This window comes from Ornithorhynchus anatinus, chromosome 1, assembly GCF_004115215.2.
Source record: "Ornithorhynchus anatinus isolate Pmale09 chromosome 1, mOrnAna1.pri.v4, whole genome shotgun sequence".
Classification (NCBI taxonomy): domain Eukaryota; kingdom Metazoa; phylum Chordata; class Mammalia; order Monotremata; family Ornithorhynchidae; genus Ornithorhynchus; species Ornithorhynchus anatinus.
In genome coordinates this window covers 112,720,656-112,792,744 of record NC_041728.1, presented here as the reverse complement: position 1 = coordinate 112,792,744, position 72,089 = coordinate 112,720,656, and the positions used below count along the sequence as shown (strand labels likewise).

At 42.6% G+C, this 72,089-nt stretch overlaps 1 long non-coding RNA gene and 3 other non-coding genes across 4 annotated transcripts; 2 read left to right on the top strand and 2 right to left on the bottom strand.

Annotated features, from left to right (window-relative positions):
• Nucleotides 1–4,757: 4,757 nt before the first annotated feature.
• Nucleotides 4,758–4,895, top strand: LOC114815624. The gene has a single exon (XR_003763426.1). It is a non-coding gene; the product is annotated as a small nucleolar RNA SNORA7 (small nucleolar RNA).
• A 2,968-nt stretch (nucleotides 4,896–7,863) lies between these two features.
• Nucleotides 7,864–8,001, top strand: LOC114815763. The gene has a single exon (XR_003763570.1). It is a non-coding gene; the product is annotated as a small nucleolar RNA SNORA7 (small nucleolar RNA).
• Nucleotides 8,002–11,202: 3,201 nt separating this feature from the next.
• Nucleotides 11,203–11,341, bottom strand: LOC114817421. The gene has a single exon (XR_003765280.1). It is a non-coding gene; the product is annotated as a small nucleolar RNA SNORA7 (small nucleolar RNA).
• A 45,406-nt stretch (nucleotides 11,342–56,747) lies between these two features.
• On the bottom strand, nucleotides 56,748–68,343 carry LOC114810012. Its single transcript, XR_003757760.2, has 3 exons — nucleotides 68,222–68,343; nucleotides 57,501–57,640; nucleotides 56,748–56,886 (listed from the first exon to the last, which is right to left on the bottom strand). It is a non-coding gene; the product is annotated as an uncharacterized LOC114810012 (long non-coding RNA).
• Nucleotides 68,344–72,089: the final 3,746 nt, after the last annotated feature.

Below are 72,089 nucleotides of genomic sequence, written 5' to 3'. Positions count from 1 at the left end.
GGGAGTCAGGGTGATGGGAAGGGGAGGAGGAGCAGAGGAAGACATGTTATGAAGGTAGAACCAACAAGATTTTGTGACAGATTGAATATGTGGGTTTTATAAAAGGGATGAGAAGACAACGCCAAGGATATGGGCTTGTGTACAGGGAGGATAGTGGCTCAGAAACAGTATGGACTAGTGGAAAGAGCACGGGCCTGCAAGTCAGAAGGACCTGGATTCTAATTCCAGCTCCATCACTTGTCTGCAGTATGACCTAGGCAAATCACTTAACTTCTTTGTGCCTCATTTCTCTCATCTGTAAAATGGGGATTAAGATTAGGAGCCCCATATGAGACAGGAACTATGTCCAACCTATCTTGTATCTACCCAGTGCTCAGTACAGTGCCTGGAACATAGTAAGCACTTAAATATTATTATTATAAGCACAGGCCTGGAAGTTAAAGGATCTGGGTTCTAATCCTGACCCTGCTATCCTCTAGATTATAAACTCATTGTGGGCAGTGAATGTGTCTACCAACTCTAATGTATCATACTCTCCCAAGTAATAATAATAATTTTGGTATTTGTTAAGGGCTTACTATGTGCAGAGCACTGTTCGAAGTGCTGGGGTAGATACAGGGCAATCAGTTTGACCCACATGAGGCTCACAGTCTTAATCCCCATTTTCCACATGAGGTAAATGAGGTACAGAGAAGTTAAGTGACTTGCCCACAGTCACACAGCTGACAAATGGCAGAGTCGGTATTCAAACCCATGATCTCTGACTCCCAAGCCCGGGTTCTTTCCACTGAGCCACGCTGCTTCCCAAGTGCATAGTACAGTGCTCTGCACACCATAAGTGCTCAATAAATATCAGTGATTGACTCAATCTATTGTATACGGAGAATAGATGGAGACTCAGAATTGAGTCTTGCGGTATCCCCCTATTTAGAGGGGGAATGAAAAGGAGCAGTCAGAAAGATAGGAGAACTAGGAGACGGCAGTGTCGTTGAAGACGAGGTTGGATATTGTTTCCAGGAGAAAGGGGTCCTCCACAGAGTTGGAGTAGAAAGGACAAGGAGGCTTAGGATGGAATAGAGGCCACACTGGATTTGGCAAGAAGGAGTTCATTTGTGACCTCAGACAGGGATCAAAGCCAGATTACAGAGAGTCGAGGAGAGAATTGGAGTAGAGACTGTGAGTATAGACAACTCGCACATGGACTTTGGAGAATAGTAGGAGGGAGATGGGGATATAATTGGATGGTACATTGGGATGAAGGTGGTTTTTTTTCCATGAGAGGAGATATATGGGAATGATTGGAAGTGCTGGGGAAGGAACTATTGGAAAGTGAGGGGTTGAAGATGGCAGTCAGGGAAGGAAGAAGGGAGGGAACAATTTTATTAAGGTGAGAATAGATGGGGTCAGAGATGCAGGTAGAGGGGGTGGATTTTGAGAGGAGACAGGAGATCTCCTCTTGAGGTATTGCTGGGAATGATGGAAGACTCAAAAAGGGGATGAAAGAGAGAAGGGAGTGGAGAGGAGCAGGGAAGAATTTAGGGAGAACATGCTTAAAGCTTTCAATTTTATCGATGACCTGTGAACTAGGGGCAAGAGATGAGGGGGACAAGGGAGTAGGGAGCTTGTTGTCATGAGCAATGGGCATGGGATGCAATAAGAATTGAGAACTATTATTTCTGGGCAGTGGAGAGGGCAGAGTTAGAGTAGGTGAGGATGAAATTCAGATGGATGATTTTAGGCTGATTTCTGCCTGCAGTGTTTGGAAGCTTGTTCAGAAGAACATCCTGTCAAGATGATCCAGGGCTGTGGGTTGGTGGTTTGAGTCAGTAGTAGGACAGGGGAAGAAGGAAACTGAATTCAGTTCAGAGAGTAGTGTTGAAGGAATAAATTTCTGAGTCAACAGAAGGCAGGTTGTCTATGGAGACCAAATGGGGCATGATAACTAGAAAATTGGAGGTGGGGGGGTCAAAAGATCAGATAGATTTGTGGTGAGGGAGTGTATGGGAGAGAATACAAGTTAGAAGGTTGTAGTCAGAGAGTGGAATTGCAGAGTTGATGAGGGTAGAGATTGTACAGTGAGTAGAGATGATAAGATTGAGCCTTGTGAAAAAAGCACAGGCCTGGGAGTCAGAGGATGTGGATTCTAATCCTGGCTCTGCCACTAGCCTGTTGGATGACCTTGGGTAAGTTAATTTGCCTGTGTTACCTCATCTGTAGATTGGGGATTAAGTCCTCTTCCCTCCAACTTAAATTCTAAGATTTATGAGAGACGGGGACTGTGTCCAACCTGCTTATTAGGGAAGTAGAATAATCTCATGGAAAGAACCTTGGCCTGGGAGTCAGAGGACCTGAGTTTTAATTCTGAATCCACCACTTGTCATCTGTGTGACCTTGGGCAAGTCACGTAACTTGTCTGTGCCTCAGTACCCTCATCTGGAAAATGGAGATTCAGTACCTGTTCTCCCTCCTAGTTAAAATGGTAAGCTCAAGTGGGACTTGTTTATCTTGTATCTATACCAGTGCCTAGTACATAGCACTTAAATACCTTTGTTACTCTTGTCTTGCCTTATGCTGTTGTCATTTCTGAGCCATAGTGATACCATGGACATGTCTTTCCCAGAACGTCCAATTTCCATCTGAAATTGTTCTGGTAGAGTATCAGTAGAGTTTTCTTGGTAAAAATACAAAAGTGGTTTAAGACTGCTTCCTACAACACAGTTAATTTGAGTCTCCATCCTCGACTCTCTCCCATGCTGCTGCTACCCAGCATAAGTGAGTTTTGACTTGTAGGAGTTTGCCATCCACTCACTAGGCACTGGCCAAGCCAGAAATGGAATGGATATGCCTCTGCTTAACTCCCTCTCCCATAGTTGAGACTAGTGGAGTACTGGAAACTCCCCAGGTGAGATCCTGAGAGATTATTGTTATTGTATTATTTCTATTTTATTATGTTGAATATACTCCAGTGATTGCTTCATTGCCTAGAATACAGAAAATGCTTAATAAGTGCCATTAAAAAAATGATCATGTGTCCAAGTTGATAAGTTGGTCCTTCAAGACTATAAGCTCATTGTGGGCATGGAATGTGTCTTTTCATTGCTATATTGTACTCTCCCAAGTGCTTAGTACAGTGCTTTGAACACAGTAAGTGCTCATTAAATACAATTGCATAAATAAATGAATGAATGGATGAAATGGGGTGGACTAGGAGGTTGTGAGAGTTGAGAAGTAAGAGGAAACTGGTAGTTGGTAGGTCATCTGGAACATTCACATGGATTTTGAACCAAGGTTCATGTAGGGATGGACAAAGGGATAAGGAAAGTGAGAAGGAAGTCTGAGAGTAGATATAAATAACAGACCCGGTGAAAAAGCTTCATAATGAACAGTTCTTTTCTAGGGTTTGAGTCTTCTGGCCAGCCAAATTAGAGGACTCAATCTTCTGGTTTCTCCTATAAGGGATTTAAACCCATGGTTATTGCTTTTTTAACCCATTTCTGCCTCTTCCAGGGAAAATGAGTTTTAAAACAAAGTCTGAGTGAAAGTGGTTTTCTCCCTACTCAGGACCTGGGAGCATTTAATCACAAACATTTCCCTCTCACCCCTTCCACATCTCTCCTGCTCTTTGCCTTCTTCCATTTTCCCTTCCTTTCTCATGTCCTTTCCCTCTTATCCCTTTAATAACCCAGGAACCATGGTACTAATTGCATTTCCAATTGAAAAATGAATAATAATAATAATGTGATTTTTTTTTCCTTTTTTTCCTGACTCTAGCCTGGAACACCCTTCCTCTTCAAATCCAACAATCCCTCTCTCCACCTTTAAAGCATTTTTTAAAATACATCTCCAATAGGACTTTCTCAATTAAGCTCACGTTTCTTTTTCTCCCATTTCCTTATAGAACAGGACTGGGAGTCAGGAGGACTTAGGTTCTAATGTCAGCTCTGCCACCTGTCTGCTGTGTGACATTGAGCAAGTAACTGCAGGTCCCTCATCTGTAAACTGGAGATAAAGACAGTGAGCATCATGAAGGGACTGTGACCCTATTTGCTTGCATCCACCTCAATGCTTAGTACAGTGCCTGGTACATAGTAAGCATTTAACAAATACTAGAAACATCATTCCTTTTTTGTTGCCCTTGCATTTGGATTCGTACCCTTTATTCACCTCTCCCTTAGCCCCAAATAACTTATGTACACATATAAAATTTACTTACATTAATGTCTGTATCCCCCTCTAGGCTGTAAGTTTATTATGGACAGGAAATGTTTATACCAATTCTTTTACACTGTACTCTCACAAGTGCTTAGTACATTGCTCTGTACACAGTAAGCACCCAATAAATATGATTGATTTAGAATTATTGTGGGTTTTGTTAAGCGCTTAGTATGTGTCAAGCAGTGTACTAAGCATGGGGGTAGATAAAAGAGAATTAAGTTACACATGGGGCTCACAGTCTAGGTAGGAGGGAAAACACATACTGAATCCCCATGTTAAAGATGAAGGAACTGAGGCACAGAGAAGTTAAATGACTTGCTCAAGGTCACACGACAGTCAAGTGGCAGATCTGGGTTTGGAATCCAGGTCCTCGGGCCCATACACTTTTCACTTGGCTACATAATTCTTGAGGCGAACCAATATTGAAGATACTAGAGCTAGGACTGTAAGTGCCTACTGAATTGGTTTTAAAGGGTGGAATAGTTGTCATCTGCTCATTGCTTGAATGACAGTATTTTCAAATAATCTAGCTGTAGCTATTTCACCTCTTAGTGTCACATCTGGAGAGTTTCCAGTACTCTACCAGTCTTGACTACGGGAGGGAGAGTCAAGCAGAGGCCTATCCATTCCATTCCTAGCTTGGGCAGTGGCTAGCGAGTGGAAGACAATCTGCTACAAGTCAAAACTCACTTGTGCTGGGCAACAGGGGCATGGGAGAGAGTCAAAGATGGAGAATCAGGTTTACTGAACGGAAGGAGGCGATGGTAAACCACTTCCTTATTTTGATCAAGAAAACTCTATGGATCCACTACCAGAACGATTGCAGGTGGAAGTGGAGCGTTCTGGGAGAGATAATAATAATAATAATAATGTTGGTATTTAAGCGCTTACTATGTGCAGAGCACTGTTCTAAGCACTGGGGTAGATATAGGGTAATTAGGTTGTCCCACGTGAGGCTTACAGTCTTAATCCCCATTTTACAGATGAGGGAACTGAGGCACAAGGAAGTTAAGTGACTTGCCCACAGTCACACAGCTGACAAGTGGCAGAGCCGGGATTCAAACCCATGACCTCTCACTCCCAAGCCAGATCACTTTCCACTGAGCTGCACTGCATCCATGGCGTCACTATGGATCGGACACGACTTGACAGCATAAGATAACAACAAGCTATCTGTTCATTTATGGATGAAGTGAATTTCTAAATTCTGCACTTTCCTTTCCTTCCTTCTTTATATGCTCATTTCAACTTTTTTGTTTGTGACTGGGGAGGTCAAAACTTCACAGTAGTACAACTTCCAAGAGTATCCATTTAAAATCCATAAAAAAGAGGAAATTCAAAGTCATTACAAACATTTTTGCTTAATTTCTTGAATGGTTTTAAGAGCTATGATGGTGAAATCAATTCCATTCTGAGAAATAGAGCTATTTTATTCAAGACAGAGAGATTGACATTTGTACCTATAATGCAATTGCAAGATCTGTGAAGTGTTTTTTGAGTCCTCCTGCAATTCTGTAAAAGGTTTGGAGACCCAAAATCCTGACTAAATGAGTCAATAAAATGCTAACCATCATTATGATTATAATGGTGCTTATTCATTCCAAATTCACTGTATGATAGTTGACTTGGATTAAGGAAAGTCTAAACCTAACCTTTCGTAGCAAGTCACTGAACTTCCATATAGATCCTGAATCAAATGCTGGTCTCCAGTTCCTTTCCTGAGTGGTTGCAGGGGGATTACATAAATATAAACCTCTCTACTGGAAAAAAAAATTGTCCTCCAGGCTTCATTATGGAAAGCAAAAGAACACTTTAAAGAAACTGAAAACTGAAGTGTGCAGTGTGCCACTCTTCTCCATTTCTATTTTTGAAGATTCTTCACTGAGATGCTTTTAGAGGAGTGGTTTGGGCATTTTATTTCCCTTATCTGAGGTTTTTTTCTCTCTCTCTGTCTTCCCTTTCAAACAAAATGAACAACATATTCAAAAATATAGTGCTTGGGAATTTATTGGTTACATCTTCTGCTTTTTTTAATTAGAGTGATTTTTAGCAGTTGAATGTATGTGTAATTTTATATACCTGGCTGTAGGTTTTTATCCAGGGGAGTGAAAAATTCTAAGGGCTGTTCAGAGTGCGCCCAAGAATTATTGAACATCAACCTCCTGCTACAATGGGAACAACAGCTCCTTGATGAACTCCTGGAACCATAAAAATAATAATAATAATAATAAATATGGTATTTGTCAAGTTCTTACTATACTATTGATGCCTGTCTACTTGTTTTGTTTTGTTTTATTGTCTGTCTCCCCCCTTCTAGTCAGTGAGCCTGTTGTTGGGTAGAGATTGTTCCTGTTGCCGAATTGTACTTTCCAAGCACTTAGTACAGTGCTCTATACACAGTACGTGCTTATTAAATACGATTGAATGAATGAATATGTGCCAGGAACTGTATTATACCCTGGGGTGGATAGAAACAGATGGAGTTGGAAACAGTCTCTATTTCACATGGGGCTCACAGTCTTAATCCCCATTTTACAGATGATAATAATGTTGGTATTTGTTAAGCGCTTACTATGTGCCGAGCACTGTTCTAAGCGCTGGGGTAGACATAGGGGAATCAGGTTGTCCCACATGGGGCTCACAGTCTTAATCCCCATTTTACAGATGAGGGAACTGAGGCACAGAGAAGTTAAGTGACTTGCCCACAGTCACACAGCCGACAAGTGGCAGAGCTGGGATTCGAACTCATGAGCCCTGACTCCAAAGCCCATGCTCTTTCCACTGAGCCACGCTGCTTAACTGAGGCACAAAGAAGTTACTTGCCCAAGGTCACAGAGCAGGCAAGTGGCAGAGCCAGGATTAGATTTCAGGTTCTTCTAATTCCCAGGCCCATGGCCAATCAACTAAGCCATGCTGCTTCACTTATGCCTGGAATTTTCATCTTCAGTTTACAGCTACTTTCTGCCATGGCTCTTGCTGCTAATATCTAAGGCTAGAAATAGACAAGATCAGAGGAAACTGGGAGGGGAAGGTGAAAGTCCTGGAGCCACTCCAGTCCATAGTTCACTCTGCTATCTGGACTATTTTTCTATAAAAATGTTCAGGACATGTCACTCCCCCCGCCTCAATAAACTCCAACGGTTGCCCATCCAACTCCTTAACAAATAAAAACTCCTCACCATTGGTTTTAAAGCAATCCATCACCTTGCCCCTCCTACTTCATCTTACTTCTCTTCTTCTACAACCCAGCTGGCACACTTTGCTCCTCTAATGGTAACTTTCTTAAAGTGCCTCAATGTCACAGCCGATCACTAGTCCACATCCTGCCTCTGGCCTGGAATGCCCTCCCTCCTCAAATCCTACAATTACTCATCCCCTCTTCAAAGCCTTATGGAAGGCATATCTCCTCCAAGAGGCCTTCCCAGACTAAGCCCCACTTTTCCTCATCTCCCACTCTCTTCTGCAATGCCCTGACTTGCTCCCTTTGCTCTTCCCGTCTTCCCAGCCCCACAGCACTTATGAATATATCTGTAATTTTATTTATTTGTATTGATGTCTGTCTCTCTCCAGCCATCTAGACTGTAAGCCCATTGTGGGCAGAGAATGCCACTGTTTACTGCTGTATTGTACATTCCCAAGCTCTTAGTACCCCTCTCAGGGTCGCACCTGGAGAGTTTCCAGTACTCTACCAGTCTCGACTATGGGAGGAAGAGTCAAGCAGAGGTCTACCCATTCCATTCCTAGCTTGGCCAGTGGCTAGTGAGTGGAAGGCAATCTGCTATAAATCAAAACTGGGCAGCAGTGGCATGAGAGAGAGTTGAGGGTGGAGATTCAAGTTTACTGCGCGGAAAGAGGCAATGGTAAACCACTTCTGTATTTTCAGCAAGAAAACTCTATGGACATATTACCACCTCCTTACAAATCGAGGTGGGGCGTTCTGGGAGAGATGAGTCCATGGTGTCACTATGGGTCGGAGATGATTTGACAGCATAAGACAAGACAAGCTCTTAGTATGGTGCTCTACACACAGTAAGGGCACAATGAATACAATTGAATGAAATGAATGAATGAAAGGAACCTGTGGTCCAGGACATCTGGAAAAGAGAAACACTTTAGGTTTAGATCTTGGCATTCTTCCATATAATGGTGCCTATGATGTCATTACATCATGCCTGACATAAAACATGCAAAGTCATGTACATGTTACTACTAGTACTAGTAGCCTGGAAGCCAAAAGGACCTGGATTCTAATCCCAGCTCCTTCACTTGTCTGCTGTGTCACCTTGAGCAAGTCACTTCACTTCTCTGTGTCTCAGTTACCTCATCTGTAAAATGGAAATTAAGACTGTGAGCCCCCTGTGGGACAGGAGCTGTGTCCAACTTGGATCTTGTATCTACCCTAGTGTTTAGAACAGTGCTTAGCATGTAGTAAGTGCTTAACAAATATGATTAAATAATAATATTAATGATAACTGTGATATCCATTAAGCAAGCACTGCACTAAGCAGTGGGGTGGATACAAGATAATCCGGTTCAGTACAGTTCCTGTTCCACATAGAGTTCACACTATAAGAAGGAGGGAGAACAGTTATTGAATACCCATATTACATATGAAGAAAACTGAGGCACTGAGAAGTTAAACGACTGGCACAAGATCACACAGCAGGCAAGTGGCAGAACTAGGATTAGACCACAGGCCCACTGACTTTCAAGCCCATGCTCTTTCCAGTAGGCCCACACTGTTTCTCTGTGTCTGGTGTCACTGAGTACGCAGGGATTATGGTCAAAATAAAGTCAGCCTAAAAAGTGTGGAACACTGACAATCACCTTAGACCCACAATACTTTCATAATATGTTCATACTTTACTGTCACCCTATCCCTAATCTACTTTATGGTTTGTCTTCCTCTATAGGCTGTAAACTCACTGTGGGCATTGAACATGTCTACCAACTCTGTTGTACTATCCCAAGTGTTTATTCATTCATTCAATAGTATTTATTGAGTGCTTATTATGTGCAGAGCAGTGTATGGAGTGCTTGGAATGTACAATTCAGCAACAGATAGAGACAATCCCTGCCCAATAACAGGCTCACAGTCTAAACAGGGAAGACAGACAACAAAGCAAAACAGAACAAAACACAAAACAACATATCAAGATAAATAGAATCATAGAGATATACATATCATTAACAAAATAAATAGGGTAATAAATAATATATACAAATAAGCACAGTGCTGAGGTGAGGGGAAGGGGGAAGAGCAGAGGATGTGGGGGGGGGAATGGGGAGGGGAGGAGGTGCAGATGGAAAGGGGGGTGCTCAGTAAAACAGGTTTATTCTGCAGTTTAGTATAGTGTTCTGCACACAAGTGCTCAATGAGTACCACTGATTAATTGATTGAGAGAACGTTTCTCAAGTCACTAATTAGATCATGTTGTGCCTACAAAACCAGAACGTCTGATCGCAGTCTTTAGGTGACATTAACACTTTAATGTCAGCTGTTGACATAGCTGGGAGAAACCTCAGTAACACTGTTTTTCTGAAAGAAATTTCCAGACCAGGATTGATTTCCTTTTTCTAAATGGCACCTCAGTGTCCACAGGTGATAAAAGTCCAAACTTAAGTGTTTTTCCCTGTAAGCGTCTCACATTTTCAGTTTCCCTTGGCCTGGCTGACCCAGATAATAGCATTTGTTATCTTGTCATTATCCAGCCAGCCAAGAAAAGGGGAAAGTACTGCTTTTTTCATTGATCAGAAGCTCAAAGCTCAATCTCCAATGGCTTTGATTTTCAAAATACAGATGCATTGGAGTGAAGCTACTGTCATTTTCCAGACATTTGGACTCTCTTGAGACCTCAAAGAGTTAATATGGTTGGGATCTCATCAGTCAGTGCCTTGAGAAGTCTAAATGCAGCACATTAGACTCTCTGGTCTTTGAACCATCCATCTTGACTAAGACCTTACCTACAGTGTTTCTAGTAGCTTTCATTTCATGGCCTTATTTAGAATCCCATTTGGGGGATTGGACCATCAAGACCCCTAGGGACCCCCATCAGGCATGAACCACAAAATCATTCTCAGTGGCACAACCATAATATCAAAGACACTTGGAGTGCATGTGTGTGGGTATGTGTGTGTACGTGTATGTGTGTGTGCGTGCATGATTCTTCAATGAAAGGATTGAAAAGTTTACAGGGACATTCCAAGTAATCTGTATTCTCCTACCAAAGTACAGCATCTTTTGTCTTTTGGTTGCCTAGTAATCAAATCCTGTAAATGGAGAGAATCAAGTAGAACCACTTTAGTAGACTGTGAAAGCATCTTACTGGCAAATGCTTCAGAAAACAGTTAATGTGAATTTTTGTGACTTCGCCATTATCGATAATATGTTGGCGTTAAACAAAAATTATTCACTTGGAATCAACAGTCACCACTGGTTTCTAAAGAAATGGCAACCACAAAAATAAATGTGGGTTGAGGATTCTTAAGAGGGGTATTTCCTTAGCATATTTGGAGGTGTCATATTGTAAATCAAGTGAAAATAAGCAAAGATAAAAGAGATATTATGTTGTGGTTTGAATTCCAATCAGGAAGCATCTCTTCAATACTATTTAAGACTCTAACGTATGCAGAGCACTGTACTAAGGGCTTGGAAAGAGCAATAAAATGTGCCTGCCCTTGAAGACAGGAAGACCAAAATGTATGAGTATGTTGACAGCGGGAGGAAATATAGAAATACACGTCATGATAGCAAAACAATAGAAGAATGAGTAAATAATATTGTTGTCACGCTGTCAAGTCCAAGCGACGCCATGGACACATCTCTCCCAGAACATCCCACCTCCATCTGCAATCATTCTGGTAGTGGATCCATAGAGTTTTTTTGGTAAAAATACAGAAGTGATTTATCATTACCTCTCTCTATGTAGTAAGTCTCCACCTTCAACTCTCTCCCATGCCGCTGCTGCCCAGCACAGGTGAGTTTTGACTTGTAGTAGATTGCCTTCCACTTGCTAGCCACAGCCCAAGCTAGGAATGGAATGGGTAGGCCTCTGCTTGACTCTCCCTCCCATAAGTCAAGACTGGTAGAGTACTGGTAACTCTCCAGGTGCAACCCTGAGAGGTGGAATAATTAATAGGGCACATAAATCAACTTATACAAAAGTGTTATACAACCAGGGCTGCAAGAAATTATTTCATTCATTCAATCGTATTTGTTGAGTGCTTACTGCGTGCAGAGCACTGTACTAAGCGCTTGAGGACTGCACTATGTGCAGTGCTATCTGGAGGAGGAAGAACTTGAAGATGGGAAGAGCTGTGATTCAGAAAGCTTGAAGCAGGAAGAAGTCCCAGACAGGGCCCAAGTTGTGAGAAATGAAAATGGAAGAGCTGGGGGACAGTGTGAAGAGTGTAAGCTGGGATGTCACTGGTGAAGAGAATGGATATGTAAGGACGAAATAACTGCTGGAGAATCTAGAAGCTAATGATCAGGAGCTTCTCTTTGATGTGGAGAGAAATGGGTAATCACTGATGGTTTTGAGGAGAGGAGTAGGTTGACATGATCTGAAAGATGATCCAGGTAAAGCAGGGGTTGGGAATTTAGATCTCGTTAGCTACATGGGACTCTCCTTGGAATTAAATGTGGTTCCATCGAACAATCATATTTATTGAGTGCTTGCTGTGTGTAGGGCACTGTATTAAGGACTTGGGAGAACACAGTATAACAGAGTTATATTGTTGTAGAGCATAAGCACCCACCTGTAGATTCAGCAAAGGCCTCCAGCTTCTGTGAGCCTGAAAGAGGCTTAGGCGGAGAAAAGATAAAACTTCATGCCTCAAGGAATGTTTCTTGGATAAGGTGGTATTTTAGGAGGACCTTGAAGCTAGAGGAAATTGTGGTTTGATGGATTGGGTTGTAAGATCCTGGAGGAGATTGATTCTCTGACTTGTTTCTGTTGTAGTCTCCCAAAGGTCCAGTACAATCCCTCACACTAGGTGCTCAACAAATATCCTTGGTATTGATGATGATGAATTGAAGGACAAAGATGCTCCAGGCCCAGGGGAAGGGCATGATCAAAGAGTCAAATGTGGAAAGGAGAGAACAAGGCACAATGAGGAAGTTATCTTTAGAGATTTGAAGATAGGGATTGTCTTTTCTTTTTCTCTTTTCCAGACTAACCCACCCCAAATCCTTTCACCTTTCCTTCTAGGATTTCTTTTCAGTTTTTTAATTCTCATTTATTGCTTCCTTGATTTTGCCACTTACTCATGGAGAGATCATAGAAAAGTGATTTTAACTTTCTTATCAGCTTTCCCATCTCAAAATCAGAAATAATTGTGTTATTCACCCTATTTACCTATCAAGAATTCTTGGGTAATGAAGTGAATGCCTGTAGAATTATCTATTTCCTTGGAAGGCTAGATTCCCTGTATATGAACTGCCATTTATTGCAATAATCATTATTCTTCCTGGTGTGGTTTTAGGCTCATACAATAAGACATTTGTAAAAAATCACAGCTATTACTCCAGGACACAGGCTAATTATATTATGTCCTCTCTAGGGTGAATTGATGATCCCTAAATTAATGTGATTGTTTCTTCCCTTTTCTCTAGCCCAGTTCCTTTCTAATTCGCATTTTATCTTCATTGTTCGTGCCTGATTTCCTTAGGTCTCCTCAGTGAATGGCCCTAGCATTCTGAATACCACCCATCTATATGGGAGAGATTGATTTATTTGCACTTGAGTTGCATTTAGCTCACTCACTGTGAGACAAATCAGAAGCATTTCTACCATTTACTTTTTAATTTTCCTTTCAGTTCAGGCACTGAAAGAAATAAAAAAAGTCCAACTGTCCTATGGGGTATTTTTGTAATTGTATTTGTCCTGCTTTGCTTTCCTGTTTACGCTCATCTCTCTTTTGTGCCTTGTAATAGCATCCGAGGAATAGTAAGAATTGAACAGCAGAGGATTTTAAACTGTCGTTAAAACAGAAATAATGTCTCTCTCTAAAAAGATAGGACGCCAGTGGCATGCCTAAACAACTTGCCATCTGGAACTATTGGAAAGGCTCCATAAGTTTTCTTTTCGAGCAGGACAAATAATAAAGATGAGAACTGAGATGTTGCCAGGAATTAGCCATTTGCAGAAAATGACAAGCACTCAGACTGCATTAGCATTGCGGATGTGTGACTAATAGGGCAGTCGGGGGGACTTTACAGAGCAGAGTGAACTAGGAACGTGGTGTCCTCCCATGTATTACTGCCAAAATACAAATATTAAGGTTCCAACCGAAGCTTAGTGTGGCTCACTTTGCCTTGAAAACGTTTTGGATGGCTTCTTGTCCAAAGGAACTCTAGTACTTACACAGTTACCATGAAACCTTATTAATAATAATAACAACAATAATAATTATGGTATTTGTTAAAAGTGCTTACTGTGTGCCAGACACTGTTCTGGGGTATATACAAGATAATTGGGTTGGACATAGTCCCTGTCCTACATAGTGTTCACAGTCTTAATCCCCATTTTACAGATGAGAGAACCGAGGTGCAGAGAAGTTAAATTACTTACCCAAAGTCACGTAGATTAGACAAGTAGTAGAGCTGGGATTAGAACGCTTGTCCTTCTGACTCCCAGGGCTGGGCTATTCCTCTAGGTCATGCTGGTCCAACTACCCAAAATGTACCCAGTGGCATGAATTCTTTATCACAGCACGGTACCTATGTACATATCGAAAATTTATTTCTTTATATAAATGCCTGTGTCCCCTTCTAGACTGTAAGCTCATTGTGATCAGGGAGCACATCTACTAACTCGGTTACACTGTATTCACCCAAGCACTTAGAACAGTAAACTTCGAACACCCTTTTAGACTGTGAGTCTGTTGTTGGGCAGGGATTGTCTCTATCTGTTGTCGAATTGTACATTCCAAGTGCTTAGTTCAGTGCTCTGCACACAGTAAGCGCTCATGAATACCGATTGAATGAATGAACAGTGCTCGCACAAAGGAAGTGTTCAGTGAATATATCCGATTGATTTACCATTAGGAAATATAATCGTAATAATATTTAGGCACTGTACTAAGCACTGGGTAGACATTAGATAATCAGGTCAGACAGAGTCTCTATCCCATGTGGGGTTCACAGTCTACGGGTAAGCTCTTTATAGATGGGGACTTGACTAGCAAATCTGTTGTACTCCCTCAAGCTCTTAGTACAGTTCTCTGCCCACAGTGTTTAATAAATACCATTGATTAAGATGAGAGGTATAATAGGTACTGACTCCCCATTTTTTGGATGTGGAAACTGAGTCACAGAGAAAATAAGTGCCTTACTCCAGGTCACACAGCAAGCAAGTGGTGGAGCCAAGATTAGAAACCAAGTCCCCTGACTACCAGGATGATGTTTTTTCCACTAGACCTTACTGCTTCCCCAAACACAAAACAAGCACTCTCCAAAATCAAATGAACCTTAAGGTTTTCTTATGAATGTTTTCCAGATAGTGGGGCCCCCAAAACTTCATTTCTGTTCTGTAATTGGCTGGATGCAGTCTCCAACCTGAGACTTCAGGGTTGAAAACCTCACAGGAGAATTGATGATAGTACTGGTAGATTGCTCAGGGCCACTCTTCCCTGACATTTTCGTTCCCCCTGGGGCATGGAATGCAACAAGCTAATGGGCAGGAAGGGAGGCAGCAAACTGCAAGGTTCATGTGCACTCCTCACCTATATTAACCAGATATAGGCAGAACAGGGATTAGAACTCAATTCATCTGATTCCCAGAGCTCTTCCCACTGGATCACCAGCAATTCTCTCCTTGATCTCCTCTGCTGTCCCCTCAGCCAGGCCATCCCTCTGGCCCAGAATGCCCTCCCTTCTGAAATCCAAAAGACAATTACTCTTCCCACCTCCAAAGCCTTATTGAAGGCACATCTCCTCCAAGAAACCCCCCTTTCCTGTTCTCGCACTCCCTTCTGCATCACCCTGCCTTGCTTGCTTTATTCATCCCCCTTCCCAGACCCACATTTGTGTACACATCTGTAATTTATTTATTTATATTAATGTCTATCACCCCTCTAATAATAATAATGGTGTTAGTTAAATGCTTACTAGGGGCCAAACAGTGTTCTAAAAGCTGGGGTAGATACAAGTTAATCAGGTTGGTCACAGTTCCCTTCCCACACTGGGCTCCCAATCTTAATCCCCATTTAACAGATGAAGTAACTGAGGTCCAGAGAAGTTAAGTGATTTGCCTAATGCCACCCCACAGACAAGTGGCAGAGTTGGGATTAGAACCCATAACCTTCTAACTCCCAGGCTGGTACTCTGTCCTCTTCACCATGCTCCTTCCCCTAGATTGTAAATTTGTTGTGGGGAGGTAATATATCAGTTTATTGTTGAAGTGTGCTCTTCCAGGAACTTAGTACAGTGCTCTGCCCACAGTAAGCATTCAATAAATATGACTGAATGAACAATGGGACTCAGCTCCTTAAACCACCCCCTTCCCCCAATTCCCCCAGCCAGTTAGAGTCTGGGAAGCTTTGTATAAGCATCTTGCATTGCTCTGAAGTCAAATAAGGGAGGGAGCAATTTATGGAAGGGCCAAACAGAGGGAAAGTAGTCCTTTGTTTTTAACTTCCACATCCTCCCCATCCAGTCAGATTGGCAGATTGTAGAGGAAACCCAGTGGGTGCAATTTCCTAATTCCCCAAAGCACTGAGGCGCCTCTGACCCCTTCAGGAAGATAAATTCTGTACCAACCCAGAGGGTGATCAGTCAGCAGACTAAACTGTCTTCCCTCTTCTAGCATTTCAGGCCCTCCTTCAATATCCGGTGTTGACTCTTTCCAGGAATTGATATCTGAGGGAATTATCTTGGTTCTGTTGCACTGTACTTTCCCATGTGCATAGTTCAGTACTCTGCACACAGTAAGCTCTCAGTGAATATCATTGACTGGTTTAGGGCTTTCACATCAATAGTATTCACTGAGTGCTTACTGTGTGCAGAGCACTGTACTAAGAACTTGGAAGAGTACAATACAATAGAGTTGGCAGACACATTTCCTGCTCATATGAGCTTATAGTTTAGAGGGAGAGAAGGTATTATCTCTTTCTTTACAGAGGGAGACAATTAGATAAGTGTCAGTAGAACCCAAACACTTCTGCTGGATCTGAATGGGAAGCTTAATAGCCTCAGCTAGAACATGGAGCAAACTGAGCTCTCTGGAGGTTAGGTGTCTTAGGCAGCCAAATGGAGTTTTTAGTACACTCCCTACTCAATTACCTAGTGGTTTATAATGAGTGGTTTATAATGAGTGATTACTTAGTACTCACTCTACTATGACTACAATTGTAATGACACACATTTTCTACCCTCAGAGAGCTTCCAGTTTAACGGAAGGAACAGACAAATAGTATTTACAGAAAATAATGGCATTTATGTTATTTGTTAAACACTTATGTGCCAGACACTGAACTAAATGCTTAGGTGGTTACAAGCAAATTGGGTTGGACACAGTCCCTGTTCCACATGGGGCTTACAGTCTTAATCCCCATTTTACAGATGAGGGAACTGAGGCACAAAAAAGTGAAGTGACTTGCCCAAGGTCACACAGCAGACAAGTGGCAGATCTGGGATTAGAACTCCCAGTACCGTGCTATATACATTATGCCATACAGATAGTGATGCTCGGAGAGATAAAGCCAGACAAGCACATCAGAATGAAACTGAATATTCATATTTATGGGGTTTTTTTCCATCTTTAATGTATATTTGTTAAGTGCTTACTATGTACCAAGCACTGTTCTAAGAACTGGGGTAGATACAAGGTAAACAGGTTGGACAGAGTTCCTGTCCCCCATGGGATTCACAGTCATAATCCCCATTTTCAGATAAGGTAACTGAGGCACAGAAAAGTGAAGTGAGTTGCCCAAGGTCACACAGCAGACAAGTAGCGGAGCCAGGACTTGAACCAGGTCCTTTTGATTCCCAGACCAGTGTATACACTAGACCACACTGCTTCTCTTTACATATAAATATATATTTTTCCTAAACACGTGAACATGTTCCAATTATTCAAGTTCTGCCTGAACTGGTGGAAAAAATGCCGTTTACCTTGCTAAAATGAGTATATTTTAAAAAACTTTCTAGCACCTGGAAGACACTTCCCTCACCTAATTCCTGCTCCTAGTACCGTCGCTAAGGCCAATGCTTGCCTTTGGCAGGCCTGGATGCAGTGAGGGGTGGGTGTATCCTTCAATCGATCACTGGTATTAGTGCCTCCTTTGTGTAGATCACTGTACCTAAAGCATGGGGGAGCACAGCAGAAGGAAAAGATATGGTGTCTGCCCTCAGGGGCTTACCATCTAGTAAGAGAGACAGGCAGAGAGAAATTATCTACAAATAGTGGGAGCATGAAGAACGAGACTAGACTAGGTAGTAGCACATATATGTCAGGACACAAGAACTGAGTAAAGATTTGACTACCTATTGACTGTACTTGATCTCTGTCCTCAAGAAGTTCTGAGACTAGACTTGGAACATGCTCAGTTGGACTTACATCCCTTCATTTGAGACTGAAATACAGAATAACCCCCAGAGGTGCCAAGAAGGCATTCATTCATTCATTCAATAGTATTTATTGAGCGCTTACTATGTGCAGAGCACTGTACTAAGCACTTGGGATGAACAAGTCAGCAACAGATAGAGACAGTCCCTGCCGTTTGACGGGCTTACAGTCTAATCGGGGGAGACGGACAGACAAGAACAATGGCAATAAACAGCATCAAGGGTAGAACATCTCGTAAAAAACAATGGCAACTAAATAGAATCAAGGCGATGTACAATTCATTAACAAAATAAATAGGGTAACGAAAATATATACAGTTGAGCGGATGAGTACAGTGCTGTGGGGATGGGAAGGGAGAGGTGGAGGAGCAGAGGGAAAAGGGGAAAATGAGGCTTTAGCTGCGGAGAGGTAAAGGGGGGATGGCAGAGGGAGTAGAGGGAGAAGAGGAGCTCAGTCTGGGAAGGCCTCTTGGAGGAGGTGAGTTTTAAGTAGGGTTTTGAAGAGGGAAGAGAATCAGTTTGGCAGAGGTGAGGAGGGAGGGCGTTCCAGGACCGCAGGAGGACGTGACCCAGGGGTCGATGGCGGGATAGGCGAGACCGAGGGACGGTGAGGAGGTGGGCGGCAGAAGGAGCGGAGCGTGCGGGGTGGGCGGTAGAAAGAGAGAAGGGAGGAGAGGTAGGAAGGGGGCAAGGTGATGGAGAGCCTTGAAGCCTAGAGTGAGGAGTTTTTTGTTGGAGCCGAGAGGTCGATAGGCAACCACTGGAGTTGTTTAAGAAGGGGAGTTGACACGTCCAGATCGTTTCTGCAGGAAGATGAGCCGGGCAGCGGAGTGAAGAATAGACTGAGCAGGGCGAGAGAGGAGGAAGGGAGGTCAGAGAGAAGGCTGACACAGTAGTCTAGCCGAGATTATAACGAGAGCCCGTAATAGTAAGGTAGCTGTTTGGGGTGGAGAGGAAAGGGCGGAGTCTTGGCGATATGGTGGAGGTGGAAACCGGCAGGTCTTGGTAACGGATAGGATGTGTGGGGTGAACGAGAGGGACGAGTCAAGGATGACACCGAGATTGCGGGCCTGAGAGACGGGCAAGGATGGTCGTGCCATCCACGGTGAAGAGAAATCTGGGAGAGGACCGGGTTTTTGGAGGGAAGATGAGGAGCTCAGTCTTGCTCATGTTGAGTTTTAGGTGGCGGGCCGACATCCAGGTTGGAAAACGTCCTGGAAGCAGGAGGAGATGCGAGCCTGAAGGGAGGGGAGAAGACAGGGGCGGAGATGTAGAAGGCAGAAGCCCACTCTGAGTTCTGTCCCAGAGCTGACCTTCTGTTGGCTCTGTCCAGATCATGACCCTTTTCAAATGAAAAGATCTGTCTTGCCTCACTGTACCAATATTATGGTTTTGTGGTTCTGGCATCAGAGAGAAATCTCCTTCATACATCTCATCATAAGAGTTCAGCTCTTTGTCAATGTCACTCAGATTTCCCTTTTCAACAAAAACAGAATAACTAAACAGCTGTAGAAACTCTTACGTGTCAAGTTAGTATGCTATAATTTATAGAGGTTTCTTTTCCCTTTAACCTTGGCCATGCTCATTTCACATTTCTTGCCTTGCATTGGTTTTAAACAGATAGATTTCCATCTTGTCAGTGATGGCAAAAACTTCACATGTGAATCTTGCCCTCTATGTAAACATAGAGTGGAAGGAAGGTAACATCCTGATTTAATCACTTATTAATAATAAATGTTGTATTTGTGAAATGCTTACTATGTGTCAGGCACACTGTACTACAAGATAATTGGGTTGGGCAAAGTCCTGTCCCACATGGGGCTCACAATCTTAATCCCCATTTTACAGGTGAGGTAACTGAAGCACAGAGAAGCTAAGTGACTTGCCAAAAGACAAAAACAAGTGGCAGAAAACAGAATTAGAACCCAAGTCTTTCTAACTCCAAGCCCATGCACTATCCACTAGGCCATGTTGCTTTTCTAAAACATATAGTAGATCTTTCTTACTGACAGTATTCTAGTACTCATGGGATAAATGAAGCACTTTCTCAATGGTTATCCTGGAATTATATTATCATCATCTTTATCATTGTTATTAATTTGTTCAGCACTTACTATGTGTCAAGCACTATTCTAAGCATTGGGAGATACAAGTTAATTAAATTGGGCGTAGTCCCTGTCCCGCATGGGACTCGCTATCCAGTAGATGGTAGAGCAGGAACTTAATCTGCATTTTACAGTTGACAAAAACTGAGCCACAGAAAAATTGAGTGATTTGCCCAAGATTACACAACAAGCAATTGGCAGTGCTGGGATAAGACCCAAGTTCTCTGACTCTCAGGCCCATGCCTATTCCATTAGCCTACACTGCATCTCTTTAGTAATTCACCCAGAGGTTGTGTTTTCTTAACAAATATCTTGATTTTTAGCAGGGAAACAGTGGGCTGAGGCAGAGGAAGGTTACTAGACTGTAATCTCTTTGTGGCCGGGAACATGGCTACCACTCTATCATATTGTACTCTCCCAAGCACTTAGTACAGCGTTTTACACCTAGGCCTGATTTGGTGACAGAACTGAATAATGTGACAAGTGAATGGATCGCTAAGAGACCCATATTGCAGCTGAACACCAGGGTTACCTGGGTTACCTGCTGCTACTCAGCAACCAAAGCTTCCTGAGAATAAAACTTCCAAGAGGCAGGCTTGGAAATCAGAGATAAGCACTGAATCAAGTAGATGTTTCCAGTACAACAAGGAACTGTTTTTAATGACACAATTAAGGAGGCAGCATGTTCTGGCAGAAAGAGCAAAGGCCTGGGAGTCAGAAGACCTGGCTTCTAATCCCAGCTGGGCTACCAGGCTATTGCATGGTCTTGGGCAAGTCACTGAGTCCTCTGGGGCCTCAGTTTCCTTTAAAATAAGGATAGGATGCCTCTTCCCAAGGCTCTCCACCATCTGGATCCACCTTGCCTATCTGCTCTCATCATCACTATTCCGCGACTCTCAGAACAAACTTCTAGCTTTACCTAGATCCTGACTCTTCTATCTCCTCTCTCTCACTGTTGTCATAGTTTGGAACACCTTCCCTCCACACACTAGACAGACTACAGCCCTCCCCCACAACCAAAGCCCTCCTACTATCCCACCTCCTGCAACAAGCTCCCCTAGATGGAGTTCCCAAATCTCTGATTCATATCATTCTTTCAGGCACTCTAGGATTTATGTGTTTTGTTTTCATTAATAATAATGATAATAATAATGGTATTTGCTAAGCGCTTACTGTCTGCAGAGCCCTGTACTAAGAGCCAGAGTAGATACAGTTAATTGGGTTGGACCATATGGGGGCTCACAGTCTTACTCCTCACTTTACAGATGAGGTAACTGAGTCATAGAGAAGTGAACTACCTTGCTCTAGGTCACACAGCTGGCAAGTGGCAGAGCTGGGATTAGAACCCATGACCTTCTGACTCCCAGGTCCATGCTCTATTCACTATGCCATGCTGCTTCTAGTTATTCTCCTTAGCACTCGGGCATATATGCCTAGTCATTTATTTTGACCACTACTGTTAATATTTTTGTGTCTGTCTCGCCTAGAAAACCCCTTGTGGGCAGGAAAAGTCACTTCATTATTCTGTATTTCTCTAGCACCTAGTATAATGTTCGATGTCCTTGCTTCAGTTCTGGAATCCCTAACTCTTTAAATATCTGACCTAAAATTACTCTCCTCCACTTCAAAGCCTAATCGAGGCCCCATCTCCTCTAAGATGTCTTCCCTTAAGCCCTCTCTTCCTTTTCTTCCATTCCTTCTGTTGGTTGCCCTGACTCTGCTCCCTTATTCACCTCCCCCATCACGCCCCAAAGCACTTAGATGAAGATCTGTAATTTTAGTTGTTTGTATCAATGCCTGGCTCCCCATTTAGACTGTAAGCTCAATGTGGGCAGGGAATGTGTCTTATATTGCTTAAATTGTCCTCTCCCAAGTGCTTAATATAGTGCTCTGCAAACAGTAAATGCTCAGTAAATATGATTACTCACAAATAAACATCTCCCCTTGTGGTTGGGATTACTGGGGGATGGGAAATAATCTGTAGAATGTTCCATTCATTCATTCAACTATTTATTAAGCCTTTAGTGTGTGAAGAGCACTGTACTAAGCAGTTGGGAGAGTACAATACAACAATAAACAGTGACATTCCCTGCCCACAGCGAACTCACAGTCTAGAGCAGGGGAAAAACAGACGCCAATACAGATAAACAATTAATAGATATATAAATAAGTGCTGTAGGCCTGGGACAGGACGATGGGGGGTGGGGGAGAGCAAAGGGAGCAAGTCAGGATGACGCAGAAGGGAGAGGGTGACCACCAGTAGCACTTGAAAATGGGGAACCCGGTGGAAGGGGGCAGAGGAGGTGGCTTGGGTCTTGACATTGCTGACCCAGAGGCTGGTGTGTGCTTGCCAAACTGTCTTGGTAAGCAGATTTAGTGATGTTGTTTGTGATCCGTGGACTATTCCATCATTCTTTTCAACTAAAATAATTGGAAAAAAAAATTTAAACTGAGTAAAATGAGTTAGGGGCCCTTACTGGCAGTTTAAGTTGATCTTTTCCGAGCTCCCGGACTCCATCTGTTTATAAAATAGTCAACATTGAATTGGTGGCCAGTGGAATCCTTTAAATAAATTCAAATATGACCTTTATCGGTTTTGTTACATTGCAGCAATAACTGCTGGTAATATAATGATTTCATATGTTTTATTATGCTTTGTATAAACATATCTTGGCCCTCCACAATGGGGGCAAGACAAGGGATGCTGCTTTTTCTCAGTCAGCACTTCTTAAGCCTAATATCTCTTAGAGTTTTCTTCAAGTCCATAGGCCTTCTTGAATAAAGGCCCACAGCACTTATTTACATAGCCATAATTTATTGTAATAATATTAATGCTATTTCTTAAGGGCTTCCTGTGTGTCAGATGCTGTACTAAGTGCTGGGTAGAGCCAAGCAAATCATGTTGGACACAGTACTTGTCCGCACATGGGGCTCAGTCTCAATCCCCATTTTAAATATGAAGTAACTGAAAAATGGAGAAGTGAAGTAGTGAGTTGCCCAACGTCGCACAGCAGACAAGTGGTGGAGCTAGGATTATAATGATATAATAATAATAATAATAGTAATGTTGGCTTTTGTTAAGCTCTGTTCTATGTGCAGAGCCACTATTCTAAGCCCTGGGGTAGATACAGTGGTAATCAGGTTGTCTCACTGAGGCTCACAGTCTTAATCCCCATTTTACAAATGAGGTAACTGAGACACAGTGAAGTCAAGTGACTTGCCCACAGTCACACAGCTGAGAAGTGGCACAACCAGGATTTGAACCCATGACCTCTGACTCCCAAGGCCCGTGCTCTTTCCACTGAGCCACGCTGAAGCAGTCTGGCTTCAGTGAAAAGAGCGTGGGCTTCAGAATCAGAGGTCATGGGTTCAACTCCCGGCTCTGCTACTTGTCAGCTGTGTGACTGTGGGCAAGTCACTTAACTTCTCTGTGCCTCAGTTACCTCATCTGTAAAATGGGGATTATCTGTGAGCCTCACGTGGGACAAACTGATTTCCCTGTATCTGCCCCAGCGCTTAGAACAGTGCTCTGCACATAGTAAGCGCTTAACAAATACCAACATTATTATTATTATTATTCCATGACCTTCTGAATCCCAGGGCCGCACTCTATCCACTACGCCATGCTGCTTAATGTCTGCTTTCCTTTCTAGAATATAAGCTCCTTGCAGGCAGGTAACGTGTCCACCACTCTTTGAATTATTGTACTTTCCCATGATCTTAGTATAGGGCTCTGGACACAGTAACCACACAATGGACATGGACTATCTTACATATCGTATGAACATCGTTGTTGGACAGGGATCGTCTCTATCTGTTGCCGAATTGGTACTTTCCAAGAGCTTAGTACGGTGCTCTGCGCACAGTAAGTGCTCAATGAGTTCTATTGAATGAATGAATCTATATATCTTGTTATAATTATATATAATATAGAATGAATATAAACAAAAGTTCACTGTTTTCAGGCCCATAAAGCTTATCTGCTTAGAAAAGGTGGGTTTGAATGTTTTTTGAAAAGTGTTTATCTTATGTAGCCCATGACATTTTTAATAAAGCATAAATGTGTGGACCCTTGTATAGTTTTCAAGGTGGGCAAGTTGGCAGAGGGCTGGACTGGAAATTAGTAATAATATCACAAAAGCTATATGGAAATCATCTATGGAAGTGATTTTACAAGGAATGACTTGCTTCCAACCTAGCATGACTAAATATCACCCATTTCTTTTTTAACATTGTGTCCTCTTGTCCCGAGAACTGATTCGGAAATGTTCATTGACCTTTTTCCCATGCATGTGAAAAGGAAATTAGCCCTGGCAGCATCTCATTTCTGCCATTACTGCTTCCATGGTTCTGTGTTTGCTTGATACTTTGATATTCATTACAACTCTTGAAGCGGCATAGCCTAGTGGATAGAACACAGGCCTGGGAGTCAGAAGGACCTGGGTTCTAATCCTGATTGTGTGACCTTGAGCAAATCACTTCACTTCTCTGTGCTTCGGTTACTCCCTCTGCAAAACAGGTTTTAAGATTGTAAGCCCCAAGTGGGAAAGGGACTGTGTCCACTCTGATTAGCTTGTATCTATCTCACCTCTTAGAAGAGTGCTTCTCATATAGTAAGTGCTTAACAAATATTATTATTATTAACAGTTATGTGAATATTCTTATACTTTATCATTTCCCCCACCCACAATCTATATTCATGTCTGCCTCCCCTGTAGACTGTAGGCTCTTTATGAGTAGGGATTGTGCCTACCATTCTGTTGTACTGTACTTTCTCAAGTGCTTAGCACATTGCTCATCAACTCCACCCAACTCAACATTTTCAAAGACTTATTAAAATATCTTCTCCAAGAGGGCTTCCCTTTCTAAGACCTCATTTCTTCTACATTAGGCACTTATTTACCCCACCCTCAGTCCCACAACACTTATGAACATATACATTATTGAACCCTCTCAAATCTGGCTTCCATCCCCTCCATTCCACTGAAACTGCCCTCTCAAAGGTCACCAGTGTCCTCCTTCTTCCATATCCCATGGCTCCTACTCTATCCTCATCCTCCTTGACCTCATAGCTGCCTTTGACACTGTCGACCATCCCCTTTTCCTCATCACATTATCCAACCTTGGCTTTATGGACTCTGTTCTCTCCCATTCATTCCCAGTCTGCCTTCATGGGCTCCTCCTCTCCCTCCCATCCCCTAACTGTAGGGGTTCCTCAAGGGTAAATTCTTGGTCCCCTTCGGTTCTCCTTCTATACTCATTTCCTTGTTCATTCATTCATTCAATAGTATTTATTGAGCACTTACTATTTGCAGACCACTGTACTAAGCGCTTGGAATGTACAATTTGACAACAGCCTTGGTGAACTCATTCACTCCCAAGGCTTCAACTATCATATCTGCGCAGATGATACTCAAATCTACATCTTCTCCCCTGTTCTCTCTCCCTTCCTCCAGGCTCGTATCTCCTCCTGCCTCCAGGACGTCTCCACCTGGATGTCTGCCCGCCACCTAAAACTCAACACGTCTAAAACTGAGCTCCTTATCTTCCCTCCAAAACCCTCTTCTCTAAATGACTTTCCTGTCACTATGGACAGCACTACCATCCTTCCTCTCTCACAAGCCCTCAACCTTGGTGTCATCCTTGACTCTGTTCTCTCATTCACCCCACACATCCAATCCGTCACCAAAACCTGCCGGTCTCACCTTCACAACATCGCCAAGATAAGCCCTTTTCTCTCTATATAAATCACTTCCTTGCTAGTAAAATCACTCATCATATCTCGACTGGATTACTGCATCAGTATCCTTTCTGATCTCCCAACCTCCTGTCTCTCCCCACTTCAGTCTATATTTCACTCCACTGCCTGGATTGTCTTTCTACAGAAACGCTCTGGGCATGTCACCTCTCCTCAAAAGTCTTTGTTGTCTATCAACCTTTGCATGAAAAAAAACCAAAAAAACCAACAACTTACTCTTGGCTTCAAAGCTCTCCATTACCTTTCCCCCTCCTACTTGACCTCCCATCTCTCCTAAAGCCCAGCCCGTACTCTACACTCCTCTCCCACTAACCTCCTCACTGTGCCTCATTCTCGCCTGTCCCGCTATCGACCCCTGACCCATGTCTTACCTCTGGCCTGGAATGCCCTCCTCACATCTGCCAAACTAGCCCTCTTCCCCGCTTCAAAGCCCTACTGAGCCTCTTCCAAGAGGCCTTCCCAGACTGAGTCCCCCTTTTCCTCTACTCCTCCTCCCCTCATCACCCCAACTCCCTCCCTCTGCTCTATGCTCTTCCCCCGCCCCCTCAGCACTTGTGTTTATTTGCAGATGTTCATTATTCTATTTACTAATGATGTGCATATATCTATAATTCTATTTATTTATTCTGATGCTATTGATGCTTATCTACTTGTTTTGTTTTGTTGTCTGTCTCCCTCCTTCTAGACTGTGAGCTCTTTGTTGGGTAGGGATTGTCTATCTGTTGCCCAAATGTACTTTCCAAGCTCATAGTACAGTGCTCTGCACATGGTAAGTGCTTTATAAATATGATTGAATTTATATTATTGTCTGCTTTCCCCTTTAGATTTTAATTTAGCTGTGGGAAGGGAATGTGTCTGCCAACTCTGTTGTACTGTACTCTCCCAAGCACTTAGTACAGTGCTCGTCCCATAAAAAAGTTTTTGTTCAATAAATATCATGGAAGATTAAATATAAGTGATTGATGGATTTCTTGCATATGGTGTAGAAGGGAGGTTGGTCATTCTTTGGCCATATCAGCCACAATCTGTTAGGCTCATCTTTAAACCTGAAGGACAGCTGTGTGTATATGCACATCTTTGGCCATGTGTGTGCTCATGTGTGAGAGGCAGGAAATATGAGTGGGATGGCATACAGGAACCAGGATTGAGTGACAAGTGGTTTCTTGTTTCTTTTTCCAAAAATAGGTGTGAGAGGCCAAGAGTGAGCTGACATGTGGTGAGACACTTAGTATGAATGTGGGAGAACCAGAAAGGTAACTTGAGATTCCTGCTACAGCTGGGATCAAAGAGAAATCAGAAAAATGAGGAGAAGGGCCCTCAAGTGAGTCAGGGATTGTGTCTAATCGGGACTCTACCCCAGTACTTAGTACAGTGCTTGGCATAAATTAAGCATGTGACAACCCTCTAGTCTGTAAGCTCTTTGCGGGCAGGGAATGTGTTCTACCAACTCCGTTGCATTTTTACTCTCCCAAGTGCTTATTATAGTGCTCTGTACACAATAAACACTCAACAAATACTGTTGATTGACTGATTACTAGATTGCACAATTTTTTTTATTATTATTAGTCTGGTTGTCTCAATTTTCCTGCACAGGCATTATAAGCTTTCACTTTTTCTTATATCACTTGGTAAGAGAAAGGGAAGCCATGCCTATGGCTGTTGGCTGGACCAGCAGCCAACATTCACCACTTGCTACCATTCTTAAGGTATCCAACTGGAGAAGCCCAACCTGAAATAGCAGGGCTAGACAGAAGAGTCCTGGGGGCATGATTTCTTCAGATATCCACTGGGCAAGCCCAACCCTGAAAGAGCAGAGATAGGTGTGAGAGTCCAGGGCGATTGATCAATCAGTATTTATTGAGCACTTACTATGTGCAGAAAACTGTATTGAGCACTTGGTAGAGTTCAGAGCAACGGAAGTAGAAGACACATTTCCTGCCCATAAGCAAATGGCCCATCTAAAAAATTTCCATGAGATTAATAATGGTGGTATTTGTTAAGCATTTACTATGTGCAAAGCACTGTTCTAAGTGCTGGGGGGATACAAGGTGATCAGGTTGTCCCACGTGGGGCTCACAGTTTTAATCCCCATTTTACAGATGAGCTAACTGAGGCACAGAGAAGTTAAGTGACTTGCCCAAAGTCACACAGCTGGCAAGCGGCGGATCAGGGATTCGAACTCATGACCTCTGACTCCCAAGCCTGGGCTCCTGCTACTGAGCCACACCGCTATTTGAGTGAACTGGACCACTCTCCTTTTTTCCCTTGATCTGTTTCCTCAGGAACGGAGCCGAAGGAGGAGAGCTGAATGTATTTGCTGCAGCCAGAGGCTACTGTTCTTAGCCTGAGCGCCTAGAGTGTTGAGGAGCAAGAGGAGGAGATGGGAACGCCAGACAGCAAGGCACAGATAAAGGCAAGACCTAATCCTTTGAAATCTCTTCGCAAGGCTCTCTCAAAGGCAGACACCAAGGGCTCCAGGAAATGGCCTGACATAACTTTATAATGACAAGAATCGAAGCTCTTAAATGGTGCTGTTTGACTTGGGCCGAAAACCGGCAAACCCACTGGTGGCTCCATAGCCTGTGTTTCAGGACCCACTCCAATCTCTTTAGAAATGTCTGTGGGGAAGGATAACACAGTTAAGCTGGAAGGATCAATGAACTTTCTTTCTGCCAAAAGTCTGTTCTGAGATTCAACACCATGCAGTCTGGCGTTCAGTCGGTGACCTTTCTTGTCATATTAATTCATATCTAACAAGGGATAAGAGAGAATACTTAGTGTGCAGGGACAGGAAGAAAAACCCCATTCTGAATCTTCAAAGACAGAAAAGGAAAACACTGTTTTTATAAATAAATGTGCATATCTTTAAATTATGTATTATAAATTTACTTTAAATAATAATAATACTGTCTATCCCTCTAAACTGAAAGGTCCTTGTAGGCAGTGGGAAATGTCTACCAATTCTATTGGGTTCATGCTCTCCCAAGTACTTAGTACAATGCTCGGCACGCAATATGTTCTCAATAAATGAAATTGATCATGCTATATTGTAATCATTATAATAATAATTATGGTATTTGTTAAGCACTTACTAAGTGCCAAGTACTGCCCTAAGCACTAGGGTAAATACAAGATAATCAGATTGGACACCATCCCTTGTCCCACATGGGGCTCACAGTCTTAATCCCTATTTGACAGATGAGGTAACAAACACAGACAATTTAAGTGACTTTCCCAAGGTCACATAGCAGACAAGTGGCAGAGCCAGGCTTAGAACCCATGAACTCTGACTCCCAAGCCCATGCTCTTACCACTAGGCCATGCTGCTTCTATTCTCCCAAACGCTTAGCACAGTGTTCTGCACAAAGTACGTAATAAATCATTAATTGATTAATCTCACTTGGGACCCAGGTACTCTTTGTAGCTTGATGTGCTAATGACAATTTTTGGTTATTTTTATGTGTTCAAAATAAGTGTTTGCTTTTTAGTAAACCAGTGGCCTAGCCAATCAATCAATCAAGTGTTTCTGATCACCTAGAGCACAGCATGGCATAGTGGATAGAGCACGGGCCTGGGAGTCAAAAGGTCATGGGTTCTAATTCTGACTCTGACACTTGTCTGCTGTGTGACCTTGGGCAAATCACTTCACTGTGCCTCAGCTACTTCATCTGTGAAATGGGGATTGAGACTGAGCGCCCCCTTGGGCCAGGGATTGTGTCCAACCCAATTTACTTGTATATACCTCAGTACTTAGTACAGTGCCTGACACATAGTAAGAACTTAAATACCATTATAATTATTATTATTATTGTTTAAGACCTTGAAAAAGTATGATAAAGCTCCATGATCCTTACCCTTGAGGAGCTTACTGTCTAGTGAGGGAGACAGACACTAATTTTTTTTTTTTTACAGGAAGGTAGAAGAAGGAAAAGTATATACATGTATGATTTGGTGTGTTAGTTGTAGGAGGCATAACACATGTAGAAAAGTCCCAGGTGTAGTTGTGAGCACAGAGGTGCATTATTGAGGCAAACATGAGAGATGCAGTGTGGCTTAGTGGAAAGACCACGGAATTGGGAGTCAGAAGACGTGGGTTCTAATCCCAGCTCCATCACTTGTCTGCTCTGTGACCTTAAGCAAGCCACTTCACTCCTCTGTGGCTCACTTATCTCACCCATAAAATGGGGATTAAGACTGTGAACCCCAAGTGGGACGACCTGCTTACCTTGTATCTATTCCAAGGCTTAGAACAGTGCTTGGCACATAGTAAGTGCCTAACAAATATAGGAGAAGCAGCGTGGCTCAGTGGAAAGAGCACAGGCTTGAGAGTCAGAGGTCATGGATTCTAATCTCAGCTCTGCCACTAATCAGCTGTCTGACTTTGGGCAAGTCACTTAACTTCTCTGGGCCTCAGTTCCCTCATCTGTAAAATGGGGATGAAGACTGTCAGCCCCATGTAGGACAACCTGATTGCCTTGTGCTTAGAACAGGGTTTGGCGTATAATAAGCACTTAAATACCAAAATTATTAAAAGTGCTGAAATAGTGGTTGGGGGGAAATATAACCTGGAAAGAAGAGAAGTGAACTGGGCTCCCAGAGGAAATGTGATGTCAGAGGGCTTTGAAGACAGGAGAGCTGTGGATTGGTAGATTTAAAGGATGAGGGTGTTCCAGCGAGTGGGGAGATGAGACCAAAATGTCAGCAGATAAGAGAAAGAGAGCTGATGTAGTTCCTTGAAGCTAATAGTCAAAAACTTGACTTGATGTAGTCTTCCTTAACAACCTTTATGGTTGGTTCTGGTTTTTCATTCTATACATGACATAAGAAATTCTGGATCCAGTGGAATTTCACAGGGATCCACTTTTGATATGCTTCCAGTAAGAGTCTGTTCAAGTCACTTAGAGAAATTGATTCCTAAAATTCATACTTAGTATTCATATATTCTCTTGATGATGGCTAAAAATACAACCAAGGCTACCCTCACTCAACTCCTTGCTGCTCTGAAGACTTTTTTTTTCTTTTGTGCTGAGGATCCATCATCTACAACTCTCAGGACTTAGGTTTCTTCACCTGAGAAATGGGAATAGTCAAATACAATTTGCCTCCTAAATCACAGGATTACTCTTTGAATTATTGAAGTTATTGGTAGGTTAGCATATCCATGCTCAGCTGCAAATTTTATTTAGGTGAAAATGGAATTTAAAAAGTAATTCATGTTATGGCTTAGATAAAAATGAATTTGCCATGACTGCTCCTTGGAATTAAAAAAAAAAAAAAAACTTCCCTGTTGGTTGCTCTTGGATATGATTCCATGGGCAATTTCAGATTTTGCTGGAATTAGTTAAATAATGTTTCCCTCTTTAGAGGCCTTTGAAACAGGATAGGGATCCATCTGTCTTATATGCCTTAGAAGTCACGCTACATGGAAGCAGGGGATTGGATGAGATGACCTGACCTGTCAAGATTACTTCCAGGCCTGGGCTTCTATAAATACCTTTGCCCTCTATTCCACTTGGATTATGCATCCCTGGTATAGGAACATGGTTGCCAGCTCTAATTTAATGTAGTGCCTAGGCAGGCCAAGTTATTTTACTCTCATTTTTTTCCTTAGCAACAACCTCTAAAGTTTATGGTCTAGAAGAAAATCCATTTTATGTACATGACTCAAGGTCAATTTAATAAGTAGATTAATTTTGTAAAGAAGTTGCGGAGAAATCACTGGACTTCCAAAGGCTGAATTCAGGAGGCAATCCAGACTGTGAGACTTTGTGCTGACTTGGCTCTTTTTCCATTAGTAAATGGAAAATTTCCTGGTGAGGTCAAAGCAATCAGATAATGACACCCCTTTAGCTGACTAAATTATGAGCAACAGTATAATGTAATCTATTTATGGGAGGAATCTAATGGGAAAGCACTTCCATTCTGTAGATGCTCTCTAGGTTGCACTGACTTGCATAGCTAGAGTTTGGAGCCAAGTTGGAAAGCAGGAGAATTATCAAAGAATATAAATCCAATAAAATACGGGTGTTGAGGAATTTGAGGTCTTGGCCTGGTAACAACTATGAGCTCTTGTGATCTGAGAATGGAAATTTAGTGTTGCACTCTTCCCACAACTTTTGAAAGAGCAACTCTTGTTAGCTAAGGGCACCTTACTAAAGCACCTAGACTGAGAAACAATTGCTTTTCTGCTAGCAGGACTCTCAAGAGAAATAAGAGAGATACGGACTATGGCCAGAATCGGAAAGAGGATCCTGCCTGATTATGGGAGGCAGCATTGTCTAATGCAAAGAGTAAGGGTTTGGGAGTCAGATGTTTTTTCATGGAATTTTTCAGAGCTTACTATGTTTTGAGCACTGTTTTAAGAGCTGGGGTAGATACAAGCTAATGAGGTGGGGTGCAGTCCCTGTTCCACATGGGGCTCAAGTCTAAGTACTGAATCCCCATTTTACAGTTGAGGAAACTGAGGTACAGAGAAGTTAAGCAACATGCTAAGGTCACACTGCAGGCAAGCAGTGGTAGAGCCTGAATTAGAACGCAGGTCTTCTGACTCCTAGGCCTGTGCTCTTTCCACTAGGCTATGCTGCTTTCTTGGATTCTAATCCCAGCTCTTCCACTCGCATGCTTTAGGCAACCTAGTAAGCACTTAGCCAACACTACAATTATAATTTTGGAAAAAACTATAAAATTCTGTTTTAACCATATCAGCTAACAAGCATTTGAATTGGAGACACAATTGAAAAGTTGTCCAAAGTAAATTCACATAAATATTTAAAGTCATAAACTAAGATTCACTTTAGGAAACCTCCAAAATAGATCATTGATCCCTTGTTCTCTGGTGTACTACCCCTTCAGCTTAATTAAGAGCATAGGGATTTACCCATTGGAAGTTAACTTTGAAGGAGTTCCTCCCTCACCCAGAAACAGGAGGGGAAGAGAGAAAGCAGAAATTCTCACTCACCTCTACTTAAGCAGCTCAGGGGGTTGGCCCCTCTCAGGACCACCACCTACTCTGTGCTTCCTGGGAAGTATAGTTTCTCCTTCCCAAGCTTCATCACGATCTTTTGTATGACCAGATATTGATAATAATAATGTTGGTATTTGTTAAGTGCTTACTATGTGCAGAACACTGTTCTAAGCGCTGGGGTAGACACAGGGGAATCAGGTTGTCCCACGTGGTGCTCACAGTCAATCCCCATTTTACAGATGAGGTCACTGAGGCACAGAGAAGTTAAGTGACTTTTCCACAGTCACACAGCTGACAAGTGGCAGAGACGGGATTTGAACCCATGACCTCTGACTCCAAAGCCTGTGCTCTTTCCACTGAGCCACACTGATAATGTAGTCCCATCAGCAGCCCTAGGGACTGCTCTAGGATCAGGAGAGTCAAAGAGAAGTACCTCTATCACACACATAAGCATAGGGACTTGATTGCAATAATATCTTTTCAAAGGTTACTGTGAGCAGATGACTAAACCAAGCCTTGGGGAACAATAAATGAGAATTAGACACCATCTCTGGTCTTCAACAAAAGGCTTACAGTCTAAGATTAAAAAAAAAAAAAGAGTACCAACAAAGTTATCATTGATGTGAACAGAATACACGTTCTATCACAAAATGAACATTCAACCATGCTTAGATAACCTAGTGGAACACGATCATCTGTCCTCAAATCTAAATTTAAAGCACGTGCTTTTTTTTTTTACATTTAAATTATTTCCCTAACAGAGAGTGATGATAAGAAGGCATCGACAATGTGTCATTTTTACAATCCTTTTTCTTATATCATTTATAATATATTCACATCAATCTTCCCTTCTTCTGAGAAAATGATTGATGGGAAATAATTGCACTCCAAAGGAGCCACTGACACTTCTCTCTGCAAAATGGACACACAACTAATAGCTACAATCTGGACTTGCAGTTAGATCAGTGCCATCATTCCCCAGGGCCATGTTGGCCTGTGGGCTTTACAGAGTCAGTTGCTGGGGCCATGGAGCACCAAGGAGGATTGCTTACTGCTAAGTAATTTCTATAAATAGTATTATAAAAAGGACCAAGTTTCATTTGTTTTTACTGACATCATTTTACATAAAGTAAGAGGACACAATAATGATATTTAAGCTTTTATTATGTGTCAAGTACTCAAGTAGGTACACAGTAATCAGGTAGGACACTGATTGGCTCTCTCATGGGATTCAAAGTTTCATGAGGAGGAAGAACAGGTTTTATCAACCTTTCTTATCTATCAGGAAAGTGACTTTATCATATTTTATTGGGGAAAATTTAAGATAATCAGGACACATGCAGTCCTCTTCTCAAATGGGCTTCACAGTCTCAGGGGAAGAAAGAACAGGTATATCAAGGATATTTAGCATTTTCCATTTATTTAGCACCTAGACAATACTAGGTGCTGGGGTGCTCTACTTAGCACCCGGGAACTGAGGCCCTCGAGAAATTAAGTGACTTGCCCAGTCACCTAGCAGAACTGGGGTGTGAACCCATAATAATAGTGATAGTATTTTTTAAGTCCTTACTATGTGCCAGGCACTGTATTGAGCACTGGGGTGGATACAAGCAAATCAGGTTGGACACAGTCCTTGTCCCATGTGGGGCTCACAGTTTAAATTCCCATTTTACAGGTGAGGTAACTGAGGCCCAGAGAAGAGAAGTGATTTGCCCTAGGTCACACAGGAGACAAGTGGTGAAGCCTGGATTAGGACCCATGACCATCTGATTCCTAGGCCCAGAATCTAACCATTACACCATGCTGCTTCTCTTAACCAAGTACCCATGTACTTCTCTTCCCAAACTGATGTACTTGGACTCCTTGAACTCCTAGACGTGTATTCTTTCCACTAGGCCCAGTGATTGACTTCCACACTGCCAAGTCTGCAACAGTGACTTCCTGACAGTCCACTACTAATCACAGTGCACTACACCATGCTTTTAAACTTATAGCCTGATTTTGGCCCACATACAAATATCCTATTTTAGTACTCAGATTGCAGCTTCTTGGGTTTTTTTTTTTGTTTTTGTAATGGTATTTGTTAAGCTCTCACTATATGTGCTGGGCGTTGTACTAAGTACTGGGGAAGATACAAGATAATCAGGTTGGACCTAGTCCATATCCCACAGAGGGCTCACAGTGTTAATCTCCTTTTTACAGAAGAGGTAATTGAGGCACAGAGAAGTGAAGTAATTTGCCCAAGGCCACCCAACAGACAAGTGGCAGAGTCAGGATTAGGACCTATGTCCTTCTGACTCTCAGGTCTGTGCTTTATCCACTAGACCATGCTGGCTCTCTACAGTCTCCTCCCATGTTCCACCCAGTGAAGTTGGGTTGCAGTGAGTTTCAACTAATAAATGATAATTATAATCATTAAAATGTTTTTGTGGGAATTTTCAAAAGACTTGCATAGGACAGTACATTTAGTATACATGGAATTCCAGATTCTATTTCTTTTCAGGCCCAATTTACTGCTTGGTGGGAAATCAAGTCCCCTAGAGACATAAAAACTCTTTCTGACCTCTAAGGGGACACTAAAGTCTTGGCCACCAGATCCTCTAAGGTCAGAGGGCAATTTGATTTACTGAGCCTAATCTAATTTTCATCTGTAAAAATGGGGATTAAAGAAACGTGAACCCTATGTGGGACAATCTGATTACCCTATATTTACCCCAGTGCTTAAAACAGTGCTCTGCACATAGTAAGCGCTTAACAAATACCATTAAAGCCTTTAGTTAGGACAAACAAAAGAGACTGAAATAATTTAGCTCTGCCACCTTAGTCATCCCCAAAATTTGCTAGAGGAAATTTATAATCTTAAGAATGAGAAGGTACTTGCTAATTACCAAGCACCAGGGAAGATGCAAGATAATCAGATGTGACACAGCCCCTTTCCTCCAAAGGCTCTCAGTCAAAAAGGGAGGAAAAGATGCAGTATCTTATCCCCATTTTTGCAGATGAGGAAACTGAGATCCAGAAATGAAAAGTGACTTTCCCAAGGTCACACAGCAGGCAGCAGCAGAGTTCACTTGGACTAGAGCCTGGGGTCCTGACACTCAGCCTCATATTCTTTCCACACCACTGGACCTAATAATGATTTTTTAAAAAATTTAGGGTCAGGTGTCACTGACCTAGAGTATGCACTGAATTAAAGTACAAGACTTGATGAGGGATGTCATTAATAGCCTATACATATTGTTAATGCCTTTAGCAAATAGATCTTTTTTCTTAGTTTTTTATATGTTCCATAGCACTTAGAACCTTACTCTGCATATAGTAAGTGCTCAATAAATACCACTGATCGATTGATCTGACAGACATTTACTCTCCCCCCTTCAAAGCCTTATTGAAGATACATTTCCTCTAAGAGGTCTTCCCTGAGTAAGCCCTCCTTTCCTCTTCTCCCACTCCCTTCTGCACCACCCTGACTTGCTCCCTTTATTTATCCCATCTCCCAGCCCCACAGCACCTATGGACATATCTGTAATTTATTTATATTAATGTCAATCTCCCCCTCCAGGCCAAAAACCTCAATGTGGGCAGGGAATATCTCTGTTCATTGTTATATTATACTCTCCCAAGCACTTTGTACAGTGCTCTGAACACAGTAAGTGCTCAATAAATACAACTAACTGACCCACAGATTGTGGGCAGGAATCACGCCTACCAACTCTAATGGATTGTACTCTCCCAAGTGCTCAGTACAATACTCTGTACACTCAATAAATACCATTTATTGACTATGTGAATAGTGAATAGCTAAGGTGTAAACTATAATATTGGTTCACTTTTATTCCATTATGATTTGAAAATACCCAAGGATACTAAAATGCAGTTTATTTAATGAAAGGCCCTCCGCTAAAAGAAAGGCTCTCATCAATATTTTTTTAATAAGGCCTGCAAGAAAATTCACCAGTGTGACAGTCTTTACCACCTAAATGATGGAGAATAGCAGTTTGAAATTGTTTTTTCTCCTGGATAGTTAGTAAAGCAAACAGAAAATATAAATCTGAGCACAACTGTGCATTTCACTGGGGAGCTTAATTAGAGTGAAATCAGTTAATACTGGTGAGCACCGTTGCTTTCCATGGCAGAGGAATGGTTCTTATGGGACGGAAAAGAACTCGGATGATCAGCTGCTTCCCCAGATTTCATTTTGCAGTTTTCTCAACTGTTCCAAAAGCACTTTAAACAGCTGCTTCCAGTTGCTCTACATAAAAGTGTCTGGTGCCATACCACAAGTTTTGGAAATTGCACACAGACTACTCCTATGGTTGAAGCAAGTAAACCTCACAACCAGTAAATCCACACATGACTGTTTGTGGTTTGAACTATCTCCACTTTTAAAACAATTCCATGAAGCCTTCCCAGATTAACCCAATTTGTCTTCAGTTGCTCTGATCACTCTAACCACCCACTCTGTTTATCTCTATACATTCTGTGTTTGTCATATATGTTTTTGCTACTTGTTTCTATACGTATTTGTCTTTTGTCTGTCTCTCCTTTAAGCACTTAATTTCCCCCCAGCCCCCGTGTCAAATATACACTTGCCTGTGGACCCAGTAAGCACTTTATTCACCCCAGCCCCAAAGCACTGTTGTAAATATTTTGATGCTCTAGAGTTTCCACTTCACCTCATCTTTTTTAATGTTTGTCTCTTCCTGTAGACTGCAGACTCCTTTTGGGCAGGGATCATACCTATCAACTCTGTTGTAGTTTACTTAACCAAGCTCTTAGCTTAGCACTCTGCATACAGTAAATGCTCAGTAAATATCATTGACTCATTGATTAATTTAAGACTGTAGACTCTTTGAGGGCAAGGAAGACATTTTATTTTTTCTCTAACCAGAATAGGTACTCAGAAATAGTACAGACTAACTCTGCTCAGCCACTTAAATAGCAAGAAGAGAATAGTAATAATAGTAATTATAATAATAATTGTGGTATTTGTTAAGTGCTTACTATTGCCAAGCACTGTGCTAAGGGCTGGTATAGATGCAAGATATTCAGCGCAGCACAGACCCTGTCCCAACCAGCTTTCACATTCTAAGTATGAGGAAAACAAGTATTGAATCTCCCATTTATAGATGAGGAAACTGTGGCAAAGACAAGTTAACTGACTTGACCAGAGTCATACAGAAGGCAAGAGGAATGCTTAATGGAGAGCATGGCCCTGGGAGTCTGAAGAACGTGTGTTCTAATCCCAGCTCTACCACTTGTCTACTGTGACCTTGGGCAAATCACTTCACTTCCCTGTACCTCAGTTACCTCATCAGTAAAATGGGGATTAAGATTGTGAGCCCCATATGGGACAAGGACTGTATTCAACCTGCTAAGATAGTTTCTACATCAACACTTTGAACAGTGCTTAACACAGAAAGTGCCTAACAAATATCACTATCATGATTATTATGAAGAGGAAGAGCATGGATTAGAAGGCAGATTCTCTGATTCCCAGGTATGAGCTCTTTCCACTAGACTATGCAGCTTCTCCTACAGCTTTTATTGAGTTCATACTGTGTGCTTTGCTGTGTACTAAGCTCTTGGAAAAGTACAATTCAGTAAATAGCCATAATCCCTGCATTCAATGAGTTTAAAATATAGCAAGGGAGAGACACTAAAATAAAGTCTGGAAAGGGGGAAACCAATAGAATATAAAGATATGGGCAAAATGCAGCAGGTTCTGCTTAGATGAAGAATAGGGGGAAGTAGTGTAGAGAGATTAATCAGGGAAGGCCTCCTAGAGGAGGTATAATTTCAGAAGGGATTTGAAGATAGGAACTGGTTTGCCAGATATGAAAGGAGAGGGATGGAGAGGCTGGTGGTGGGAAAAACAAGAATGTGGCAGAGTGAGTAGGTTGGCTCGAGATGAATGAGATGTGCCAGGGTTTGGTGGAGAAAAGTGATGATTGAGTCCTAACTCTAGGCTCTAAATTCCTTGTGGGCAGGGAACATGTCCACCAATTCTGTTATATCGTACTCTCCCTCTGTACAGTAGGCATTGAACAAATGACTGAATGATTGAACCTAATTGTTAAAAATTTCTCCTTCCTATAAAGAAGAATTGGCAACAAATTGGATGATTTTGAGTAATGAGGAGATGTGGATGAATGACGCTTTAGAAAAGTGATCCAGGCAGCAGAGTGAAGTAAGGTCATGGGTTCTAATCCCAGCTCCACCACCTGTCTTCTGTGTGACCTTGGGCAAGTCACTTTACTTATCTATTCCTCAGTTACCTCATGTGTAAAATGGGGATTAAGACTTGGTCCAAACAGATTATCTTATTTCTACCCCAGTGCTTAGAACAGTGCCTGGCACATAAGTTCTTAAATACTATAATTATTACTATTTATAGACTGGGGTGAGAGGATAGAGAAGGGAGGTCTTCAAGGAGGCTGTTATAGTCAAGTCATGAAATGACAAATCCTTGGACCAGAGTGGTGGTAGAAGAGGAAGAGGATTCTGGAAGTGTTTTGAAAGAAGAACCACCAGGATTTTGTAACAGACTAAATATGGGAGTTGAAAGAGAGACAAATAGTAATCAAAGATAAGGCCAAGGTTATGGGCTTGAGAGATGGGGAGGAAAATGATGTTGTCAAATGAAGAGGAAGTTGAGGGGAAGAGCGGATTTAGGAGGAAAGAGGAGGAGTTCAGTTTAGGAAATGTTGAATTTGAGGTGTCAGTAAGGACAGATCTCAATCCCTGTGGGGCATTGTAACAATCCATCCTGCATCAAAGAATCATTCATCTGGGGTTCCATCTCTCTCCCTGAAGACCTCTGGTTAGTAAGTTCCTGATTTCCACCAGGGAATTGTTAAAATGTGCTGTCAAAATGCTGAACTCTTCCTTGGCTGCTCTTTAAGTACTTTGATATTCACCCCTTCTCAAGCCCCAAAACCCTTAGTACATAGTCAATAAATATGATTGATTGAATGTTTATTTTGAGCAGACCACTACACTAAGTGCTAGGGAGAGTAAAATACAACAATAGACAGACACATTCCCTGCCCACAACAAGCATACAGTCATCAGACTGTTTACAGACATCAATACAAATGAATAAAATTAAGACATGTACCTAAATGCTGTGGGGCTGAGTGGTGGAAAAAGCAAAGGGAGCAAGTCAAGGCAATGCAGAAGGGAATGGGAGATTAGGAAAGGTGGGGATTAGTCTGGGAAAATCTCTTGGAGGAGATACACCTTCAGTAAGGCTTTGCAGGGGGACAGAATAATTGTCTATCAAATTTGAGGAGGGAGGGCATTCCAGGCCAGCAACAGGACATCGACTAGGGATAAGTGAAGAGATAGGTGAGAATGAGGCACAGTGAGATTAGTAATAACAATAATGTTGGTATTTGTTAAACGTTTTCTATGTGCCAAGCACTGTTCTAAGCGCTGGGGTAGATACCGAGTAATCGGGTTGTCCCACGTGAGACTCACAGTCTTAATCCTCATTTTATAGTTGAGCTAAATGAGGCACCAAGAGGTTAAGTGACTTGCCTAAAGTCACACAGATGACAGGAGGCAGAACCGGGATTAGAATCCATGACCCCTGACTCCTAAACTCGAGCGAAGTGTGAGGGCTGGGTTGTAGAAGGAGAGAAGCGAGGTGAGGTAGAAGGGGGCAAGGTGATGGACTGCTTTAAAGCCAATGGTGAGGAGTTTTTCTTTGATGAGGAGGAGGATGGGCAACCACTGGAATTTCTGGAGGAGTGGGGTTACATATCCTGAACATTTTTGTAGATATGTCTGTTTCCCCCTCTATACTGCAAGCTCACTGTGAGCAGGGAACGTGCCCACCAACTGTGCCATAATACGCTCAAAGTGCCCAGGGCCGTGCTCCCACACACAGTGAGCATTCAATAAATACCACTGATGATGACTTCAGCCTCTTGGGTCAATCTTCTAGGTTGAGACAATAAACACCTGGATTGAAATGTAGTTCTCTACCAAACCTGTATTTCCAGGTGGACACAAGTAACCTTGAACAGTTATTTCCCCTACGTTGACTCTACCCTGCTTAATACTGGGCTGTAAACAATGCAGAAAGTGTCTCAAACATCATTTTTCCCCACAAGAACAGATATTAACATGGGTCTAACTAGGAAGTCATTTTTACTGCTAAAACCAGAGGAAGGAAAAAGTAAGGGATCTGAATAACTTACAATTCGGAATCTATAACCTTTTTAAAGGAAATATTTATAATAAATATAAGTATTTGTTATGTGCTAGGCACTGCACTAAGCACTGGGGTAGATACAAGATAATCAGATTGGACACAGTTTATGTCCCACATGGGAGTCATGGTCTAAATCTCTATTTTATACATGAAATAACTGAGGCAGAGAGAAGTTTAGTGATTTGCCCAAGGTCACACAGCAGACAACTGGAGGAGCTGGGATTAGCACCTGGTTTCTCTGAGTCCCAGGCATGTGTCCTATCCTCTAGGCCAAGCTGCTTCTACCTCTCCATCCAGTCTGTAAGCTCCTTGTGGGCAGAAATCACATTTTTAACAACTCCACTGTAATAACTGTGGTATTTGTTAAAGTGCTTACTATGTTCCAGGTACTGTACTAAGCTCTGGGATATGTAGAAACTATTCAGGTTGGACACTGTCCATGTCTCACATGGGGCACAGTCTTTATCCCCATTTTACACATGAGGTTACTGAGGAACAGAAAAGAGAAGTGACATGCTCAACGTCTCACAGCAGATGTCTGTTTTTTGTTATATTGTACTCTCCCCAGCTCTTAGTACAGTGTGTGCCACATAGTAAGCATTCGATGAATATGAATGAATGAGGCAGAGACGGGATTAGAACCCAGGTCCTTCTGATTCCCAGGCCTGTGCTCTATCCATTAGACAATGCTGCTAGTGCAGTTTTCAGTACACAACAAGCATTCAACAAATATTGACTGACTCACTGGTTGTGGGGCCTTGGTGTGGGCAACAACAACCAGGAGGTGGAGGAATGAGGTGAAGCTGTCCAATCCTTTTGTCTTCACCCTTTACTTTCTTCTCAGCAGCTTCTTCAAAGCAGCATGGCCCAGTGGCAAGAGCACAGGCTTGGGAGTCAGAGGATGTGGGTTCTAATCCCAGCTCCACCACTTATCTGCTGCATGACTTTAGGCAAGTCACAACTTCTCCATGTCTGTTATCTCATCCATAAAATAAGAATTAAGACTGTGAGTCCCATGTGGGACAACCTGATTTACCTTGTATCCACCCCAGTGTTTAGAATAGTGCTTGGCATGGAGAAGCAGCGTGGCTCAGTGGAAAGAGCATGGGCTTTGGAGTCAGGGCTCATGAGTTCGAATCCCAGCTCTGCCACTTGTCAGCTGTGTGACTGTGGGCAAGTCACTTAACTTCTCGGTGCCTCAGTTCCCTCATCTGTAAAATGGGGATTAAGACTGTGAGCCCCACGTGGGACAACCTGATTCCCCTGTGTCTACCCCAGCGCTGAGAACAGTGCTCGGCACATAGTAAGCGCTTAACAAATACCAACATTATTATTATTATTATTATTAGTAAGTGTTTAACAAATATCATTGTTATTATTATTCTCTTTGGTAGCAACAGCAACTAAACTGTCCTTTCCAGGTCATTTCCTAGAGGCCTTTAGCTATAACCCCAACTGCTGCAGTATGAGGAGAAGAGTGTAGTGTGGGTTGGGGGGTGATTGCAATGTCTAGACAAAGGCTGAGTAAATACGGTGACTGAGTACATGAGTGAGGGTAGCTGTGTCACCCTGTAAGGCCCCTTCCTTCTATCCTGCAGTGAGTTCCTACATTCTGATCCCTTTTCTGGAAAGGAATTTCTAGACTGATGAGACCAGAATACTGCTAGAGAAAAGCAAGGAACACTGGGCCAGTTTGGGCAAAGATTTCCAGATGAATTCACCAGCTGCAATTGTCTGAAGAATGGATCTCTCTGCAGGTGTTCATTTTGAGCCTGTCAGCTAAACTGCACCCAGACTGTCCCCCAACTAAGCAGGCATGAGAAAATCCAAGTAATTTGGGGGCCAATTTTCCAACCAGACACTGATTCTGACCCTCTGATACTAACACTAGAATCAATTTTCTCCTCCCTGCAGTTTTTGTAGCTGGTCAATCTGACCTAATTGGTCTGAAAATACTTGAATAAATCAAATCATCTTGTGGGCAAGGATATATGACTACCAATTCTGTTATACTGTACTCTCCTAAGCATTAGTTCAGTGCACTGCCTGCAGAAAGTGCTCATGAAATATGATTAATGTCTCACCTAATATCGGAGTAGGTTTGCACCATAAAAGGACAGAGGGAGAGTTGGGGGGGGGGGGGGAGGGGAACAAAATAAAAGAAGATAGTCCAAAAAGCAAAGGTAATAATCTGTCAGTCAGTGACATTTATTGAACCCTTGTGTGCAGAACACTGTACTAAGCTCTTGAAAGATTAATCATTCATTCATTGTCATTTATTGAGCACCTACTGTGTGCAAAGCACTGTATTAAGTGCTTGGGAGAATATAGGGTAAACAGAAAACAGATATTCTCTGTCCACAACCAGTTTACAGTCTAGAGGGTGGGGAGACAGACAATCCAAATAAATGAATTACAGATTTGTCCATAATTGCTGTGGGACTGTGGGGCAGGGAGGGGAAGAACAAAGAGAGCAAGTCAAGGCAACACAGAAGGGTGAGGAAGAAGAGGAAAAGGGGACTTAGTCAGGGGAGGCCTCTTGGAGATGTGCCTTCAATAAAGACTTTGAAGAGAGGGGAGAGTAATCATCTCGGATTTGAGGAGGGAGGGTGTTCCAAGCCAGAGGGAGGATGTGGGTGAAGGGTCAGTAGCAAGACAGAAGAGACTGAGGCACAGTGAGAAGGTTAATATTGAAGAAGCAAAGGGTGTGGGCCAGGTTGTAGTAGGAGAGTAGAGGTGAGGTAGGAGGGGGCAAGGTGATTGAGTGCTTTCAAGTCAATGGTGAGGAGTTTTTGTTTGATGAGGAGGTGAATGGACAATCACTGGAGTTTTTTTGAGGAGTGGGGAAACAAGTCCTGAAGGTTTCTGTAGAAAAATGATACACTGATACAATAGAGTTCCTAGACAACATCCTTGATCATATGGAGCTTACTGTCTAGAAGAGGCATGTTTAGTTCAAATGGAAAAAAAAGAGAGGAGGTGAGGAGGAGGAAAGAGGAAGGTGAAAATGAAGAAGGGAAGGAGATAGGAATGAGAAAAAGAAAAAGAAAGTGAAGACAAAACTGCTTTTTACAATTAAAGATCATGCTACTGATGATGAGTTTTACCCAGGTATGTGCGTAGGTTATTGAAAAAAACACTCTTCCTCATGGAAATAAAGCAGGGCATATTTTCAACCTCTTCCGATTGTGGTAAACAGATGCATGCTGATGGCCTTATTAAAACTAGGTGGAAGAGTGGGGCTGGCTCAGTAGAACCTAACACCACTCAGGGAAAAACAAATCTCACATTTCCTGCTCTGGGGATACGGAGATGCATAAATGCCATATTTAAATGGTGAGATGCATAATTGGGTCTTTTTCCTGTCACCTGATTTGTTCCTTCAAGTTGGAGCTGCAAACCTTTGACCTGGAAAAAAGTGGGATAATTGGGTCGAGGGAGAAGTGTCTTAATGAGGGAACCAATCTCATCCTTAACATCACCTAAATTTCCCTCTTTTTCTCCAAGTATTGGTTTCTGTTCCATCAAAGTAAGGGGTCCAGACAAAAGATTTGCTGCCAGTAAGGTTCTCTCAAGCAGGTCCATAGGCCAAAGCTTCCTGATGGCCAGCTGCTAGTGAATGAGAAAGATGGTAACAGAAACAAACTGGATGTCTGGATGGGGAGGGGTGCAGCCTACCGGGTAACACTTTGAAAATCAAAGCAAAATGGGATCTCAAAGGGGAATATTTTGGAGATAGGAAGGAGAGGATTAAGAATTACAGGTCTGCATTGATTTGGAAGTGATTATTTAGGAAATGTTGTGCTAGTCAGTCCAGCTCCAATCTGCAAGCTCTTAGTGCAGTGCTCCGCACTGCACAGAGTAAGCACTCAATCAATATGACAATGAATGAATCTTTCTTTCCTTTACTATTACTAATACTAGTAAGTAATGATAATAAAGCAAAGATGCTTTATTATTACTAATAATAGTAATAATAATGTATTATGTGTTTCCTATGTGTCTGAGCACTAGGGTAGATACAGATAATCAGATTGGACACATTCCATATTCCATTTGGTTTAAGAAATGGGGAAATTGGGTACTTTCTCTTTTACAGGTTTAGCAAAGTTAAGGGATTTATTTAAGGTCATACAGAAGGTAAGCAGCAGAACTAGAATTAGAACCCTCATCACCTGGCTCCTGAGTTCATCCCACTAGACCATGCTATCTCCTCCTCCTCCTAAAAAACAAAAACAATTATATTGATTCATTGTTTACTGTGTGCAGAGAACTGTACTCTGTGCTTGGGAGAGTACAATGCAATAGAAATGATAGACATGTTCCCTGAATATAAGGAACTCACATTCTAGAGGACATTACCACCACTCATGCAAAGAGAAAATCCCTGTGCACCTAACAATTACACTTCAAAATTAGCATCAGTGAAGCCTCCAAGGGTACCAATTTGTAGGCAATCCTGTAACTTCAAGGAACCATTTTACAAAGCTTGACGAAAAGTGAAAATGATAAAGGTAGAAATAATATTTAGCTTATGGGAATTAGTTATGATCATACTATAATAGATTCAAAACAGGTAGTAGAAGATACAAGTAATTAGGAAAAGGCTTTGTATTCAATCTCCCTACTTAAAGATATCTAGCAATGATTGCAAATTTTATTCACCTTTGAAAAAATGTTTGTCATGATCTTCTTTATGGATCGATTTAACCGGCTCTTCAGCTTTTGTGTTATTTAATCTCTTGGCATTTTGAAATGACAAATATTGTATTAATAAAAGTCTCACATAATATATTATGTCTTTCCTCCTGTACCTCTATAAACTCCTTATGGGCAGGGAACCTGTCTATCAACTCTGTTGTACTCTCCCAAGTGCTTAGTACAGTGCTCTGCACCCAGTAAGCACTCAAAAAATCCCAATGATCATTGAAATTACAGTTTGTTAGTGTTTAAAATGCTATTTAGTTGGCACTTATGTTCCAGGCACTGTACTTAGCACTGGGGTAGATACAAGCTAGTCAGATTGGACACAGTCCATGTCTCACATGGGGCTCACAATCTTAATCCCCAATTCACAACTGGGGTAACTGATGCACAGAGAAGTGACTTATCCAAGGTCAAACAGCAGACAAATGGTGAATTCATTCATTCAATAGTATTGAGCGCTTACTATGTGCAGAGCACTGTACTAAGCGCTTGGGGTGAACAAGTCAGCAACAGATAGAGACAGTCCCTGCCGTTTGACGGGCTTACAGTCTAATCGGGGGAGATGGACAGACAAGAACAATGGCAATAAATAGAGTCAAGGGGAAGAACATCTCATAAAAACAATGGCAACTAAATAGAATCAAGGCAATGTACAATTCATTAACAAAATAAATAGGGTAATGGAAAATATACAGTTGAGCGGACGAGTACAGTGCTGTGGGGATGGGAAGGGAGAGGTGGAGGAGCAGAGGGAAAAGGGGAAAATGAGGCTTTAGCTGCGGAGAGGTAAAGGGGGGGGTGGCAGAGGGAGTAGAGGGAGAAGAGGAGCTCAGTCTGGGAAGGCCTCTTGGAGGAGGTGAGTTTTAAGTAGTGTTTTGAAGAGGGGAAGAGAATCAGTTTGGCGGAGGTGAGGAGGGAGGGCGTTCCAGGACCGCGGGAGGATGTGACCCAGGGGTCGACGGCAGGATAGGCGAGACCGAGGGACGGTGAGGAGGTGGGCGGCGGAGGAGCGGAGCGTGTGGGGTGGGTGGTAGAAAGAGAGAAGGGAGAAGAGGTAGGAAGGGGCAAGGTGATGGAGAGCCTTGAAGCCTAGAGTGAGGAGTTTTTGTTTGGAGCGGAGGTTGATAGGCAACCACTGGAGTTGTTTAAGAAGGGGAGTGACATGCCCAGATCGTTTCTGCAGGAAGATGAGCCGGGCAGCGGAGTGAAGAATAGACTGGAGCGGGGCGAGAGAGGAGGAAGGGAGGTCAGAGAGAAGGCTGACACAGTAGTCTAGCCGGGATATAACGAGAGCCCGTAGCAGTAAGGTAGCCGTTTGGGTGGAGAGGAAAGGGCGGATCTTGGCAATATTGTAGAGGTGAAACCGGCAGGTCTCGGTAACGGATAGGATGTGTGGGGTGAACGAGAGAGATGAGTCAAGGATGACACCGAGATTGCGGGCCCGAGAGATGGGAAGGATGGTCGTGCCATCCACGGTGATAGAGAAGACTAGGAGAGGACCGGGTTTGGGAGGGAAGATGAGGAGCTCAGTCTTGCTCATGTTGAGTTTTAGGTGGCGGGCCAACATCCAGGTGGAGACGTCCCGGGGGCAGGAGGAGATGCGAGCCTGAAGGGAGGGGGAGAGGACAGGGGCGGAGATGTAGATCTGCGTGTCATCTGCGTAGAGATGGTCGTCAAAGCCGTGAGAGCGAATGAGTTCACCGAGGGAGTAAGTGTAAATGGAGAACAGAAGAGGGCCAAGAACTTACCCTTGAGGAACTCCAACAGTTAAAGGATGGGAGGGGGAGGAGGCGCCAGCGAAGGAGACCGAGAATGACCGGCCAGAGAGGTAAGAGGAGAACCAGGAGAGGATAGAGTCCGTGAAGCCAAGGTGAGATAAGGTATGGAGGAGGAGAGGAAGGTCGACAGTGTCAAAGGCAGCAGAGAGGTCAAGGAGGGTTAGAATGGAGTAGGAGCCATTAATAGAATCCAGATCCTGTGATTTCTAGGTCCATGGTCTGTCCACTAGGCCATTATATCTATAGTTATTTACTGCAAGCAAAAGAATTTTCAAATGAGTGCCTATATTTAATTTTTTGTAAAAATATAAATACACACTAGCTCTACCACAATCAGATTTAATCATACAGCAGAACAGGTTGAAAATATTTAAATTTGAGATCATTGCATAAAAATAAAAAATGGCACATGCTTATGAAGGATACAGTGGACAAATATTTATCCTCTTTCTCTAGATAAAAAGTGCAAGTCCAAAATTCTCATGGGTCTAAGCACTATGTTAAGACATTTTAGTACCAATGCAGGCAGTGTCAAAACAATATATTTCTGATTACCTTAAAATTATATGTTTGATATGACTGCATTGTATCTACCTCAGCACTTAGGGCCACTGACACATAATAAGCACTTAAATTCCCTAATTAGCATTATCACTGCATAAACTTTATCATAGCTAGGAGATAAGCAACTATCTGCTAGCCTCAGAAAATGAATTTTCAAATTAAAAAGGTATGATTGGCCTTGATCTATAACAAAGAACTGCATTGTAAAAATGACTCATTTCCCAAGATTCCAAACCTAAATCTCTGTTTATTATGACTACAAAATGAAGGAGGATTGAGAAACAGCAGGGTCTGGTGGAAAGACCCCGGACCTAAGAGTCAGAGGACCTGGGTTCTCATCTCGTTTGCTATGTAACCTTGAGTAAGTTACTTAGCTTCCGTGTGCTTCAGTTACCTCATCTGTAAATTGGGGATTAAGAGTTTGAGCCCCATAAAGGATGGGCACTGTGTCCAACCTGATTAGCCTGCATCTAGTTCAGTTCCTGGTACATAATAAGCACTTAAATACTATTAAAGAGAAAATAAGAAATTATCATTTTTAGTCACCCACACGACAGACACTGGATAGGCTATGTGTGGAGTACCTAGGAATGAATGTGAAAGAGTGAAATAATCAGAAATCAAGCTCATTTGGAAGCCAGCAGCACTTAGTATGTATTTCAGGGTGAAGAATATGAATATAAATGTGCCAACTATGAGGTTAAAACTCGCTATGGTTGCTAGGGAAAAAAGAATTCTAAACACTGTGTTCAAGGGCATCTTACCCACCTACATGATCAATTTCTGATAAATATAAAAAGTATTAAGCCTGTCAAAAACATCAACTATAGCACCATGTCCCTTCATGCCCCTAAAGCACTCAGAGAAAGCACTCCCATTAGACTGTAAGTTCCATGTGGGTAGGAAATATGCCTACCTACTCTGCTGTCTTGCACTCTCCCAAACACTTAGTACAATGCTCTGCACACAGTAAGTACTCAATAAATACCAAACAAGTGATTAATTAGGTAAACACTGTGTCAATATCAAGATGAGTAGATAGGCCGATAACATTGCCACCCATTTTACAAATGAAAAAGCTGAGGCATTAGGGCATCCAAATTGCCAGTATGGTTAAAATGAATCCAGTCTTATTGAGTTCATACTGTGTGCCGAACACGGTACTATTCAGGAGAGCCCGTTACAGCAGAATTGGTAAATATGTTCGCTGCCCACAAGGAAATTAAAGTCTAGAATGCTTTCACAACATGTTGTCTCTGAACTGCTATGTGCTAAAATCGAAGAGAAAAGGATATGGGCCTCACTGTCCTCAACTCTCCCAGACGTACTAGCCCTGCAGTTCTAGAGAGATGGCACAGTGAAGAAGGAGATGGGCAGGTGAGTGGGTTTTTGTGTGAGTTATTCAGGGTCATAAAGGCTAGGCCAGTTTGTGTGAGTTATTTAGGGTCACAAAGAAAGTCAAGGGTGGGATTAGAAAGAGAAATCTGGTTTTGCAGCTTCTCTGATGGTCTATTCACTAGTAGAGTGTTTCTTAATCTCTCTTACCTAAAGACTGCCTGGAGGCTCCAATGATCTGCCAGTACCTTCTTGTGGTATTTGTTAAGAGCTTACCATGTGTGAGGCAGTGTCCTAAATGCTGGGATAGATACAAGATAATCAGGTTAGAAACAGTCCGTGTGCCACATAGGGCTCATTACTTAATCCTCATTGTACAGATGACGTAACTGAGGCACAGGGAAGTGACTTACCCAAGGTCACATAGCCAAGTGGCAGAGGCAGGATTAGAACCTAGGTTCTTCTGACTCCAAAGTCTGTGCTCAATCCACGAGGCCACACTGCTTCTCTACCTTCCCCTTCAATCTTGTCCCTGCAAATGTTGAGCCGTCAGTGGTCACCCATTCCTCTGCATCAAGCACAAACTCCTGATGGTCGACTTTAAGGTCCTCAATTTACTCTTTCCCTCCTACTTATCTTTACTCCTCTCCCACTACAACCCAGCCCCTAGTGTCTGCTCCTTTCAAGTTCATCTCCTCGCTGTGCCTCATTCTCATCCCTCTCACTACTGATTTCTTGCTCCAAAACTGTCCTCTGCCTGAGATCTGGCAGAACACTTCCCACCCCATCTTCAAGGCCCTCTAACATCTCTTCCAGGAGGCCTTCCCTGATTAATCACTCATTTCCCCACTTTCACTGCCACTTCAACATGTCCACCTTATTTGGGTAATAATAATATTCATTCAATCTTATTTATTGAGCACTTACTGTGTGCAGAGCACTGCATTAAGTGCTTTAGAGGGTACAACAATAATTAGACATATTCCTTGTCCACAACAGCTTACAGTCTAGGGGGAAACAAACAAATTACAAATATATAAATTAAGTGCTGTGAGGCTGGAAGGGGGGAAGAATAAAGGGGGCAAGTCAGGGTGATGCAGAACGTAGTGGGAGAAGAGGAAATGGGGGCTTAGTCGGGAAGGCCTCTTGGAGGAGACATGCCTTCAATAAGGCTTTGAAGCAGGGTAGAGTAATTGTCAGATTTGGAGGGAGGATGTTTGGGTGTCATCAGCATCGGGATGGTAGTTGAAGCCACGGAAGTGAATGAGTTCTCCAAGGAGGCTGTAAGCTCATTAAGGTCAAGGAACATGTCTGCTAATTCTGTGGCATTGTACTCTCCCAAATGCTTAGTACAGTGCTCTGCACATAGTAAGCACTCAATAAATACTACTAATTAATTGACGGGAGAACAATATGCTGCTGAGAAGGGGAGAGTGGTAGTAAAATATTTCCCATATCCTTTTTCCATTTTAAGCAAGTGAAGAAGAGGAGAGAAACAAAATGTTAGGAAGAGGAAAGAGCAATGATGATTCTGTGATCTATATACACATCTATATGTTTTATGGTATTTGTTAAGCATTTACTATGTGCCAGGCATTGTACTAAACATTGGAGTAGATACAGGCTTATTAGGTTGGACCCAGTCCCTGTCCTACACGGCACTCACAGTCTTAACCTCCATTTTGCAGATGAGGAAACTGAGCCACAGAGAAGAAGTGACTTTGCCCAAGGTCTACCCAGCAGACGAGTGGTGAAGCCGGGATTATAACTCAGGTCCTTCTGACACCCAGGCCTGTGTTCTATCCACTAGGGTATACTACTTACCTATATATAGATATATCTGTATATACCCGCAGATATGTCGCTCAGTGGAAAGAGCCTGGGCTTCAGAGTCAGAGGTCATGGGTTCGACTCCCGGCTCTGCCACTTGTCGGCTGGGTGACCATGGGCAAGTCACTTCACTTTTCTGTGTCTCAATTACCTCATCTGTAAAATGGGGATTAACTGTGAGCCACACGTGGGATGACCTGATTACCCTGTATCTCCCCCAGAGCTTAGAACAGTGCTCTGCACATAGTAAGCACTTAACAAATACCAATAATATGTATAATTGATGTTCATTATTTATATTAATATATTAAAAGTTCCCTTCTAATCTGTAAGCTCACTGTAGGAAGGGAACTTCTGTCCCAGCTATTATATTGTACTTTCCCAAAAACTTAGTATAGTGCTCTGCACACAGATAGTACTCTGTAATATGGTTGACTCAGGGGGAAGAGTTCATTCTTGTGTTGCTTTGAGTGGGCAGCGAAACCCTTGGTTCTCTTCTCCTCCTTCTGAGAAACCCATCTGCTGTAACAAGTAGGTGGATAGGGAAGCAGCCCCTCTTTTGGGACCAGAATTGATTGTTTACTCGGGATCCAAATTGGTGGGAGTCAATCAGAATAATAATTATGGTACTGGTTAAGCTCTATGTACCAGACACAGTACTAAGCACTGGGTGAACACAAGCAAATTGGGTTGGACACAGCCCCCGTCTCATGTAGAGAAGCAGCGTGGCTCAGTGGAAAGAGCATGGGCTTTGGAGTCAGGGCTCATGAGTTCGAATCCCAGCTCTGCCACTTGTCAACTGTGTGACTGTGGGCAAGTCATTTAACTTCTCTGTGCCTCAGTTCCCTCATCTGTAAAATGGGGATTAAGACTGTGAGCCCCACGTGGGACAACCTGATTCCCCTATGTCTACCCCAGCGCTTAGAACAGTGCTCGGCACATAGTAAGCGCTTAACAAATACCAACATTATTATGTGGGGCTCAGAGTCTCAATCCCCATTTTAGTGATGAGGTAACACAGAGAAGTAAAAAGACTTGCCCAAGGTCACACAGCAGACAAATTATTTCATGGGGGATATTGCATCAGGCTTAGTAGTTAGAGCACTGGGCCTGGGCGTCGGAAGATCATGGGTTCTAATCCCAGTTCTACCACTTGTCTGCCGTGAGACCTTGGGCAAGTCCCTTCACTTCTCTGTGCCTCTGTTACCTCATCTATAAAATGGAAATGGAGACTGAGCCCTGTGTGGGACAGGGACTGTGTTAAAACCAATTTGCTTATATCCATCCCAGAACTTAATGCCCGGCACACAGTAAGCGCTAAACGAATACCACAATTATTATTAATCCTGCCAACTGTACCACAAAGCCTAACAAGCCGCTCACCTCTGAGGGACCCTATGGTGACATGGCAGGAATTGGGAAACTTTGTGATACTTAGTTTAGAGGAGGAGAGAAGAGGCCCAAAATCTTTTAGGAACTGGACATTTCTTAAATCACTTCCTTAAAAATTCTAAATCTATAAGTGACAAGAAGGGACAGTAGGGGCTCAATTAGTACAGTTGAGCAATTGATATGGGTTCTCTGCTTTATACACAGGGGGTTATAACAGGATTATTTCTGGGTTCACAATCATTTTGATAGGTTGCTTACTGTGTCAAGCACTGCGCTAAGAACTTGGGAGAGTTCAATGTAACAGCTCATTGTGGGCAGGGACTGAATCTGTTTATTATTATATTGTACCCTCCCAAGCCTTTAGTACAGTGTTCTTTGTACAGTACAGTGTTCTGAGTACACTTAGCTCTCAAATATTAAATGAATGAAAGTTGGTAAGCATATCCCCTGCCCACAACCAGCTTACAGTTTAGTTGTAAGCGGGGGAGACAAGCTTGAAAATAAATTATGGATATGTACATAAATGCTGTGAGGCTGAAGGTGAGATTTACAAAGGGTACAAAAATCCAAGGGCAAAGGAGATGCAGAAAGAGAAAAGGAGCAGAGGAATATTTTCGTTACCCTATTTATTTTGTTAATGAATTGTACATCGCCTTGATTCTATTTAGTTGCCATTGTTTTTACGAGATGTTCTTCCCCTTGACGCTGTTTATTGCCATTGTTCTTGTCTGTCCGTCTCCCCCGATTAGACTGTAAGCCCGTCAAACGGCAGGGACTGTCTCTATCTGTTGCCGACTTGTTCATCCCAAGCGCTTAGTACAGTGCTCTGCACATAGTAAGCGCTCAATAAATACTATTGAATGAATGAATGAATGAAATGAGGGTTTAGTCAGGGAAGGCCTCTTGAAGAAGATGTGATTTAATAAGGTGGGGAGAGTGATGGTCTGTTGGATATAAGAGGGGATGGAGTTTCATTCTGGAGGGAGGATGTGGGTAAGGGGTCAGAGTCAAGATAGGTGAAATCAAAGTTCAGTTGAGTAAGTTGGCATTGAAGGAGCAAAGTGTGTGAGCTGGGTTGTAGTATGAAAATCAACAAGGTAAGAGAGTAGGGGGCAGGTGATTCAGTGTCAACTGGAAGGAGTTTCTGTTTGATAGGAGAGGTGGATGAGCAATCACTGGAGGGTTTTGAGGGGTGGGGAAACATGACTTTTTTTTCTGAAACATGATCCAAGCAGCAGAGTGAAATATGGACTGGAGTGGGGAGAGTTGGAGGCAGGGAGGTCAGCAAGGAGGGTTCTTTATGTAATATCATGGATAGACAATAGAGCAGTACTGATGAAACTTAAAAGTCTTGAAAAAAGGAGCCAGATGGGTTAATAAAACTTCTGAGAAGAAAACCATAGCATTAGCATTTCTGAATATACATTTATCACAAAAGGTTTTATGCCTAGTCATATAGACAGCTATCCTGGCAAAATCTCCAAATTTCCATTATGGCCTCATCACCTCTTAATCTCCAATAAAGATATTTGCCAGCCTCATAAATAAGCTAATTCAGGTCAATTCTTTGAAATTTCCTAAAAAGGTCTCCATGAGGCATTTATTTTCATTAAAGCACACTTGCTTTACCCATTTCTTTGTTCCTAGAAGATATGTTCCATAAAAGGTTGCTGTCAGAGGTCAATTGGTTTATTCCTGAAATATTATTGTTTGCAAGACAGATTTAAAATAAAGTCAAATCCAAATAAAGGTGTGTTGGTAGAAGACAAGAAGTCTGAGGAAAATAAACATACTATCAGTACCCATTCAATTTGAAACAAAGAAAAATTGCTTCTTAATTACATTTGAGAATATTAATAATTCATAAGGATGTTTTATGCAAAGTATGCCCTGTGTAAAATATTGCTGCAGTGTATTAAGTTTTATTAGATTTCATAAACCTAAACTTTTCTCCTAATCCTCCTACACAAAATTAACAGCCCTTTTTTGCCAATAGCAACATGATGGAGATGTGTGACTTCCTACAGGAATATTTTAATAAAGCCCCTCATAATTCAGGTTTTCAACCTTTATGCCATAGCATGCTTCCTAAATTAATTTAGATTTGTCCTCAGCTATCAGTCAATCAGTGAACACTAGACACAAGTTAGTTTTCAGTCACAGAAAATCAGAATACAAAACCAATACCCTTATGAAATCAGAGTCAAATCAGATCATGTCATTCTGAGATTTCCATTCAGGACATGGGCTGGCTTTTGGACCTTTCACTTTTAAGGTCAAGAAGGTCTTCCAGTGAGACTTTTTTCCCCCCATTAAATTTGATAGCCATTGACAATGTGTTAACTGTCTGGCTGCCTCAAATTCTATTTATTTAAAGTGGGAAAATTTGATTTTTCTTATGCTGGAAGCAACATGGCCCAGTAGAAAAAGCACATGGGACAGGGAGTCAGAGGACCTGAGTTCTAATCCATTCTCTGCCACTTGGCTGCTGTGGGACCTTCGGCAAATCACTTTACTTCACTGTGCCTCAATTACCTCATCTATAAAATGGGGATTAAGTCTGTGAGCCTCATGAGGGATATGCACTCTGTCCAACCTGATTACCTTGTATCTACCCCAGTGCCTAGTACAGTGGCTGGCATAGTAAACACTTAAATATGATTTTTAAAATTGCAAAAACAAAGAAAGTTTTTTTGTTTTGTTGTTAAATAATTGTTTCTCTCACAGTTTGGGAAATTTTCCCACAACCACACCCTCTCCCAGAAGGCCCAAAGTTTCCACTTCCTAGGATTCCAAGGTGCCATCCTCCCAGAGGTACAGTGAAAGAAAAAGAGCTTTAAGGACCTGTGCTACCATCCTCTCTCTCTCTTATGCCAATTATATAGGTGGCAAGGGCAGGGAAGAGGATCCTGGGAAAAGCAAAGCAGGACTTCAGAGCGAATACTTACGAGGCCTCTGTGGGTTTACTTCCAGGTTAGTGGCCCCCTGTAAGACCCAAGAGGCAGCAAATCAATCAGCCATTTTGCCATTACTGTGGAGATAGTACAGGCAGGGAAGAGTGCTGGAGTGGACTTGAGGGACGAGAGCGGTCCCTGAAGTCACAGTGTTGGTATTTGTTAAGCGCTTACTATGTGCAGAGCACTGTTCTAAGCGCTGGGGTAGACATAGGGGAATTAGGTTGTCCCACATGAGGCTCACAGTCTTAATCCCCATTTTACAGATGAGGTAACTGAGGCCCAGAGAAGTTAAGTGACTTGCCCACAGTCACACAGCTGACAAGTGGCAGAGCTGGGATTCGAACTCATGACCTCTGACTCCAAAGCCCGTGCTCTTTCCACTGAGCCACGCTGCTTCTCTGTGGCTCAGTGGAGCAATCCACTGTGTCCAGTGGCTCAGGGACAGTGGCACCACTGACCCTGAAACATTGATAGTATTTGTTAAGTGCTTACTATGTGCCAGGCATTGTACTAAGCTTTGGGGGCTGGCTACAAACAAATCAAGTTGGACAGTTTCTGTCCCATGTGAGACTCAGTCTCAATCCCCATTTGACAGATGAAGTAACAGAGGCACAGAGAAGTGAAGTGACTTGCCCAAGATCACACAGCAGACAAGTGATGGAGCTGGGATGAGAACCTTTAGCTTCCGACTGTCAGGCTCATGCTCTCTCCACCACCCTACATGCTCTATGCAGAACTATATGGTCTGCCATGCTGCTCAGCACCTTTAGGTGCCCCTCCCTTCTGTGTAACCATGACTTGCTCCCATTATTCACCGCCCCTTCTCCTCCTGACCGCCCCCTCTCCCCAGACCCATAGCACTTAAGCACATTTCGATAATTCATTTATCTCTCTAGACTCTCTAGACTGCTGTGGGCAGGGAATATGTCCATTATATTATGTTGTACTCTGATCACTTAGTACAGTGCTCTGCACACAGTAATCATTCAGTAAATATGACTGATTAATGCAGAAGCAGCATGGTCTAGTAGATCGAGCATGGGCCTTGGAGTCAGAAGGACCTTAGTTCCAATTTTGGCTCTGCCCCTTGTCTGCTGTGTGACTTTGGACAAGTCACAAATTCTCTGGCACTCAGTTCTCACATCACTAAAATGGAGAGAAAGACCGTGAAGCCCCATGTGGGACATGGACTGTGTCCAAACCAATTAGCTTGTATCTACCCCAGTACCTGGTCCATAGTAAGTGCTTAAATGTCATAAAAAAGCTGTTTCAGGGATCTCATTGTTGCAGAAATTGCCTGAGAAGTGATTCAATCAACCTTGATATAGCAGCCAAAAGCAAGGAGGGCAGAGGAAACATTTTAAGGACACAGATACACAAAGCTTCAAACAATGCTACAATCCAGTGAGAACTAGGAGTCAGTTGCTGGAGGGTGCACCAGCATGTCTCCCTGTCGATCAAGAATGGAGTGGTTCTTTTCAATCCAGAGCTTCCTTAAGGAATGAGAGAGAAGGCAGAAAGAGAGAAAAATGGGGCCAGGCCCTCCACACATCAAATCTGACAATACAATTAGTAATGGCCTTATGGTGTGCACAATAGATCTGGGATTGTGGGTCCTGCTTTAGCTCTTTCAGCCCTGTACCTACTCATGGGTGAACTTCACCAGTCATACCTTCTTCAAACGCAAAAGGACAACCCAATATCAAATAGCATATATCAGAAAAAAACAATCACCCTCAGAATGTTTCCCCATAGGCCAAGTCAAGTATAACTGAATTTGATTCACAGTTTCCCATTGGTACTTTGGGTACAGTGTCATTTTTCAAGTTATATTGGCACCTGCAGCTAGGAATCTGTGCAAAAACAGGCACCTAATTCTGACTAATCAGGTTAACATACTCAAATTAAATGTCAAATTCTTTTTTCTTCAATTCTGAAATCGATAAGATTAAAAGTATGGCATATAAGCCAAAACCTGGCCAGTTAATATTAACTCAGAGTTTATTTTCTGGTATCGTCTTCATAAATAGTAATCAATTCTATTTACTGAGCTCTTGTGTGCAGAGCACTATACTAAGTGCTTGGGAAAGTACAAAATAATAGCCACCTTTCAGTCAGGATCAAACCTTGAACATATTTTGATGGTGTCAGAAATAGAGACGAATGAAGGATGTGGTCCGGTGTTCCCTGGGGTTGTAATTATAGAACTTTGGTCTTCTTGTCATTCCCTGCGTTATTCTCAGTATCCTAAAGTTAAGGAACAAAATAATAATAATGTTGGTATTTGTTAAGCGCTTACTATGTGCAGAGCACTGTTCTAAGCGCTGGGGTAAACACAGGGGAATCAGGTTGTCCCACGTGGGGCTCACAGTCTTAATCCCCATTTTACAGATGAGGGAACTGAGGCACAGAGAAGTTAAGTGACTTGCCCACAGTCACACAGCTGACAAGTGGCAGAGCTGGGATTTGAACTCATGAGCCCTGACTCCAAAGCCCGTGCTCTTTCCACTGCGCCATGCTGCTTCTCACAAATGTCCAGTTGTAGCAGGGAAGGGCTGACTCTGCCCAGATTAATAAAATGGGAACACGATTATTTATGAGTGAATTATTCTGTAACCTCATACTGTGATTCCCAAACCACATACATTTTAGCACCATAGATTAAATGGAGCATCTCAAATTACAGCTGATGGCAGTTTTCCACCTGCAACCCTCTATGTAATATTTATAAACTTCGCTCCCCTAGCTCACTTTATCTTCCAAAACATGTCCAAAATAGAACTCCTCATCTTCCCACCTAAATGTTGTCCTCTCCCTGACTCCCATTACCGGAGACTGCACCACTATCTTCCCTATCTCGCAAGCCCAAACCTTGGCATTGAGCCTTTGACTCATCTCTCTCATTTAACACACATATTCAATCTGTCACTAGATTCTGTCAGTTCTACTTCAACAATATTGCTAAAATCCTCTCTTTTCCAAACTACTACTATGTTGATTCAAGTCACCTATCCTAGACCACCATGACTACTGCATCAGTCTTCCTGCTGACCTCCCTCCCTCCTGTTTCTCCCAACTCCAATCCATCTGTACTTCACTCTGCTGCCTGGATCACTTTTCTCAAAAAAAACTGTTCAGTCCATGTTTCCTCACTCCTTAAGACCCTCTGGTGGTTGTCCATCCACCTCCAAACAGAAACACCTTCCATCAGTTTTAAAGCATTCAGTCGCATCTATCTCATCTCATTGATTTCCAACAACCCAGCATGCTCACTTCAGTCCTATAACATCAACCTACTCACCATATCTGGATCTCATTTATTTTGCCGCTGACCCCTCGCCCACAGATGCACAAAGCTTCAGACAATGCTGCAATCCAGTGAGAACTGGGAGTCAGTTGCAAAGATGCACCAGCACTTCTCCCTATCAAGAATGGAGTGGTTCTTTTCAATCCAGAGCTTCCTTAAGGAATGAGAGAAAGGGAAGCAAGAGAAAACTCCCTTCCCTTTCATAACTGACAGAAGACAATCTCCGCCTTCAAATCCTTATTAAAATCACATTTCCTCCAAGAGGCGTCTCCCGATTAAGCCCTCATTTCCCCTTCTCCCTCTCCCTTCTGCATCACCCTTACTCTTTATAAACCCTACCCTCAGCCCCACAGCATTTATAAACATACCCGTGGTGTAGTGGATAGAGCAAGGGCCTGTAGGATATGGATTCTAATACTCGCTCTGCCACATGTCTGCTATGTGACCTTGGGCAAATCACTTCACTGTGCCTCAGTTACCTCACCTGTAAAATGGGGATTGAGACTGTGAGCCCTACTGGGGAGAGGGGCTGTGAACAATCTGATTTGCTTGTATCCACTCCAGCGCTTAGTACAGTGCTTAGCACAAAGTCCTTAACACATACCACAAATATTATCCATAATTTAAACATCTGTCTCTCTCTCTCTAAAAGCTCCCTGTGGGCAGGGAACATGTCTACCATCTCTCTTATATTGTACTCTCCCAAGTGCTTAGCACAGTGCAGTAGGAAGCATCCAATACATACAATTCATTCATTCATTCATTCGACTGATCTTTGCAGTAAATCCACTGCTCCAGAAATAGAGGTCCAGTGATTAAAGCTTGTCTGTGTGATCACTGCCCATCTGTGACATCCAGAAGAGACACATGAAATCCACAGATACTGAATGACCCCAAAAAGTGGACCCTTAGACCAGACTGTAGAATCAACATTGTACTTGGACCTAAAAGAAAGGATAGACCTAGAGGAACTCAAGCAGGACACTTAATTTTTTCTAGGGTATTCATGTTCACCGAGAGGAGTTGGGGAATAGTGGTGGCCAATTTACATTCAGTAGGCCATGTATAATATTTGTAGGGTTAATAACTTTTAAAAGGCACCTGCAGATTGCCTAGGATGACTATACAATAATTTTCTCCCACCAGATTATCTGAATAATTGTTTCAGTTCTCTAAATCACTTGTCCAGTGTAAACTTGGTAAGAAGATTGCTGGTTAACATGGGACCATGGTGTAAGTCAAGCCATTTAAAGGAGACATTTATATAGGAAAGAAATTGAAATCTTTGGAAGGAGCTTAGAAGGATTTCTCCCAGTCCCTTCTGTGGTTGCCTTGATTTGCTCCCTAGTCCCACAGCACTTATGTCTTATGCTGTCAAGTCGTATATATCTGTAATTTATTTATAATTATATCTGACTCCTCTAGACTATATGTTCATTGTGGGCAGGGAACGTATCTACCAACTCTTGTATATTGTACTCTACCAGGCACTTAGTACAGTGCTCAACACAGTAAGCACTCAAATATGATTGATTTTGAAAGACCAAAGACCTCCACAAAAAGAAAATATCACCACAAAACATTAGAAACCATCCCAGCATACCCACTGACCACATGATAGTATGAGAGTCTGGTCTAGTGGCTTTCCTTCAACGAAGGAAGCAAGCAAATCTATTTAGCATTTAGTGTGTACTCAGTGCTTGGTGAAGTACAATATATGAGTTGATAGACATGTTCAAACCTATTTCAACTCTACTCATTTTGGATTCTTTCATCCAAGGTAAGAGACCCAGTTTAGGAATGGGTTAAGATATCATTGGTTCACCTTTCTTTGCACATAGGCAGTATAAGGTCTCTGTGTCCACAATGAGAGTATATGCCAACAGATATGGGAAAGACTTTCCCTTTCCCTTACAAGAACATTATCTCAACACTATTACTTTTAAAAAGACAGAGAAAATCAATCACTCATATTTATTGAGTGCTTACTGGGGGCAGAGCACTGTACCAAGCTCTTGGGAGAGACCACCACGACAGAGTTGATAAACACATTCCCTGCACACAAGAATCTTACAGTCTAGAGGGGGAGGCAGACATTAAAATGATTATGGATAGGTGCACAAGTGTTGTGGGCTGAGGCTGGGGTGAGCAAAGGATTCAAATCCCAGTGCAAGTCTGATGCAGACGGGAAGCAGGATGGCATAGTTAATAGATCATGGGCCTGGGAGTCAGAAAGTCATGGGTTCTAATCCCGGCTCCACCACTTGTGTACTGTGTGACCTTGAGCAAGTCACTTCACTCTTCGGTGCCTCAGTTAGTTCATCCATTAAATGGGGATTGAGACTATGAACTCACATGGGACCAGCACTGTGTCCAACCCCATTTGCCTGGCACATAGTAAGTGCTTAACAAATACCATAATTATTATTAACATTAGAAGGAAGAGGAAGTAGGGAAATGAGGGCATAGCTGACTGCATCTCCATTTCCAGAAATATTTTAGCCACTATTTTTCTGCACCCAGGCTCGGCAACATTAAGGATCAGATGCTTCTTTAATTTGACTTAGACCACTAATTAGACCATTAAATCCATAACAGTATTGCTTCCTGCTCTTCTCCAATAGCTGGTATGCTGTGAAAATTATATATCCCAAACCTATAAACCAGATGGATCAAATATGCCAAAGTACTGGCATTGTATCTAGAAGGCACTCAGTAGATTCTATGATGACATTTGATGATACCAATAGATCTGGACTCTGGCAGCAGTTAAACTAGTTAATTGTTCTGAGAAGGTCACCAAGATCTGAAGCCACAATGACACAGAGTTAGGGTCATGCGAGAGCTGAAGATTGTCAAAAGCAATCCCCACACCAATATGGAAAAGGTCAACCATAATAGAACCAATTTGATTTGACCTATTTTTCCCCAATTATCTTGAAGACAAGAGATACAGAACTGGTGTTAAAATGCACTCCTTGTCCCCTTAGTAATTGCTTCTCACTCAACAAACTGGGAGTATCATCTGAAGTCTGGAAAGCAGTCAGCCAAGAACTATGGTACTTTATTCTAGTAAACTGTGCTCTTGGAGCACATATGCATATTTTTTTCAATTAGGTTATGAAGTTGTGATGTTATGGACTGAAGGTAAGCCTGGAGAAGGCCAAGATTACTTTTTAGGTCTGTACTTGAGAAACATTAGAATATTTTTGTTGATGAGAAGCAGCATGGTCTTCTATAGACCATGCTATCTCTTGATAGCTCTTATGCTATTGAGTCGTCTCCAACCAATAGCGACTCTATGGACATCTCTCCTAGAATGTCCCACTCTCCACCTGCAATCGTTTTGATAGTTTATCTGTGGAGTTTTCTTGGTCAAAATACAAAAGTGGTGTTTACCATTGCCTTCTTCCATGTAGTAAACTTAAATGTCCTCCCTCAACTCTCTCCTTTGCCACCGCTGCCCAGCACTGGTGAGTTTTGACTTTTAGTATATTGCTTTCCACTTGATAGCCACTGTCCAAGCTAGGAATGAAAGGGGCAGGGCTCTGCTTGACTCTCCCTCCCATAGCTGAGAGTGGTAGAGTACTGGAAACTCTCCAGGTGCCGTCCTGAGAGGAGAAGCAGCAGCATAGCCTAGTGGAAAGAGCGAGGGCCTGATTCTAGCTCTGCCAATTGCCTGTTGTGTGATCTTGGGCAAGTCCCTTAACTTCTCTGTGCCTCAGTTCCCTCACTGGTAAAATGGGGATTAAAATATCCATTCACTCTCCTACTTAGACTGCGAGCCTAATGTGGAACAGGGACTGTCCGATCTGATTAACTTGTATTTACCTTAGTTTTAACAGAACAATGCTTGACACATATTGAATACTTAAATACCAATCAAGCAAGCAATCAATGGCATTTACTCAGCCCTTACTCTGTGCAGACCACTGTACTGAAGTCTTGGGAGAGTACAATACAGTTGAATTAGCAGACAGGTTCCCTGACCATAATGAGCTTGTAGTTTAGAGAAGTAATAATAATAATGATAATAGTAATAACAACATACAACAAGCAGGAACTGAAAGTTGTTGCTGAGTTTTGTGTAGTTGATTTCCTTGACAAATTAGAAGAAAGCCAAAACAGGAAGTCCAGTTTTTCCTTCTAGAGGCTAGCAGATGAAGAATGGTGACAACATGACATCAAAAAGATGTATGACTTCCATTCCCTTCTGCATCACCCTGACTCGCTCCCTTTGCTCTTCCCCCCCTCCCTGCCTCACAACACTAATGTATATGTCTGTAATTCTATTTATTTATATTGATGCCTGTTTACTTGTATTGATGTCTGTCCCTCCACCCCCCACAAGACTGTGAGCCCTTTGTGGGCAGAGATTGTCTCTTTATTTGCTGTATTGTACTTTCTAAGTGCTTAGTACAGTGTTCTGCACACAGTACGTGCTCAGTAAATACTACTAAGTGAATGATAGTATCCACCATTCTATGTGCTTGATGATTAAGCCCAAATACATTCCTTCTAACTTCTCGCTTGGCACCAACTGATGAGAGGATCATCAAAAATCAATGGCATTTGAGTGCTTACTCTGTGAAGAGCACTAAGTGCTTGGGAGAGTACAATACAACATAACTGTTAGACATACCCTGTCCAGAAGCCTAGGTTGTAGACGTCTGGTAATGAAATGAGGTGTGTTGCAAAACATCTGTAGGGTAGGGTGTGCCTGGATGACACTAGGACAGTCAGTAGAAATGCTTGAAGGACACAAGCTGCAAACAACAACAGTGAAGGGATGGGAGAGAACAGCTGACAGGCAACAGCAGGTGGCAGATACACCTAGTAAGCAGAGTGGACAAGGGCCACTTTGAGCAATAAGGTGCACAGTACATGAGTCAGAGACAGCTGAAATCCATTTCAGGTTTTTGGTATAGCACTGTAGCCTCAAACCAAGGAAAGAGTGCTTATCATTCAGTCAGTGGTATCTATTGAGTATTATTTGCAGAGCACTGTATTAAAGCTCTTGGAAGAGTACAGTATAACAGAGTTAGCAGAAACAGTCTCCACCCACAATGAGATTACAGTCTAGAGGGGGAGGTAAACATTAATATAATTATAATTTAGAGATGTGTAACGTAATTTCAAGATATGAACAATTGCCTCTTCCACCACTCCCACATCCGCTGTTAAAAGAACATATTTCCTTCAGCAGTAGCATCTTCAGATCCAGGAAGACATCACTTAGTTACTTTCATGTATTAAGAGCTTAGGATATCAAAGGGAGTTCAGGAGGAAAAGAACCTTTGATTCTCTAAATAGAATCACATTAGCTTTGGAAATGATGTTTGCCCTAGGAGAAAACTGCTCATGTGTGCCACTGTTTAATCAGTTAACATAGTAAACAGTTTTTACCCAAAATTTCAAGGATTGGGGAGCAAAATAATATACATAAATGCTATTAATAAATACCACTGCTTGCTAAAAGCAGAGCCTATGGCATACACTGTTGTGAAAGACAAACTGTGCTAGAGGTCCTTATTTTGTAGGTCTTGACCAGTATATTTGACTCATCTGCCTCACACTAATGCCTGCAAACCTGACCATTGAATTAGGAGGCAATCTAGGCTCAGAAGCAGCCCAGGGATATGTTCACATGCAAACCAAATTGTATCTTTGTCCTACAGGTCAAGGTTTAGAAATAGTATGGAAAAAGCCCTTGCCTCCTTCAGTTGGCACCCTGAGTAACTTTCTGATAAGTGATAGTAGTATGGTTTATATATAATAATGATAATAATAATGTTGGTATTTGTTAAGCGCTTACTATGTGCAGAGCACTGTTCTAAGCACTGGGGTAAACATAGGGGAATCAGGTTGTCCCACGTGGGGCTCAAAGTCTTCATCCCCATTGTACAGATGAGAGAACTGAGGCACAGAGAAGTTAAGTGACTTGCCCACAGTCACACAGCTGACAAGTGGCAGAGCTGGGATTTGAACTCATGAGCCCTGACTCCAAAGCCCGTGCTCTTTCCACTGCGCCATATATATTGAGTGCCCATTTTTTAATGTTACTTATGTGCTCACTACATGTTAAGCAGTTTCCTAAGATCTGGGCTTTATACAAGTTAATCTGGCTGGATGCAGTCCCTGTCCCACATGGGGTTCAGAGTCTTAATAGGAGGGAGAAGAGGTATTGAATCCCCATTTTGCAGTTGAGGAAACAGAGAGGTTAAGTGACTTGCCTAGGGTCACCCAGCAGGCAAGTGACAAAGCCAGGATTAGAACCCAGGTTTTCTGGTTCCCAAGCCCATATTTTATCCACTAGACTATATTTCTTCCCAACAGCTTGGTGCACTGTACTATACTAGCAACTTGGGAAGTACAGTATAAAGAAGAGAAATGTGCCCTGCCCACTGGGCATTTACACTCTAACAGGGGAGCCAAAGATTCACACATGGCATCATCAAAATAATAATTGAACATGCGTACATGAATGCATAGGATGGATATAACTGTAAGCATTTAAGAATATATTTGACAGGTAGATAGAAATACCACTAAGGGTAATGTGAAGTTAGTCGGGGAAGACTTACTGGAGGAGGTGGCATTTTAGAAGAGCTTTGACTGTGAAGAACTTGTAATAATAGTAATTGTTATTTAAGTGCTTACTTTGTGCCAGGCACTGTATTAAGCTCTGGGGTGGATACAGTCAAATTAGGTTGGACACAGTCCTTGTCCCACATGGAGCTCACAGTCTCAATCCCCAGTTTACAGATAAGGTAACTGAAGCACAAAGAAGTGAAGTGACTTGCTCAAGGCCACACAGCACATAACTGGTAGAGACAGGATTAGAACCCATTACCTTCTGATCCCCAGGCCCGTGCTCCATTCACTATACCATGATGTTTCCCGATACCCACCCCCATCAAATGCTTATCTAGACCCCTCACCATTTTCAGATGTCACTATATCCAAATTGTACATTCCATCATTTGATCTGATTCTATTACTTGTATATAATTTTTATAGCCATCTGCCCCTCTAGAATGCCAGCATTTTATGGACAGAGACTCAATCTCATGTGTCTACTATCCTTTCCCCAGCACTTAGTACCATGCATTGAATCCAGAGGGTGCTCATTAAATACCATGACAACTGCTGCTTCTGCTAGCGTTTCTATTCTTCTGCATCTCTCCTCACCAATAAGGGGTCCTCGCCTCTTTTCCCCAGCCTCCAAGAAGATCTAGCTCAAATTCAGTCTTGATTTTCATTATTTGGAAAATGAGTTGAAGAGCCATACTGGTGACACAAATCCTTTGAAATCTTATTATTCAGAGCCCATTCTGATTAGCGATGATCTGATATTAGGGTTGAATGACATTTGTAAAACTAGAACATTAATTATTGTAATCAAATGGGATCTTCTCATCCAGAAAGCCAAACAATTTTCAAATGACACTGAAATGGGGATGAATGGATAAAGTGACATTAAAATGCACAGTAGCTACAATATTCAATCATCACTTAGTGATGAAACACAATTCTGCACTGCAACACATTTCCCTCCAAAGAATCTTCTTGCCTTTTTTATTTTATTTGATGGTGTGTTTGCATCAGCCAGCTACACACCCCTGCAGTGGTACATATCCTGCAGAAACTATCTGGGCATGTCACTCCCCTTCTTAAACACCTCCAGTGGTTGCCTATCAACCTCCACTCCAAACAAAAACTCCTCACTCTAGGCTTCAAGGCTCTACATCACCTTGCCCCTTCCTACCTCTCCTCCCTTCTCTCTTTCTACCGCCCACCCCGCACGCTCCGCTCCTCCGCTGCCCACCTCCTCACCGTCCCTCGGTCTCGCCTATCCCGCCGTCGACCCCTGGGCCACATCCTCCCGCGGTCCTGGAACACCCTCCCTCCTCACCTCCGCCAAACTGATTCTTTTCCCCTCTTCAAAACCCTACTTAAAATTCACCTCCTCCAAGAGGCCTTCCCAGACTGAGCTTCCCTTCTCCCTCTACTCCCTCTACCTCCCCCCTTCACCTCTCTGCAGCTAAACCCTCTTTTCCCCCCAGTTTCCCTCTGCTCCTCTCCCTCTCCCTTCCCATCCCCTCAGCACGGTACTCGTCCGCTCAACTGTATATATTTTCATTACCCTATTTATTTTGTTAATGAAATGTACATCACCTTGATTCTATTTAGTTGTCATTGTTTTTATGAGATGTTCTTCCCCTTGACTCTATTTATTGCCCTTGTTCTTGTCTGCCTGTCTCCCCCGATTAGACTGTAAGCCCATCAAACGGCAGGGACTGTCTCTATCTGTTGCCGACTTGTTCATTCCAAGTGCTTAGTACAGTGCTCTGCACATAGTAAGTGCTCAATAAATACTATTGAATGAATGAATGAATACATACCAAATTGTATTGACCCAGAGATCAACATGGCTGAAATTGAACTTCTCACCTTCCCTCCAAAACTCTTCCTCCCATCTCTAATCATCCCTCCTGTCCCAAAGTTCTGAACCCTTGGTATCACTTTTAGTTTGCCACCATCTTTCTGCTCTTACGTTCAATTAATGACATTCATTAAGCACTCACTGTGTGATAAGTATTACTGGTTCTTCCTATTTTTTATGGCATTTTTAAGTGCTTACTAGGACCAGGCAGAGTACTCAGCACTGTATTGCATACTAGCCAGATTAGATAAAGTCCCTATTCCATATAGGGCTCAGAGCCCTAAACTGAGAAGCAGCACGGCTTAGTGGAAAGAGCTCGGGCTTGGGAGTCAGAGGTCATGGGTTCTAATCCCAGCTCCACCACTTGTCAACTGGGTGACTTTGGGCAAGTTACTTAACTTCTCTGGGCCTCAGTTCCCTCATCTGTAAAATGGGGATTAAGACTGTGAGCCCCATATGGGACAACCTGATTACCTTGTATCCCCCCACTGCTTAGAACAGAGCTTGGCACATAGTAAGCACTTAACAAATGCCATTATTATTAAAACACCCATTTTACAGATGAGATAATTGAGGCCCAGAGAAGTAAAATGACTTGACCAAGATCACATAAAAGACAAGTGGTGGAGCCAAGATTAGAACCCAAACTCTTCTAACTCCCAGGCTCATGTTCTATCCATTAGCCCATGCTGCTTCCTCTATAACATGTCCCAGTTCTGCCCCTTCTTCTCTCCTCAGTCACTTGCCTGGTCTAAGCTCTTGTCACAGCACAGTTAGCCTCCTCCGCTGTCTTTCTGCTCCCCATCTCAACCACCATCTGTCCATACTATATACTGTTCCATGGATCAACTTCTTGAGGTGTCTCTAGGCAACCATCTCTCCACACTTCAGAAGTCTCCAATTGTCACAAATACCACCCTCCAGACACACCAACCAGGACCTTCCTGGACCAGGGGAGCCTCAGGGACACATAGTAGATTTCAACTACACCTCCGAACATCAAGGTTACTGTGAAAAGGTTTTTACTTAGATTTACCAACGTGTAAGGGACTGACACACACATACACTCACTCACCCAAGAGTCCAATATCAGTCTGTGGTCAAAGGAGCCTATTCGGCCAATGCTTCTTCTTTCTGCTTCCATATGCTGCTCTCCTGGCTGCTTCATGCTCCACATATCTTCTGTATGCCTCTGTCTCCATACCTCTGTGTGCATCCCACACACCCCCTATTAATTCAAAATGAGCACCATTCAGCTGCCTTAGGCATCACAGCTGTGGCCTACCTGGCAGTCATTGATTGGTCCAGGACTGTTACTGGGTAGAACAGGGAGAGAAAACCCCGCCTCCCTCCATGCTCTGCCCCCACAGCCTCACAATCACCTGCCCTCAAGTAAAGCCCATTAATGCCTCCGCCAGTCTGTTCCTTGTTGTTCACAGAATCACCAACAGTCACTAAGAAGGCAGCTTTAGAGAAGCAGCGTGGCTCAGTGGAAAGAGCATGGGCTTTGGAGTCAGAAGGTCATGAGTTCAAATCCTGGCTCGGCCATTTGTCAGCTGTGTGACTTTGGGCAAGTCACTTAACTTCTCGGTGCCTCAGTTACCTCATCTGTAAAATGGGGATTAAGACTGCGAGGCCCATGTGGGACAACCTGATTCCCTTGTGTCTACCCCAGCGCTTAGAACAGTGCTCGGCACATAGTAAGTGCTTAACAAATACCAACATTATTATTATTAGCTTTTTGTTGGCTAACCATACCAATGACCACCCATCATATTCTGCATCAAGTAGAAACTCCCTCAATTGCCTTCAGATGCTCTACCAGCTTTCCCCATTTTAGGTATTGGCTTCCTTAACCTGATACTCTACAGCTTCCATTTGGGGCACCTTCCAAACTCTAGAAGCAGCATGGCTCAGTGGAAAGAGCATGGGCTTTGGAGTCAGGGCTCATGAGTTTGAATCCCAGATCTGCCACTTGTCAGCTGTGTGACTGTGGGCAAGTCACTTAACTTCTCTGTGCCTCAGTTCCCTTGTCTGTAAAATGGGGATTAGACTGTGAGCCCCACGTGGGACAACCTGATTCCCCTGTGTCTACCCCAGTGCTTAGAACAGTGCTCTGCACATAGTAAGCACTAACAAATACCAACATTATTATTATTATTATTATTAAAGATAGAAGAAAACTTCTAACTTTATCTCACTTCCACCTCTTCTGCCTTTGACTCCCTCTCTCACACTTTTAATAAAAAAAGGGAGTGAGAGAATGAAGGTAAGAAAAGCATCAAAAGGGCCAGAAGGACAGATGATTTCTACTGGTAACTGTAGATGGTGGGGGAGTTCACAGGGCAAGCAGGAGAAAGAAGGAGGGGTGAGGCAGAGCAAAAGTGAGATTGGGGGGAGGAGAGGCTGGTTTACTGCTATCCCTTACCCTGTGGGTTGAGGATAGTAGGTAAGAGGAGGGCCTCTTGGGGGAGAGATTTACTGAGGGGACAGTCTCATTAAATGAGAAAGGGAATTGAGCAAACCAGGAAGAGGCTGAGGATTAAGCTTGCCCTTGGTGGGGGCAGGGGTTCCACAGGCCACCATTTATGGTGAGGGGGGGGATCAGAGGATGGTGGAGTGTGCAGTAAGAGAGTGTTGAAGGTGTTCTGGGCCAGAGGGGAATATCACAGAAATGGGGAGGAGAGTTTGGGAGGAGGAAGAGAACAGGGCAGGATAGACAACCTGATATAGGGTCTTCCCTCAGGGAGATGCGACACTTAGTTCTTTCAACCTTCCCAAAGTACTGAAAGTCACGGAGGCTTTCGAAACTTCTTTTCTGTCCAGGGAAGGGGAGGGAGGAGCAGAGTCCTGTCTCCAGGTGGCACAGGCATTCTAGCCTCCTGAGACATGGGCCTCTGGGAGTCCAGATGGGTGGGGCTCATTAGTTTGTTACTACTGATAATAATCATTGTGGTAATAATAATGTTGGTATTTGTTAAGCACTTACTATGTGCAGAGCAATGTTCTAAGCACTGGGGAGATACAGGGTAAGCAGGTTGTCACATGTGAGGCTCAGAATTAATCCCCATTTTACAGATGAGGTAACTAAGGCACAGAGAAGTTAAGTGACTTGCCCACAGTCACACAGCTGACAAGTGGCAGAGTTGGGATTCGAACCCGTGACCCCTGACTCCCAATCCCGGGCTCTTTCCACTGAGCCACATTGCTTCTCTAATTTGTTGAGCACTTACTGTGTGCACTGTGCTAAGCACTGGTATAGAAACAAGACAATAATAATAATAACTGTGGTATTTGTTAAGCACTTAGTGTCAGGCACTGTACTAAGTGCTGGGATGGATACAAGCAAAGTGGGTTGGATACAGTCCCTGTCCCACATGGGGCTCACACTCTTAATCCCCATTTTACAGATGGGGTAACTGAGTCTCAAAGAAGTGAAATGACTAGCCTAAAGTCACACAGTAGCCATGTCATAGAGTCAGGATTTGAGCCCAGGTCTTTCTGACTCCCATATTCCATCCATTAAGCCACGCTGCAAATACTTTCCAATTTAAAAGTTTTGGTGGCTCAAGTGTTAAATGAACTGGACCTTTTAGGTATTAGATTTTATTTTTCATCATTTTATTAATCATTCCTCTCAATGCAAAAAATTACTTTCTTAGGTTGATATCTTGTGTGAAGTTTAGAAACGTACCAGTCTGGCTAATAACTCCAGTCTTCCAGCCAAATTGAAAAACAAAAACTGTTATGCAATTTGCAGGCTTACCCAGCTTCAGAGCCCACCACATGGTTTCTCAGAGTTGTGCCTGTGTCTTCAGAATTTCGTGTATGCACCCAAAAATCACAGAAAAAAGAATCATATTGATTTTGAGTCCTGACCAAGACCAACGACCAAGAGCAAATTACCAGCTGCAGTGGGAGGCAATGAAATGGATTGTCTCAGTCATATGCACCCGAAGTGCCATGTCCCATCTCTAACCCTGAATGAGGCCGCTACCTCTTCCCCAACACCAACTCATCCTGTTGTTCAGCATCAGCGATGTCATTAAGCATGGTTAGAGGAAACCCTCCTCAAGGTGATAATTGCTTTGGCTAAAACTACTTGGAATGGGTTAAAGGGTGAACCTTAATCTTTCTCACAGGTTATTTAAATAAAAGCATTAGTATTAATGGTACCCATGATTTGGAAATTAATTCCCTGAGGCATTTCACCCTCCTCCCCTCCCCCATAGTTTTGAGTGCTTGGAACCCTGCCAAATGACAAAATCTCAAATGTATGAAGCTATCTTGGATCACTGCTGATTGCCAATGGGAGAAATCTGTTCAGCCTGTGAAACCCCATCGCCAATGCATTTCTTTTTGCTTAGCTGACACCCTAAGAACTAATAAAAATCATCCAGAATTTGGTGGATGCTACCTGTGAAAAATAAAACAGTTGCAGAGATGGAAAATAACCAGAATGCCATCTGTGCTACTTTAAATGCAAATAAATCCCTCCCTTTTTACTACTCAACTTCCCAAACAGATCAAAAAATGTATTGGAATTGCCTTAGGGTTGGTGGAGTTCTTTAATGGCATTAGTTAGGATTTCACAGTCTATATTGAACAACAGCTCCCACCATTGATCTGTCTCTACCCCCTTCATGTTTCTGTTTTCTCTACCTTCAGACTGGTTTTTCTTCATGATTAGCTCCTCATCTTACTGAAATAGTCCCCAAATATGTGGCTAATATAAACACTATGGTCTCTTTTTTCATGCACTCAAACATATTTATTGAGCGCTTACTGTGTGTAAAACACTGTACTAAGCACTTGGGGGAATATAATATAACAGACACATTCAATGCGCACAGTCTAGAGGGGGAGGCAGACATTAATATAAATAAATACATACATACATTTTAGATATGTATATATATATATATATATATATGTGCTGTGTG